The 68,370-nt window shown below is 34.8% G+C and overlaps 9 protein-coding genes across 18 annotated transcripts; 5 read left to right on the top strand and 4 right to left on the bottom strand.

Annotated features, from left to right (window-relative positions):
- Positions 1–5,407: 5,407 nt before the first annotated feature.
- Positions 5,408–6,073, bottom strand: LOC110672736 (14 kDa proline-rich protein DC2.15). Its single transcript, XM_021835600.2, has one exon. The coding sequence runs from the start codon at positions 6,029–6,031 to the stop codon at positions 5,660–5,662; it is 372 nt and encodes a 123-aa protein (XP_021691292.2). The 5' UTR covers positions 6,032–6,073; the 3' UTR covers positions 5,408–5,659.
- A 10,567-nt stretch (positions 6,074–16,640) lies between these two features.
- Positions 16,641–19,088, top strand: LOC110672708 (vesicle-associated membrane protein 711). The gene is made up of 4 exons (XM_021835563.2): positions 16,641–17,083; positions 17,883–18,073; positions 18,439–18,602; positions 18,721–19,088. The coding sequence occupies exons 1-4, from the start codon at positions 16,867–16,869 to the stop codon at positions 18,809–18,811; spliced, it is 663 nt and encodes a 220-aa protein (XP_021691255.1). The 5' UTR covers positions 16,641–16,866; the 3' UTR covers positions 18,812–19,088.
- Positions 19,089–20,403: 1,315 nt separating this feature from the next.
- On the bottom strand, positions 20,404–23,957 carry LOC110672703 (protein FAR1-RELATED SEQUENCE 6). Of its 6 annotated transcripts, XM_021835553.2 has the most exons (4): positions 23,796–23,954; positions 23,616–23,694; positions 23,369–23,475; positions 20,404–22,494 (listed from the first exon to the last, which is right to left on the bottom strand). In XM_021835553.2, the coding sequence occupies exon 4, from the start codon at positions 22,492–22,494 to the stop codon at positions 20,491–20,493; it is 2,004 nt and encodes a 667-aa protein (XP_021691245.2). In that variant the 5' UTR covers positions 23,369–23,475; positions 23,616–23,694; positions 23,796–23,954; the 3' UTR covers positions 20,404–20,490. The 6 variants fall into 6 exon arrangements, with proteins under 6 accessions (XP_021691245.2, XP_021691244.2, XP_057985599.1 ...); XM_021835552.2 differs by lacking the exon at positions 23,616–23,694 and having other exon boundaries at positions 23,796–23,957; XM_058129616.1 differs by having other exon boundaries at positions 22,702–23,694.
- A 1,844-nt stretch (positions 23,958–25,801) lies between these two features.
- LOC110672713 (uncharacterized) lies at positions 25,802–35,411 on the top strand. Of its 2 annotated transcripts, none has more exons than XM_021835568.2 (10): positions 25,802–27,313; positions 28,023–28,496; positions 28,592–28,893; positions 29,853–30,578; positions 30,702–30,980; positions 31,203–31,364; positions 31,453–32,391; positions 32,492–32,707; positions 33,614–33,874; positions 34,750–35,411. In XM_021835568.2, exons 1-10 carry the CDS (start codon positions 25,957–25,959, stop codon positions 35,092–35,094), a joined length of 5,061 nt encoding a protein of 1,686 aa, XP_021691260.2. In that variant the 5' UTR covers positions 25,802–25,956; the 3' UTR covers positions 35,095–35,411. The 2 variants fall into 2 exon arrangements, with proteins under 2 accessions (XP_021691260.2, XP_021691259.2); XM_021835567.2 differs by having other exon boundaries at positions 30,690–30,980.
- Positions 35,412–37,869: 2,458 nt separating this feature from the next.
- On the top strand, positions 37,870–41,001 carry LOC110672687 (ACT domain-containing protein ACR2). The gene is made up of 7 exons (XM_058129614.1): positions 37,870–38,095; positions 38,992–39,063; positions 39,152–39,318; positions 39,409–39,476; positions 39,592–40,272; positions 40,366–40,470; positions 40,568–41,001. Coding segments are annotated over exons 1-7 (1,428 nt in total). The 5' UTR covers positions 37,870–38,093; the 3' UTR covers positions 40,901–41,001.
- A 391-nt stretch (positions 41,002–41,392) lies between these two features.
- LOC110672688 (probable glycosyltransferase At5g25310) lies at positions 41,393–44,904 on the bottom strand. The gene is made up of 4 exons (XM_021835533.2): positions 44,518–44,904; positions 44,145–44,323; positions 42,740–43,091; positions 41,393–42,217 (listed from the first exon to the last, which is right to left on the bottom strand). Exons 1-4 carry the CDS (start codon positions 44,779–44,781, stop codon positions 41,552–41,554), a joined length of 1,461 nt encoding a protein of 486 aa, XP_021691225.2. The 5' UTR covers positions 44,782–44,904; the 3' UTR covers positions 41,393–41,551.
- Positions 44,905–46,863: 1,959 nt separating this feature from the next.
- Positions 46,864–52,739, bottom strand: LOC110672696 (probable sucrose-phosphate synthase 1). The gene is made up of 13 exons (XM_058129613.1): positions 52,370–52,739; positions 52,158–52,247; positions 51,217–51,458; positions 50,960–51,023; positions 50,080–50,778; positions 49,826–49,945; positions 49,510–49,641; positions 49,206–49,382; positions 49,054–49,107; positions 48,902–48,964; positions 47,853–48,782; positions 47,621–47,748; positions 46,864–47,317 (listed from the first exon to the last, which is right to left on the bottom strand). The coding sequence occupies exons 1-13, from the start codon at positions 52,550–52,552 to the stop codon at positions 47,044–47,046; spliced, it is 3,156 nt and encodes a 1,051-aa protein (XP_057985596.1). The 5' UTR covers positions 52,553–52,739; the 3' UTR covers positions 46,864–47,043.
- Positions 52,740–54,947: 2,208 nt separating this feature from the next.
- Positions 54,948–59,083, top strand: LOC110672681 (synaptotagmin-4). Of its 3 annotated transcripts, XM_058129610.1 has the most exons (13): positions 54,950–55,231; positions 55,340–55,446; positions 55,543–55,591; positions 55,685–55,805; positions 55,885–56,012; positions 56,389–56,490; positions 56,638–56,712; positions 57,080–57,159; positions 57,465–57,615; positions 57,702–57,932; positions 58,031–58,324; positions 58,411–58,524; positions 58,623–59,083. In XM_058129610.1, the coding sequence occupies exons 1-13, from the start codon at positions 55,127–55,129 to the stop codon at positions 58,767–58,769; spliced, it is 1,704 nt and encodes a 567-aa protein (XP_057985593.1). In that variant the 5' UTR covers positions 54,950–55,126; the 3' UTR covers positions 58,770–59,083. The 3 variants fall into 3 exon arrangements, with proteins under 3 accessions (XP_057985594.1, XP_057985593.1, XP_057985595.1); XM_058129611.1 differs by lacking the exon at positions 58,623–59,083 and having other exon boundaries at positions 54,948–55,231; positions 58,466–58,498; XM_058129612.1 differs by having other exon boundaries at positions 55,190–55,231; positions 55,340–55,591; positions 55,799–56,012.
- Positions 59,084–63,292: 4,209 nt separating this feature from the next.
- On the top strand, positions 63,293–68,061 carry LOC110672728 (uncharacterized vacuolar membrane protein YML018C). 2 transcript variants are annotated; one of them, XM_058129608.1, is made up of 8 exons: positions 63,293–63,900; positions 64,252–64,641; positions 65,439–65,656; positions 66,479–66,549; positions 66,676–66,777; positions 67,046–67,247; positions 67,337–67,472; positions 67,780–68,061. In XM_058129608.1, the coding sequence occupies exons 1-8, from the start codon at positions 63,820–63,822 to the stop codon at positions 67,840–67,842; spliced, it is 1,263 nt and encodes a 420-aa protein (XP_057985591.1). In that variant the 5' UTR covers positions 63,293–63,819; the 3' UTR covers positions 67,843–68,061. The 2 variants fall into 2 exon arrangements, with proteins under 2 accessions (XP_057985591.1, XP_057985592.1); XM_058129609.1 differs by having other exon boundaries at positions 63,303–63,900; positions 67,130–67,247.
- Positions 68,062–68,370: the final 309 nt, after the last annotated feature.

Genomic DNA, 68,370 nt, shown 5'->3' with positions numbered 1-68,370 from the left:
CACTTATGCTTTTATATGGTGCATAATGGTCCACTAACTCTGTCACGACCCAATCTATGGGCCGGACCGGCACTAGGACTTGGGCCGGCATAAAGCCCCCAAGGCTCGTAGTAAGCCTTACTGTTATCAAACCCATGACCAAGCTCATAATTTAGGCCCAATATGCATATAAAATAATTTAAATTAAATTGTTATAATTTTATTTCGAGCTAACTTAGCCCAGTAATCATCAGAAACTAAAATTAGGAGAGCTCAGCTCGACCCTGTTATATCATTTACAAACTATTTAAAACTCATAAAAATTTTTCATTTGTTAATACAAAAACTTAAATTTATGCAGACCCTGACAGGATTAATGCTACTACTAGTACATGCGGAGTTCTAAATTACAAATTTAGATAATAATAATACAGTTAAGAATTTTTTTTTTTCCATAACCTGCGAGGAAAGGAACAGGTTATTCTGAAAAAGGTCTCCTCCTGTAGCCTGGAAAAATAGGATGAACAGGAGTGAGCGTTCGACTCAGAGAGTAAAATATCAATTTTAACCATAATCTCTATAGCTATCTAAAGTTAATGCACCATGCAAAGTGAAATGCAATATCGTCATCATTTTTATACAAATCACATCAAAAAGGCAATTTGGAGCACTCAACACCCGATTATGTCAAACAATACATATATGGGAGCTGATCCCCTATACAGCCCTCTTAATCCAACCTCTGCCAACGAAGATCTCAAGCCAGACTTTCGCTTAATAAACCAAATACGGGGTCCCAGTGAAGATTTCAAGCCGTGTTTACCTCAAAGGACCGGGTCCTAGCGAAGATCTCAAGCCGTGTCTACCCGTCCTGTCCATATCCAACACCATACCACAAGCACGCCAACGCACGCACACTACTCCAAATTACCACAACAACATCCATGGCACTTTCAACATTCATGAATGCAATGTAAAACGTGCATAGTATTTAACTACATATATATATATATATATATATATATATATATATATATATATATATATATATATATATATATATATACATACATACATATAAGTGATGTATGAGTATGCTTGAATATATAGTAATATCAAAATTACAATTAAAATTAATATTTTACTCACAGTACACCGAGGACTATTGTAGCTGCTGGATGGAGGAAAATAGCTGACATCGATCACCTAATAATTAAATTATAAATTTATTAGTACTAAGTCAAAATAAAACCCTAAAGAGACAACAGATAGCCTAATTCATGCCGGAAATCCGGCAGAGTTTCGCCTATACCTAGGACCTACCTAACATGCAAAAGGGTTCAGAATACACTTCTATATCCACAAATCTCACAATTGCAACTCAATCACATCACAAGGCTCCTCCTGGGCCCACCTAAATAATCAACGACCATAATTTGAAAAATTATAATTTAGCCCCTATAACTAGCCCTTTTGCAAAAACTACCTAAATGAGCTCTAAAAATTTTAAAGTTTTGTCCCACGGTCCTTAATAATATTATAAGGCTATTCCAAAAGGAAATATAATTTTTTGATCATCCACGAATATTTTATGAATTTTATTCTAAATCGGTATTAGCTGAAAATGAGCAATTTGGAGTTCGGATTTACCTATGCCAATTCTGACAACTGGAACGCGTCCAGAACGCTTGACAATGCTAGGATTAACTATAATATTGATCACGTTCTAAGATGGGCTGCCGGATCTGGCTAAAAATGGGGTCCCAACGCCGGTGAGCTATCCTCGATCCGATTGCACCTAAATTAATTCCAAATTTTGTTAATAATTATCATAAAATTATTTTTAAATTTTGGGAATTGAAAAAGTTCAAAAATCTCACCAAGCAATCTAGACCGTCAGATTATTGTTTTTTTTTTCAAACGGTGTCCGATCAGAGCGGGACCAGTCCTATCTCAAAGATCTAGTCATCCTGAGTCCATCTATGGCCTCGGATTTCCGATCCGACGGTCAAATCGCCGAAAAAGTGGCCGGAAAACTACTGCTGTCACTTTCTCTCTCCTCTTTCTCTCTCTTCATTTTTTGCCGGAAACTCTACCATTCTGGGCATGGCTGGTAGGAAAATGGAGCTGGGTTCGTAGGGAGTTGGTGGCACCTTGGATCGCAGGCGTTGGTGGCCGAAATCGGCCGGAAAACGGCCCGATTTCTCTCTCTCTCTCTCTCTCTCTCTCTTCTTTTTCCTTCCTTTTCTTCTCTCTCTTTCTCTTCCTCCTTGCCGCCTGCTACCGCCGCTTGATGTCGTCCTGAGGTGGGGGAGTGCCACCAGTCCCTCGCCAGCGCTGGTGCTGGCCGGAAGCAAGAGGGAGAAGGTGAGGGGGAGAGGGTGACGCGGGAGAGAGGGAGAGGGAGCTGCTGCTTTTTTTTTTTGTGTTTTTTTTTTTTTTAACTTCTAATTACACTATTAGTCCCCCAATTTTTTAGGGGTTTACAATTAGGTCCAAAATTATTTTATTATGTTAAAGTTTAATAAAACTCTAGTAATGATAAAAAAAAATATAGTATAGAAAAATTTAATTATTTTATTCTCAATTAATAAATTAACTTTAATTAAATTATTTATTATTACTTTATTTATTATTATTATATTCCTTTATTTTAAAATCAATTCAAATAAATCCTATAATATTAATAACATAATATTTCCTTTTTTTATTTTATTTAAAATTTAAAAATTTGCAAACTCAATTAAATAATAAGTTAATGTTAAACTTTTAATTATTCACATTATAACTCATAATTTTCCTTCATTATATTTCATTCCAACTTCAAATTTTCATATAATTTCCAAACTTTAACACTACTTTATTTTCATGGACATTTAGGTCAAAAGTCAACTCTAGGTGTCAATTAACCAAAATGCCCCTCTTCGGGTTACATTTCCCATTTTTCGGTAACACCGATTTTTATCAAGTTCTTAATTTTTCATTTTTCTTTATACTAATTCATTAATTTTCTTTGATATTTTCAATGTCAATTCTACCTCAATAGATGTTTATTTAAGTCCCAAAAATATTTTCCAAGGTTCCTCGCGGTCCAAGGCTAGTCAACGGTCTTTGTCGAAACTTCCCGGTGCGGTCACCCATCACTAGAGTTCCGGCTCGTTTAACCTAGTTTCATTTCCTCTCTTTATTTTTCATTAATTTTTCTTATATTTTCTTATTATTTATTTTATCATTTTATGCTTGCTCACTATCACTGAAGTATAGCTCCAGACATCCTGACTGTCCGGACTGACATTAGGTCACCGAAACAGTAGAATGTATGGACTACGTAAAGTGAGGGCGTTACAATTTGTCTATGCCTTTATAATGATAGATGTGTTTGAGGGGTTTATTTGATAGTTGGCTCAAATATTTCATCTTCTTTTGACTGTAAGAGGTGTATAATATTTGGGGCAATTTTTATAATTAGACTCTAAATTTTATCTCTTCTTTTATGTTTATTTTTTTAATTTTAATTTATTATTAAAAAATTTTAAATTTTAATTTAAAAAAAAAATTCTTTTAGCCTATAAAAATAAAATTTTAAATTAAAAAAAAATATTTAAATTATAATGTGGCATCTATAAATGCAATTTTAATATTTTTCAATAACAATCGGATTCGTATATATTCCAAAGACCCTTGCAGGTTTACATTGAAGGCATGGAGCATAAGAAAATTTTTACCTTCGGAGAATTTTGTTTTGAGCTTGTTGCTGTCGATGCTGAGCTGGGGGACAGTAAAAACTAAAAAGACATCGACATCATCACTCATTAGTGCATTTTGTCTTCAATCATCTAGGAAAAACATTCCCCCACCAAAATGGTGGTCCGAGTTTTTGTGGCCATCAAACAACTTCGGGCACCATTAGAAAGGCCAGATATATACTTATTTATTAATAATAATTATTGATATATTTTATTATTTTAAAATTTATTCAATTAATTATTATTATTTGTCGATATCTTTGAAGATTATTTTACAAGTTAGTTAAGAGATTGCTTTCATCTCAAAAAAGTTAGTCCAATCCTATTCTAATAAGTCCTTTTTAATTGTAAAGATAAAGAAGTGAAAATTACTCACCTTGTAGTGAAGCCCCAGTGTAGCCACACGCTACACAAAATGTCAATATCATGGAAACCATATGCATTGTCGCCCATTCTCAATAGTATCCCTCTATTTACTCCATTATAAAATCAGCAGAGAATTTTATAAATATAAAATAATTAGAAATACATAATAATAATATTTTATTAATTAATATGCAGAATTTTATTTAGGGAGTGATTGGTTTATCTTTTTGGGTACAGTTGATAACTGATAAATACCTAAATAGATGAACGAAAGTGTTTGGTAACTTTAAAAAAATTGAGCTAATAACTGACAGGTATCTGATATAATACCTATTAGCTATAATTTGTATCAGCTCTATTGTTAGAGTTGTTTCTCATCAGCTGATAACTGATTTAATTTTATTTTTATTTAGACTATATTTTTTTTTTATGCAACTTGAAAATCAATATTATTAATATTTTTTGCTTTTATCTTTTTATTCTATAATTTTAACACTTTAATTAGCGTATTGCAATTTTATTAAAATGTTTTTTTATTAATAACATAAAATATCTAATATTTATTTATTATAAAAAATAAGCTTTTTTCTAAAAACTTAAAATTATAAGATTTTTTCTTTCTAAACAAAAATTATTACTTTATTATTTTATAACTACAATTTTTAATTATTTAATTATTTTTTTAAAGAATTTAATTGTTTTCTTATTTTAATAATAAAAAAATAATAATATAATAAATCAATAATTATATTTTTTTAATAATAAAATAAATTATATACTATATACTCTTATTAGTCATTTTACATATTAACAGTAATATCTAAACGTAATTTTATCAAACACTTAACATAAATTTACTATTATCAGCTATCAGCTACAGTAACGGCTATCGGCTAACAGCTATCAGTTGCATTCAACGGCTCAACCAAATAGAGCTTTAATGATTTAATATAATACACTTCATGTATATTATTTTCTTTTTATTTATTGATAAAACTCCAAATTTCTATAAGCTTTAAGTTTTCATGTGGATTTTCACACGTCATATTTTTTAAGCCCATTTTTCAAAATTCATCCATAAAATGTTACAAAATATGTATACAAAGTATAATAATAGAGAAGAAATGGAGTGATAACTTACATTAATCACAAAAAAAAAAAAGAAAATAAATACACCATATTAAAGCAACATGAGAGGGAGAATATTCAGTACATCTGATGTACATATATTCTTACTTATATTTATGTGGGGTTTACCCTCCTTAATTCATGGAGAGTCCACACTTTATAAGTGAGGAAGCATTGAACTCGGTGTATACAATAATATGCTAGACAAGATAGACTTGCCTAGTTATTAGAACAAATCACACATCAAATATTAGAGGCAACATAGACTTGCCTAGTTATTGAAAAAAATCACACGTTCAAATATTAGAAAAAAGAAAAAAAAAATTACTGGCCTTTCTTTAAAGCAACCGAAAAAGAAAGCTCTAACAGATTAACGCACCAATTAAACTATATTAGCACACAAAGCAGAAATTAATGGCCAGATCGCTCATTTATTATTTTTATGCACATTGGAAGCCAGGAGGAATGGATTTTGCACATGCACTAATGAGCAAGCTTAGTGTAACCGGCACGTTCAAGTTGATTCCAAGCACATTAGCTTTAATGGCAGTGCATAGACAAAGAGCAGCTTCTAAGTCAGCCAAACCTGCAAGCAAAGCACAACACTTGTTGCCTGAAGGAGGACCGCCAACTACAACATTAACCAGTCCGAGCAGGTCTGCGCAAACCCCTAGCTTCAATGCGTCTCTGGGGCAAGTTTCCTTAGGCTTGGGCTTGCAAGGATCACAGCCATTAGAGAATTCTGAGGAGAGAAGGAGGGAGAGGACCAAAATGCAGGCGAGGAGCTTCTTGGAAGCCATAGTTATAGCCATAAACTACAAATTCAGAAGCTTGGTGGGTTTTTTTTGGGGAGGGTAGTAGCCTTTTTAAAGAGGAATTGTGAGGTGGATATTGTGAGATTGATTGAGTGGAAGAGAGCAGAAAAAGATGATAATGTACTAGTTGTAATTTTGTATCCATGTGAGAAAGAAGTTTGTAAGCTTTTGCTTCTTTGCAAGATATTATATGTCTCAGGATTGTATTTGTATGTGTGGAAACTGTTTCATCACAAGAATGAGTAGAAAAACAACAAGCCAGTGTTCTGGGCCAACTATTCACCAAAATTTCTATATATGTACATATCTTCAGGCCCAACCTATGAAAGTTTAATTAGTAGAATTCAAAAAGGACAAAGAAAGTTTCTACATTCCAAGAAAAAGTACCGGGCTACACCCTACAGGCTACCAAGTACATAACTTGCTCTGTTTTGAGCTTGTCATAATTAATATTTGGCATTAACAAGCACATATTACGGTAAATTGAGAAGAGATTTATAGAGCTGAGCTTTGAGAAGACTCACTTGAGATATACAGGTGGGCAAGTGGCGAAATGGGTTCCAGGTTGTGAATTGTGACAAGCATGAATGAATCTCTGGTCTTGGTCCAGTACTATTGAGCCATAGTTATCAATTATTAAAGACTCAGAGAGAGTGGACCCGTTTTGGTCACATGGCACCGATTTTTATTGTCGGAAGTGGCTAATGCCAATTGTGATTGAAATGGGTCAGATTGTGTTCAGAGGTTAGGAATGGTAATGCTATTTAGATCAGTAGGTCTATCTTGTCTAATGCCTTTGTCTATTACCTCAAACAGACGTGACATGGCCGATTAAAGGAACCTTCCCTAAACCTCATGCACTGTGATGGAATTTTGTTTTTCTCTCATGGGCAGGCAGTGGACCATTTTATTTTTTCATAATATTTTTATATTATAATCTTAAATTACATAAATATTAAAGTTTTATTTAGTTTTAAAAATATAAAATATTATTGCTTTTTTCCCAATGTTAGTGAATGTTGTTTCAAATTAATGGTGATAATAGATGAATAAATATAAGAATATCAAAACTGTTCAAAATCTAAGTTTTATATTGAGAATAAATAAAAATTTAAAAGTAAATGTAAGTGGTAGTTTAACTTAACTAATTATTTTAATAGGTAAAATAACTTAATCACATATATAAATCCGAATTAAAATGAATTAATATGTAATTTGACCGAAACTCTCTCTAAAATTAATATGTTATCAAATTCGGACTGGATTGTTGGTTTTCAACCCCAATTGTATAATTGAGCTCATAATAGATTAATACTAATCAATCGTCAAGTGATAACTACATGGTTACACTTAGGGAGATTGTTGAAAATCTTTGGTGTATGTTGAACTTAAGACATGAATCTGATCCCGTTTCATACAAAAATCAAAATTTGAGAGGTAATTTTTGTCTAAAACATTAGGGTTTAGCTTTGATTTTAGTTTAATTTTAATTTAATTTAATTTGATTAATTTTTTTTTTATTTTTTTTAAAAGTGAATATTTAATTTTAATTTAATTAAGACATTTCTAATAAAATCTAAATTTAATCAATTTTAATTCAAATTTGATTTCGGTTCAAATCATACCAGCCATGACTAACTCGAAGTGGATATTGGACTAGTGTTGCCAAGTGTGAACTTGGGCTTGTGTTGGGTCATTTATAATGTCGTTACACCCAATAGTTTCTTTTTTTTCTTTTAAGTAATAATTTCTGTTTTTATTTTTTAATATTAATGGTTTCAAGCTGCAATATCATTTATTATAATATTTAGTTAATTTATTTTTTTAAAGGAGAAGAGGGCAAGTCCAGATTCAAACAGCAGAACCAGTAAAATTACATATATATATATATATATATATATATATATATATATATATATATATATATATATATATATATATTAAAATGAAGGATTAATTGTCTTTTTATTCATAACGTGGTTTCGCCACTGAATTTTATAGATTTTATAGTTTATAATTTTATATTTTTAAAATAATTTAGATTAACTATAAGTTGAATTTATAGATTTTTTTTAATTAAATTAATTAGATTTTAAAATTATACAATTCAATTTTGAATTTGTGATTTCTAAAACCAACAATTTTAAAACTTCTAAGATTTTCTCTTCAACCTTTTAGGGAGAGAAATTTCTCTGTTTTGTTTTCTTTTATTGTTTGGGAGTTTCGTTTTCTTATTGCTTCTGTTCAGATGATTTGCATGAAAAATTGAAACATAATTCATCGATTGGAAAACCACACAAGATACACTATTCAGCTCACAATACATATATATATATATATATATATATATATATATACACACACACACAAAGAGTTAACATATGAAACTCCTTTACTAAAAAACTGTGCACATGGATGACAACTCTAACAAATTGAAACTTCCATCAACTGACTTTAGCACCTTCTATTCTTTGATCTAATACCCCTCATAAGCTGGAGAGCAGATATTAACTAATAACAGCTTGGTAATAAGATCACAAAGAGGAATATCTGCCAATTGATCAGAATAAGACAATGGAAGCAACTTAATGAGCCCAAAATGTAACTTCTCCCGAATGATGTGACAATCGATTTCAATATGTTTAGTACGTTCATGGAAAGTTGGATTAGCTGCAATTTGAAGAGCAGATTTGTTGTCACAAAATAACAAGGCTAGTTGTGGATGATAAACATGTAGATCTTGTAAGAGATACATCAACCATTGTAACTCACAGATAGTACTAGCCAAGGCTCTGTATTCTGCTTTAGAGGAAGAATGAGACACAATAGATTGCTTTTTAGCTCGCTAGCAAATTAAAAAAGAACTGAAGAAAACATAATAGCCTGCAACAGATTTGCAAGAATCCATGCAACCTGCCCAATCAGAATCACTAAAAGCCTTGAGTTGAGGAGTAGATTTAGCTGAAAAGAAAATACTTGCTCCAGGTGACCCTTTAACATATCTCAATACTCCATGGGCTACTTGAAGATGTTGAGATGTTGGTGTGTCCATGAATTGACTTAATTATTGGGTAGCAAAGGAAATATTAGGCCTTGTAGAAGTCAAATGCACGAGTTTACCAATGAGTTTCCTATACTGCTGAACATCTTGCAAGGGTTCACCTTCTAATTTACTTAGTGTAAGCTTACATTCCATTGGAGTGAAAGCAGGCTTAAACTCTAAAAAACCTATATCAAAAAGTGTATCAAGTGCATACTTTCTTTGATTAAGAGTAATTCTAGCTGTAGTTCTAGCAGCCTCAAGGCCCAAGAAGAATTTAATTTCTCCCAAATCCTTGATTTTAAATTTGTAGTCAAGAAATGATTTTATATGATCAATTTCTGAACTACTTGTGCTAACTAAGATGAGGTCATCAACATATACTAACAAAACAGTAATATCTTGAGCTTATTTCTTGACAAATAAAGAATGATCTAAGTTGGATTGTTGATAAGCTAAAGAGAGAAGAGCTTGGGATAGCTTAGAGAACCACTGTCTGCTCGCTTGCTTAAGCCCATAAAGAGATATTTGAAGATGACACACTTGATTTGGTTTAGGACTTGTGAAACCAAGAGGGAGAACCATGCAATCTTCTTCATTTAATTCCCCATGAAGAAATGCATTGTTGACATCAAGTTACTGCAAAATCCAATTTTTAGCTGCAACAAGTGCTAACAATAATCTAACTACTGTCATTTTAGCTATAGGGGAAAATGTGTCAATGTAATCCACTCCTTCTATTTGAGTATACCCTTTTACAACTAAATGGGCTTTATATCTTTCAGTTGTTCCATCTGCTATATATTTAATCATAAAAATCCATTTACATCCAATGGGAACCTTGCCAAATGGTAGATCAGTAACCTTCTAAGTGTTGTTCTATTCAAGGGCCTTTACCTCAACCTGCATAGCTTGTTTCCAACAGTCATGCTTTATAGCTTGATTGTAAGTTTGAGGTTTAGATGTAATGGAAATGGATACTGTGAAATGTTTATGTGCAGGTGGTAAATGAGAATAGGAAATGACAGAACTCAAAGGATAAAGAGTACTTGATGAGGATGCAGTAGCAGTTGAAGCAAAAATGATGTTGCAATGATATTCCTATAGATAAGTAGGTGGTAGTGTAACACCCCTCACTGTAGCAATTCCGTACATTCTACTGTTTAGATGACCGGTATCGGTCCAGACAGCTAGAACGTCTGAAAAAATATTTATACTAAAGTGAGAGTCATAATTAACTCAAATAATAATAATAAAAATTTAGAAAAAATTTTAGAAATAAAATACAACCAAGTTAAATGAGCCGGTGCCCTAGCGATGGGTAACCAAGTGGGAAGTTGAGGTCTTTACAACTAGGAGCCCTAAACCAGGGAGAAAATTCATAAAATAATTTATGAGACTCCAGAGAAGAGTCATTGAGGTTTCTATGATATTAGAATGCCAATAAAAAGCTTAAAATTTTTTTTCGATCGGTATAGACAATTTTGGCTCAATAAGCCAAACGGAGGGCATTTTGGTCATTTCGTCTTCAGATATGATTTTTGGCCGACTTGTCTAGTTAAGTAAATAATTATTGTAATATAAAATATGAATAAACATTGAAGAAAAATTAGAAAATGAATAGAAAAGAAAAGAAAAGAAAATAAAATAAAAGTCATATTTATGACATAAGCATGATGCAATTAAAATATTTTCACCCAACCAAATTTTGATACATCATTATAAACTACTTAAAAATGAATAAAAAGAGATAAAAATTAAAGAACTAAACAGCTATCTTCAAATTTTGGGCAGCCAAAACGTAAAGAGAGAGAGAGAGGAAAGAAAACTCCATGGAAGCTTGATCAAGCTTGAGCTAACCCACCCAAATCACTCTAAAACCCTAGCTTTCCTTCACAAATATTTACCCTTATACCTAGAGCAAGTCTTGGGCAGCAAAAAGAAAGAGAAAAAGAAGAGTTCTCAAGCTTTGGGAATTAGCTAAATCAAGGTTAGTGCCAATTAGTTTTAATTACTTTGTGTATACATCATGGAGAACATGAAATGAGTATGAAACTAAGCTAATTTAAATAAATTTTGCATGGTTGAATTTCATCAAATTTTGGCAGCCTTAGGGTACATTAGGTTTCCTTTAATTTGAATGAATTATAGTTGTACATCGCTGCCATTGAATAGAAACTTGATGCCTTAACTCATAAATTGCATGTATATGAAGTATTGAAGTTGTTGGAGTTAGGGTTTAGGGAAAAACTTGAGATTCTGCTTATGTGTTGGTGATGAAAGTTCTAATGGTCAATTAGTGACCATTTGGCTGAGTATAATGAGGAATTGAAGTGAATGGCAGCTTAGGATTTGAGGTTGGGTGTGTTGCCTTGAGTGCCCTGCAGGTCTGGATGTGAGTCCAGTATGTTTGGATAGCTCTAACTTGGGTTGTGTAGGTTTAATTGGTGCAAGGTTAATTAGATATGAAATTAGACACATAATGGCACAATTTTGGTGAAGGAACTCTGTCCAGAAACTAAACATAGGATGCCCTAAAAATTGACCAAATTCAGGTGACTTACATTCTGCCTGGGAAAAAATGACCAAATGAATAGTATTCATTTATTTAGTCATAACTCAGTGTAGAAAGGTCCAATTGACCTAAGTTTTTACCAATAGAAAGCTGAGACATAGCCCTACAACTTTCATGAAGAAAACAAACTCAAATTTTGACTATAACATATCCAAAAACTGACCTGTAGTCAGTATACAAAAACTGCAGAATTGATTCTGCCCAGAAATTCTGGAAAAATTACAATCCGGCCAGTTATGGTGTTTAGGCCATAACTTGAGCTACAAAACTCCAAATGGAGTGATTCAAAAAGTGAAATGTAACTAGACACAATAAGGAACAACTTTGGTAAAGAATATTTGATCAAATTCTCACTGTAGAATGGCCTAATGGAATAGTGAATTCTAACACCCAAAACTGAAATTTCTGATTTATTCACCATTAGTTAGGAGTATGGATTGGCAACTAATGCCAACACTTTTGGGAACCAAAATATATTAAATTTATGTGATTAGGACTTATGTAGCTATTATGCATTGAAAAGTCAATAATTTGACCTAAATAGTAAAATGAATAGTAACCTTACATGTAAAGCATGAAAATTCAATCAATAACTTGGTAATGTGCCCTAGTACACCTAGTAAGATTGGTTTGGATAGGTTGGCATGCCAATAGGGTTCAATTCGCAGTATTGCACATGACATTATGCCATTCTGTGATTTTATGGCTTTTAGCCATTCTGATATTATGATGATATATACAAGTATATACATTTTAGCCATTTTAGACATCAATATAACCATTTTAGACATCAATATATACAAGTATCATCATAATATTCTAGGATGGGTGACCTCCTGGGAAGTTCTCCATTCCACCTATGGGACAAAACTGTGTGACTTATGGCCCAAGCGGACAATTCCTCTAGTGGTTGGAGCCTGATCGTTACAATTGGTATTAGAGCCGCTCGGGTGTCCTCTTGGGCGATGGTGGGGCAAACCTCAGCGAGGACGTTGAGTCCCAAAAGGGGGGAGAGAAAGGTCCCTTAGGCAAATCCCACATCGGCAAAGCACGGAGATGGTCTTGGGTTCAAAAAGTAATGATATATAAAATGAGAGAACTAATCACCAGAGGCACCTTTTGGTAGAATGACCTGGAGAGTTGGAAGAACTCCAGGGTTAAACGCGCTCGCTTGAGAGAAATCCTAGGATGGGTGACCTCCTGGGAAGTTCTCCATTATACCTATGGGAAAAAACCGTGAGGCTTATGGCCAAAGTGAACAATTCCTCTAGTGGTTGGAGCCCGATCGTTACAGGTAGTCTAATCCTTTGAGATTTTCTAAGTGGTGGAAAAGGAAAAGGGGTAGGGGATATCAGTAGGAATGGAAGAAGTGTTTGGTAAATCTGTAAAGCCAGGTAAGGAAGAATCTTGCAGAAGAGAAGGTTGGGAATTATTGGATGAGGGTGGATTATGAAATGGAAAAATGTTTTCATGGAATGACACATTTCTGGAAACAAAAATATTTCTTGTATTAGTATCTAAGAGAACATATCCTTTGGTTCCTTGTTTAAAACCTAGAAAAATGCAATTTCTTACTCTAGGATCAACCTTAGATTTATGTGCGACCAAGCAAAAAGAGCCAAAAACCTTGAGAGTAGAAAAATCAGGTAATTGATGATACAACATCTTATGTGGTGTTTTGTTCTGTATAAGAGGTGAAGGGAGCTTATTTATTAAGTAAACTACATGAATGACAATGTAAGACCAATAACATTTTGGTAAGTTGGATTGAAAAAGAAGTGACCTTGCAACATTAAGTATTTGATGGTGTTTACGCTCCATAATGCCATTTTGCTATGGAGTTTCAACACAGGAGGTTTGATGTAAATACCTAGGGTGATATGTCAAATTTTGGTCCATTGTCACTACGAATGGTTTTAATAGTAGTAGAAAATTTATTTTCTACCATACAACAGAAAGCTTGAAGAGAGAATCTGGTTTGAGATTTGGACTACAACAAGTATAACCAAGTATGTCTACAACAAGTATAACCAAGTTTGTCTAGTATAGTTATCCACAATAGTTAAAAATATCTATGATTATGGATAGAAGGTATAGAAAATGGCCCTCATGGATCAACATGGACCAAGTCAAAAGGTTTATTTGTTTTAGTTTGACTTACAGGAAAGGATAATTGCTTTTATTTAGCAAAATGATAGATCTCACAACTATTATTACTAATAGTAGAAAAACCAAGCAAATGATGTTGACGAAGGTTAAGTCTAGAGTCACAAGGATGACCAAATCTGTTGTGCCATGGATCTAATTGAGGTGTAAAAATGGTAAGAACTTTATGACTAGCAGGATTATGCATTACATGCGAGCCATTCTGAACCTCAGCTGCACCAATTATTCTCCAGGTGTGCAAATTCTGTATAAAACATATGTGATTATAAAAGAGTAAACAACAATTAGAATGAGAAGTGAGTTTGGTAACAGAAATATGATTAAATTGGAATTCAGGAATATACAAAACATCATTAAGAACCAAACAAGAAGAAATTTTAGTAAAAATCTTGGTGCCATTTAGAAGAGTAACAAAAACTAGGCATATTGCTCATTCAATCCTTATAGGAATCGGATAACATAATCATGATCCTGATTTTTTTTACTTTTAACAAAACAGCACCACAAAACACATTGATTGCTATAAGAACAAAGAGGGATTGGCCTAAAATTCAATAATTCATCCCAAAGAATCTTTAATTTAGTGAAGTAATCAGTCACAAACCTTTCTCCCTGCTTAAGTGAGTATATTTCTTCTCGCAAGTAAGAGATTCATAAAATATCAACTTGAGAAAATCTTTCTCTTTGGTCTTTCCAAACATCGACTACCTTATCTATCCATATTACACTTTGATTAATTGAAGAAGATAGAGAATGAATCAACTAAGAAAGTACCATAGTATTGCACCTCTGCCATGCCAAATACAAAGGATCTATAGTCTTTGGAGCATTAAGAGATCCATCTACAAACTATAACTTGTTCTTGGATAGAAGAGCCATTTGCATTGCTCTTGATCAGGAATGATAATGGGGCCCTGTGAGAACAGGAGATGCCAAAACCAATACAAGATTTTCATTTGGATGAATGTAATACGGGCTAGAAGGATTTTGAGTAGGATCATTGGCTGCCATGAGGGAATCTTAGGGTTTCAGTAGAAGAGGAAGAAAATAAACAAAAGAAAAAAAAAAGCTTAGAGAAGAGAAAATGATAACCACTCTAACACCATATGAAAAATTGAAATAGAATTCATCGATTGGAAAACTACACAAGATACACTGTTCAGCTCACAATACCTATATATATACAAAGAGCTAACGGATGAAACTACTTTACTAATAAATTGTACACATGGATGACAACTCTAACAAACTGAAACTTTCATCAACTGACTTTGGCGCCTTCTATTCTTTGATCTAATAATCTGCGCTACCTTATATGGCAGGGAAGGCTCCTTCCTTCTCTGCTCAATTATGGGTTAACTCTCCCCACTACAGCGTGGGATGTACATAGGGTTTTAGTTAGATTTCTAACAACTTTGAACTTTTGGTGAGAGTTTACTATCTTTTTCCATTTTTTATGTACTTTATGGTTGAATGGTGGGCTTGCTATCTTCTGCCATTTTTGTATGTACTTTTATGGTTAAATGGTGGGCTTTTTGGCTTGATGAATTGTGGAGAGAACTTGGGGTGTATGAACCGATGTTTTGTGAAGTCGGTGACCCTTTTGGCCAGGAAATAGGTCAAAAGCTTTACCTCCTATCTTTCATCTCTAGTTTTTTTTGGGGAGTTGTGCTTTTATAGTTGTTTTTAAGAAATAGGGATCCTAAGGATACAAGTGCTAGTTAAACGTTTGTAGACTATGGCTGTCTTCTCTGACTATAAGAAAGTGATACACCATCAGCTCTCTTCCTTTACTATCCTTCCCCAAGGAGTCTTGGTGGTTCTTGGCTTCCATGATCTTACACTCAATATTCTGATTGGTGCTTAACTGTTGCTGCCCTTTAAGGATCTGTTTGGATGAGGTGAGGGAAGGGTAAGTAATGGAATGATAAGATAGGGTAAGGAAGGGAAAGGGTAAAGAAAGTTACAATAAAAAAAATCTCATGTTTGGGAAGAAGTGAATGAATAGAAAGATAAGGAGAGGTAATGCATATTCTTTATGTTTGGAAAGAGGCGAATGAGGAGTAAATTTAAGGAGTATAAAAATAGAAATATTCATAACTATCATCTCTTTCTCCTTACACCCCAATTTGGAGTAAAAAAAAATTGAGAATTGAGGGGTAAGAGAGGGTAAGGCTTACTTTTACTTACCTTTATTCTTCATTAACTCACCTCTTCTTAAACAGGATAAAATAATTATTTATCCCTCCTTATCTTTATTTACCTCTCCTTCACCCTCGTCCAAACAGTGTATAAAGTGTTGTTGTGCTAAAAGCCTTTTGGTTTTGGCATTCAGCCCTGCATGGCCCTGGCAATGTGCTGCAGTTTCATTTGGTCTCTTTCCGGGTGAAAGGTTTTGACGAAGAGTATTCTTGTTTCCTTGTCATTCCAAGTTGTTGAGTTTAAGTGCATAATCCACCTCAGCTACGGTTCCTCTTAACGGATATGAGCTTTATTGTAGGATGTAGTTAGCTGTAGCTAAGCACTCTTTTTATTAAATCATAAGCTTTTGGCCTTCATGGCTTGTTTTAATATTTCTTATGTAATTCTGGTCATGGACTACTCTTTATAGGTTGTTTCAATTCATTTTACCCTTCGAAGGTGTGAGTTGTGCCATCACAGGAAACCAACATATATTATGACTCTTATTTTTAGCAAGAAATTATATTATTTTTGCCTATAAAAATCAAATACTAAAAAATTAGCTGTAAATATAATTAAAAAAAAAAAATCCAGACTTATCTGTATGCTATTTAAGGGCAAACCGAATATTTTGAGGTTGAGCAGTCCTATCCTTTTTAATCTACTCAAGTTAAATCGCGCGATTTAATTCGCTTTTTCGCCAATTGTACAGATAGAGAGAGAGAGAGAGAGAGAGAGAGTTTTTACATTTTGTTTACCTTTTAATTAGGTTTTATCAAGAAGAGGGAGCCTTCTATAATTGAAGTTGATCGATCAAAGCACCGTTCAATTGATTGATCGATCCCTAATTTTGAGAGCGAGAAAGAGGATATGGCGATCCTTTACGCGCTGGTAGCGAGGGGATCGGTGGTTCTGGCGGAGTTTACTGCGACGGCGACCAACGCTAGCGCCATTGCAAGGCAGATATTGGAGAAGATACCAGGCAATAATGACAGCCATGTCTCTTATTCTCAAGATCGTTATATATTTCATGTCAAACGCACCGATGGCCTCACTGTTCTCTGTATGGCCGATGATACCGCTGGAAGTAAGGCCTTTTTGTTCTTCAATTCACTTTGTTACTGATTCTACAACGCTTTATTTTTCATGCTAATTTTGTGTATGAGATTGAGAATGAGAACTGGTAGCTTAGGAGTATGACTCAATTTTCCACACTGTATTTGATTCAACATAGTGGCTTGTCCTGAGCTTCAATCATTGTTTTTTTTTTTTTATATCGGTAATATCTCTTCTTGCCTTTTGTGTGCTCGCGTAAGTTGCGTTTATAGCTGTCCATTGAGCATCTGCCCCGTGGTGCTTTTATATAGCTTGCCAAATAACCTGTTACACACTCTTGCGGGGGAGATCTGGACGTTATGAATCACGAATACATCAGCATTTCAAGTAACGTGACTATGTCTTGATTCCTTATTGCAGCACCATCTGGGATTGCCAATACTCTGCAGCTCATCAGTTGAGCTACATTGAATCTACTTGCTATTTTTCCCTGTTTTTAAGGTTACATTATTATAAATTTCACCTGGCCAGGGCAGAATTTGAATGTGCCATGTCTCCCATGGAATTTTGTTTATAAGAATTTTGTATCCTGATCGAATAAACTAGTTATGCTCATGTGCAGTTTTTAGGTAGTTTTAAGCTTCCAAATATCAGTTATTTATTTTACTTTTATTTGGGGGACGACCATGTGTTGTGACCATCACATTTTTCTTCAAATTTCTAAGTTGTTGGATGCTTGGCAATAAGGATAACAAATGAATATTGTGAGGAAAACTTGCATAATCTCTTGCTGATCCATCCAATTTACAACGAGTTAATGCTTTATGCAGGAAGAATTCCTTTTGCGTTTCTTGAAGACATTCATCAAAGATTTGTTAGGACTTATGGCCGTGCTGTTCATTCAGCCCAGGCTTATGCCATGAATGATGAATTTTCAAGGGTTTTGAGCCAGCAAATGGAGTATTACTCAAATGATCCAAATGCTGACAGGATAAATAGACTAAAAGGTGAAATGAGTCAGGTAAGTTTAGATTCTTTGCACAAACTATGAATTCAAATATTGTATGTCATGTGTTTCCATCCATGAGTTGCATTAAGCAAATTGACATGTGGTCCCAGTCTATTTTGCCCTTTCATTGCTTTGTCAAAGGATTTTGATTAGTTAAAATTGAAGATTCATGGAGTAAAATCTCACTCTGACACTGAATGATAAGTTTGGTTATGCACCCCTTTGTATAATGGATGTGCTCATGATTTATTAATCTCCACTTTGCCTTCAGACTTTAGAGTTCAATCTTATGGCCTTCCTCTATATTTGATGTTCACAAGTTTACAGTTGACTGCATATTGTCTGGGTTCTCCCCCCTCCCCCCAAATTCCTTGTAGGTGCGAAATGTCATGATTGAGAATATTGACAAAGTTTTAGAGAGAGGAGATCGTTTGGAATTGCTGGTTGATAAAACTGCTAATATGCAAGGGAACACCTTCCGTTTCAGAAAGCAAGCTCGTCGTTTCAGAAACACAGTATGGTGGAGAAACGTCAAGCTTACGTATGTTGTCTGAAACAGTTTTCTTAAATACAAAATAGTGTACCATTATGCAACAGAAAGAAGAGATGTTAAGATCTATTCTTCTGTTGCTGATTGACTGATTGTTTGCTTATTTCAGGATTGCTTTGATTGTCCTCCTCCTAGTGATTGTCTATGTTGTACTGGCTTTTGTGTGCCATGGACTTACACTACCTACCTGCCTGAAGTGACAGCTAGCATTGAGTGAGATTCTGGCGTGCTTCGTGCCCTTTTTTAGTGTGGGATATGACATTTCTATTTAAAGTTCCTTTCCTGCAAGTTCTGTTAGTTTTTTTGTCGTGCAATATGAAATGCTTGAATTGTCTGTGGGCATAGTTACAGCTTCTGACTGTGACATTGATTCTCTTTGAGACAAATGGGTTGAGGTTGAATGTCTAGTGAAGCCTTGGCTTGAGTTGTATTTATCGTGGGGTAATTTTTTGGTGTAAAATCCGTAAGGCTTTGTCATTTGTTTTTTTTCATTTGTTTTTTTTTTTAAAATTGTTATTTTAACTCAGTTTTTACTTGTGTCAATAAATTGCAAATAAATGGCTTGGCTAGAAGGGAGAGAAGGGAGATTGGGGTGAAAGGGCTTGGTACTTCTGGGAAAAAACAACTTGTGATTGCAGGCAGTCATCATTGCCACATGCTTTCACTTTTCAATGTCTTAAAACTTGTTTTTGCCAAAGCATAGCTCATGCTTGAAGAAATGAGATTTGCAATAAATTATTTGGACATCTCAAATTTGCTATGATTGTCATGGTATTGATGGCCTGATGAGAAAGACATGTTTAAATTTATGTAGGCAATTATGCTAAGCTAAAGCTAGAAAAGAAATGAACGAACTGTCGGAAAACATTTTGTAGAGCCTATCCCAGATATTTGAGCTTCATCCATTAGGATTTAAGGACCAACGGGAACGTTGGTGTCCTTCGAAGGAGAAGAATAATTCGAGAATAAAGCCACAAAGGCTTGCACCTGCGCTACAAAGCTAGCAACTTGCATTATGTAAAATGTGTGTAGATTTTCATTTCTCATTACAGAACCATTGGGGGAGCAAAGAAGCATCTTGTGTCTTATGAACACAGGTCCAAAGCTAATTGAAAAATCTTAACAAGGAAACAACTGTACAAACGAAATGAACGGAAACTATTGAGAAAGGTGTCGCATCAACCCAATTCCTAGAAATTTCCTTATTGTACATTTTTTTAAGGAAATTTCCAACATCAAATTTGTACGTTGAAAGGACATTAATATTCTCTTGTGCGAAAAATTTTAGAATAACACTTTTACATAATTTCTCGTCTTGAACATAGAACAGCAAAGAACAACAAAGAACAACATTTGCGTCAGATACACAAATATATAACAGCTGTTGACATACTGGCTAGATTTTGATCAATTTCTATTCAATTCTTAATTAAACAGATTCAGTTCTAATCTAGCTGTTAACGAAGAATATTAGCAGAATTTTCTGAATTAAACCGATTCAGTTCTAATCTGGCTGTTAGCGAAGAAAATTAGCAGAATTCTAAGAACATCTTCTCATCTACCTCCACAAAAAAAAAAAAAAAAAAAAGTGATTGAGAACGGCGCAAATATCAAAACATAAAAAGTAACGCTCCATGAACCATGAACAAGCCAAGTGATGACAACTAACAAGGGCTCAATAGGTCAGACAATGAGACTCCAGTTAACATTTTCCAACTATTTTACACTCTTGAGACTGAGAAGAGAAAGAGGGTAGTTGTGCTATCCTTAGATAACAAGGAAGGGGGAAAAAGAAAAGAAAAAAAGGGAATCCATTAATGTGAAAAGGCATTTTGAATTTCTTGCTAGTTTCTACACACAACTATGCATCTAATTTACACTAGTTGTCTACAAGACTTAATTTATTCAACAAGTCCTCCAATTCTTGCAAAGCAATCTTATAATGATCTGGTGATTGTGCTCCTCCTTCCACAATTGGAATGGCCACCTTATAAGGATGAATCTGCCGGTAAATTGGGTTATACACATCAATATTACTGGAAACATGATCTGGAAAACACTTGAACTTGAAATCTTTACTCCAACGCGGCAGAATGTAGCGGGCAGGGATTTCTTCCACCCCATTATAATTAAGAACATTTAATGCATGCCTGCATAGATAACCTTTGTAATTGAACAAGCTGCATATGCATCGAATATCCACTTGGCTTGTCTCATATAAAACCTCAAAATGTTTAACCTCCTTCTCACCTCCTTCCACTTCTACCCGTTCTTTAACTATGTATGTAACTATTGGCCCGTTAACACTAACCTGTCTTGTGTTGAAGCACAAGTACACCCCCTCAACCTCAGACTGAAACTTCTTAAAAATTTCTTTTGTATACACTTTAGAGAGCTGCACTTCAAAATTGCATTTTGTTCTCAACTCAAAGCTCGAGTTTCTCGACTCTAGATCTGCCATGGCTTCTCTAAGGTGTTTCCTGTGTAGTGCTAGATCATACTTATCAACAAATTCCTTAAAAGATGTATGTTTATGTACATAACCATCAAAAAAAGCATTTGAACCTTCATTTTCTTGTATGCGAATCATTCCCGCAAAAAATATGTCCTTCAAATAAACTGGAACCCACCGTTGCCTCTCTTCATATAATGTTTGTAGCCATTTATTATCACCCAGTCCATGCTGCCTGATCATTTCAACCCAAGAAGTCTCAAACTCAGCTATCTTCAAAGAATTATACACTGACTTGTTCAATTGTCTTTTGATGGCTTCAAATCCCTTCAACCCTCCCAACCTCTCTGGAACTCTTTGCATAATATATGACAGGCAATAACAATGATGGGCTTCAGGGAAGACCTCAGACACTGCACTTTGCAAGGGTTTACACTGGTCAGTAATGATAACCTGTGGAGGACGCCCTTGCATGCATTTAAGCCATGCCCTGAAAATCCAAACAAAATATTCTACTGAATCATGTCCAAGAAAGCCGCAGCCCAATAATATTGATTGTCCATGGTGGTTAACACCAACAAATGAAATCAGAGGGATCTCATATTTGTTTGTCAAGCATGTTGTGTCAATTGCAACTGTATCATGAAAATATCCATATGCAGCCCTGGATCTAGCATCAGTCCAAAACACATTCCTCAAGCGCCCATCATCATCAAGATCCATCAAGTAAAAGAAGTTTGGACTTGTCAACTTCATGCGACAAAAGTAGTTATACACTGCATGTGCATCTCCTTCTTTAAGTTCCAAATGTTTAGAGTGATCAACAAGATTAGCACCCTCTCTTTTATCAAAATTTGAGTATCCATTACTCCCAGCATCCATGAGAGCTGTTCGATACAATTTGATGGTGTGTACTTCTGTGACAGGCTCTGGAGGTTGTTGAGCTTTCTGAGCTGCAATAATCATTTTTTTATGCGACTTATAAAACCGTTTAATTTGGGGGTTCACAGGATGGTTGTGTTCAAGCTCAACTTCAACTATTCTCCACCTTTTTGAGTCCACAAGCCTAATGACTATCATTGCAGGACAACCAGTTCTTGTTTCTGGTCGTGGATTATTTGCTTCACTCTTTTTCTTAAAACCTGCACTACTGCAGCTAAGTTTTGCTCTATACCGTTCCTTTCTCTTCGATCTAAACCATGAATTGCTCACTCTAATGCCAAATCCTTGTTCCTTAGCATATACATTATAAAAATCATAAACTTCATCAAAAGAATCAAACTCCAAACCCACAGTAGGTGGGAGGGGTTCTTTCTTTAAATATCTTTCACTAGTTTCATTGTCATGTTCTACTGCACTACAGTCTTCCTCAAACTCATAGTCATTGCCTTCATCAAATACTGGCTCACTATTGAGACAAACTTCTTCCATCTGAGAAAAAATTGAAAGGAACACTAAATAAATAATGTTTTAAACTAAGTATTATGGGCAAAAAATAAATAATGTTGCAAATGCCATCACAACTTCCTATATCAAGTTCCATAGACAATCAGATAGTGTAATTAAACTTGTCCCTTCTAATGGCCTTGACTGTTGTCAAAAAAAAGTACGCTAAGATGATAGGATAGGTGAACCTACTTGAAAGTGTCAAAGAACCATGCAGGACAACATGACAGACAGAAAAGCGAGAATAAAATCTGCTTAACAATGAAATTAAGATAATTATATATGCAAATTAAAATCAGTAGAAACAAAATAAAACTGATTAATTACAGGATAAAAGCTACTAAAAAATTCTGGCTCTGGCATAGACATTCATCTATAACTACCATAACGTGCAAACCTTTTGAAACTGAATTTTCATAGATGGTGAGCATACCTTTTTGGATGAGAAATTTAATCCAAGATTAGTACAATAAGCACCAATAAATTGTCATTAATCATTAGCATCCTTCATTTGCTTCTTTACCAATCATAATTTGGAATGATCATGTAAAAATATGTCACAATTTGGCAAACATTAAAAGGTTGTCAGTGGTAGTGGATAAGTAATTAATGAAAGACAATAAGATAATTTGATAATTGCTGCTGCTCTCAAATATTGTCAGGTAATATAGCAGGGCATTATTTAGGCTATTTCAACCAGAAAATTTACAATGTCACCAAAAAAGGTACCTTAAGATAATCAAATCAAATTATATAATGGTTGATCAGTTCACCTTATTGGCTTCCTCATCAAATTATAATCCAACCAAAATACTTCTAAAGTTCCATAAGAAGCAAGTATATCAGATTAGAGACAAACCCCAGAGGTTGTGACAGTTTAAGCACATTAGCAAGCTTACAGCGTCCTCTCTGAGCATGAATAAAATAATCTCCAACCAGTGTTCATAAGCAAAGACATATAGTGACCTATCCATGAAACGATTCATCATTTATGTAATTCATGATCGTATAGAAATAGTATGCTTCTAAAAATATTCAAAATTTAATATAAAATAAGAAAAAATTGATAATTAATATCATTTCTCTTCTTCAAAAGCTATGTTCACCTAATGGATCTAAGAACTAGCCTTAGGATCAGTGAATTCCACCATTTTATGCTCTTAGAATTTCAAAGCATCACATTCTCTGCAATTAAACAGATATCAATCAAAACCCTAGCTGCAATTAAAAATTAGGTTAAACCTCGAAATTCGCGATGTCAGAGAGAGAAATTTAGATGATCTTACAGTGATCAACTCAGCTAGACTCGACAGGAATCGGCTGTGAGATTAAAAGTAGCTGAGTCAGTTCATCCGAGTTGGCGCTGAAGGAAAGTGCGAGTCACACTGGGGCTTACGGAGGTTTCACAGATCTTCCGACTCTGCGAGCTGACGCGTGGGGGTTAAGTATCTTAGGACTGTCTTTTAACTGGTCATAATACGTTTTTTTGCATTTTGATCCTTCAACTCGTGCTCATTTGCTATTGATTCTCGGGCAGGGTGTTTCGTGAAAAAATAACGCTCGCTTTGAAACGACACTAATGACTAAACGGCATAACTGCAAACGGCTGTTCATTTTGACTAAACGGCATAATATAATTTCACTTGATCAAAACCTTATAAATCGAGAAATTATACTACGAATTCGATGTGACACATCAAATAACTAGTCCACGTTATATATGAATAATTTATAATTTAATTTTTAATTACATTATAAATAAAATATTACTATTAAATTAATTTTTAATTAAATTCTTTCTTATTTAATTTAATAAATTTCTATCTATTATAATAATAAAATTTTAATTTATTTATGATACAATTAATTAAAATATTTATTTACTTCTTTATATATATATATATTAATAATAGTTTATATAATTATTTTGTTTAAAATGTAATAAAATTATTTTTTAAAAAATAATTTAAATATTAAATTTAATTATAAAATGTCTTAATTTTTAAAAATTAAATTTAAAAAATAATAATTTAAATTATAAATATTAATATAACATTGAAAATAATAATTAAAAGAAAAATAAAAAAATTAAATATTAATTAATATTAAAAAAATTATTTATGAAATGTAATATATAATATAAAAAAGGTGTTAAGTGATATTTTTTTTAAATATTTTTTTTATTTCATATATATATATATATATATATATATATATATATATATATATATATATATATATATATATATATATATAGATTCGCACAAATTTTAAATTGTTTAATTATTATATTAAATATTTTTTAGTTAATATATTTAAAATATTATATTTTTTAATAATAGAGCACTAACTGCAATATTAAGTACAGCCTAAGTGTTGTTATTGGGTTATCCCTGCTGCTGACGTGGCCCAGGTGGGAAAACAACATAGAACATCTGGATCCTGCTTAAAATGGGGCATCTCATGTTCCATTTTAGCCCAACAAAAGTGCTTTCGATTGGAAAAGAAAAAATTAAATCCTTTCATTTAAAGTCTATACACTTATTTAAAATCAAAATTGGATTAAATTTAAATTAGATTAAAATCGATTAGTTTAATTTTAAATTAAAATCAAACATTTCTCTATATAGAAGATTTTTTTAATTATTAAATTTAATTAAAATAAATTAAATTAAAATTAAAATCGAAACCAAAATTATAAAACCAATTCAGTTAGCAGCCTAAAAACCGAGCTCTGACTGAATCTGCTACTTCCACGTGTTCTATAAAATTATTAAAAAGCAAATATTTCTTTTAAAAACAAACCATTCGTAATCATACTTAAAAATTAAGCTAGATTTAAGTGTTAAATTATGTACATAAACAGCGAGTCTAATCAATCACATATGCGCACCACCGCCCAGAATCATTATCACTGAAATCTACCGAGCAGGAGCTGCCTGCAGGCCAACGAAAAATCTAGAGTCCTCCAATCAAACACGCCCATCACAAAATTAAGGAAACCTCTTTTATTGGGTCCCAAAATTATTTCATTTTTATGCTGACGTGTACCCATCCTCTGAGACGTGGATTCATCGCAGGCCCTTTTGTGGGCCCAGTGCACGTGCACTTCGAAGGAATAAACTGCAGGAGATAATCTGCCGTTGGCAGTCTACCAAACCAACGGCTTACAAGCACATGTCCCACCTAATAAACTTATACCCAACCGCACTGCATCAGCAGCATTACCCTTCAACTCAATACAGTGGATGAGGAGGCCAAGGGAAGGAGGCATTTTTTTTTTTAACAAAAAAAAAGAAAGAAGCGCAGGTTAACTAAAATGGGCCGCTAATTGTCCAAAGCCTTTCCTCTAGTCCTCTACCCTCCCTAGCCACATATCAGCCTCTCTGTTTCTTCTTCCGTCTTTGATTGAACCAGAGGCAGAGGGACACAAACCCCAACAAAGCAATGAAGCACACTTCATCTGAAGCGGTCCCGTCCTCACCATCGCCAGCTTCCTCCTCCTCTGTCGCTGCGTCCGCTCTTACCGACCAGTATCCGCCCGCCACTTCATCGTCGTCTTCGTCAATCCCGACGGAGGACTTGGCCGTAGGGTCCACTAGGGATGGGAGCGGTGGGGCGCAGGAAACCGTGACCGTCGATCGTCGAGGAGAGTACTCGGCTATCTGCCGATGGACTGTCCACAACTTCCCTCGTATTAAAGCTAGGGCAATTTGGAGCAAGTACTTTGAGGTTGGCGGCTATGATTGTCGCCTGTTAATTTACCCTAAAGGAGACTCACAAGCTTTGCCAGGATACATCTCTATCTATCTCCAAATCATGGACCCTCGGGGCACCGCTTCTTCCAAATGGGACTGCTTCGCCAGCTACCGTTTAGCTATCGTCAACCTAGCCGACGATTCCAAAACCATTCATCGGGATTCGTGGCACAGATTCTCTAGCAAGAAAAAATCTCACGGTTGGTGTGATTTCACCCCTTCGTCTACTGTATTCGATTCTAAATTAGGTTATTTGTTCAATAATGATTCCGTTCTTATCACTGCCGACATTTTAATCCTTCATGAATCCGTTGGTTTTATGCGGGATAATAATGACTTGCAATCAGCGTCTTCTTCAATAATATCATCATCGGTGGTTGCGGGTCCAGTATCCGATGTGTTAAGCGGTAAATTTACTTGGAAAGTGCATAATTTTAGTTTGTTTAAGGAAATGATTAAGACACAGAAGATAATGAGCCCGGTGTTTCCAGCCGGCGAGTGTAATCTGAGAATCAGTGTGTACCAGAGCTCAGTAAATGGGCAAGATTATTTGTCTATGTGTTTGGAGAGCAAGGACACGGAGAAGACAATTGTGTCTGATAGGAGTTGTTGGTGTTTATTTAGAATGTCTGCGTTGAACCAAAAGCCTGGGTCCAATCACATGCATAGAGACTCATATGGGCGGTTTGCTGCGGATAATAAGACTGGTGATAATACAAGTTTGGGCTGGAATGATTATATGAAAATGTCTGATTTTGTTGGGCCAGACTCAGGATTTTTGGTGGACGATACTGCAGTTTTCAGTACTTCATTTCATGTGATTAAGGAGTTCAGTAGCTTCTCAAAGAATGGGGGTTTAATGGGAGGGAGGAGTGGGAATGGGGCAAGGAAGTCAGATGGGCACATGGGCAAATTTACTTGGAGGATTGAAAATTTTACAAGGTTGAAGGATCTGTTGAAGAAGAGGAAGATTACAGGTCTTTGCATCAAGAGCAGGAGGTTTCAGATTGGGAACCGAGATTGTCGTCTCATTGTTTATCCCCGAGGTAAAGAAATAACTTTTATGGCTTTGGTTGATTCCAAATATACATATCAATACAGTTTCCTGAGTAACTTCTTGCAATGATTAATAAATTTTGGAATAATGCAGGATGTCACATGGATAAATGAGAACTATTAGTCTACTAGTTTCCAATTTCTTTGGATAGAAAAGGCATATGTTTTATCTTCAATGCCGATCCTTTGTCCCGAACTTAATTTAATTTTAAGTAGAATTATGGTTCCTTGTTATGTTTTTTTTTTTCTTTTTTTTTTTTTTAATTTGCATAATTGGATCATAGTGGTGGCACCATGTCTTTGCTGCTTACAATTTAAGCTTTAATTCCCATGCCTAAAAGTATCTGAGCTTAAATGACATTTGGTAGTCTATTGTACTATAACACTATATAATCTTCTTCTTATTCTTTCCTTTTAAAGATGGATCCCTTACACTATGCTACTAGGACCATCATCGCGGTGAATTCTTTAAGCTCTATTTTTGATCCTTGCCATTTGAGTTCTTTAAAAATGTTGCTCATGCTGCATTAGGTAAGTGCAGGCTGTTTTGCCTGCGTGCATTCAATATTCAGATGGTGGATATGCGAACTAAACTGACAGTTGCTTAGATTGTGTAGGACAGTAAACTGATGAGTATTTGCTGTATATTTGGTTATATCAGAGTAAATTAACAAGAATTTGTATCTTTGGTGGTACCAGGGCAGTCTCAGCCACCATGCCACCTTTCTGTGTTTCTTGAAGTTACAGATTCACGAAATACTTCCAGTGATTGGAGTTGTTTTGTGAGCCATCGTTTGTCGGTTTTGAACCAGAAGATGGAGGAGAAATCTGTAACAAAGGAATCTCAGAATCGCTATTCCAAAGCTGCAAAAGATTGGGGTTGGCGTGAATTTGTGACGCTTACTAGCCTATTTGATCAAGATTCTGGGTTTCTTGTTCAGGATACTGTTGTGTTCTCTGCAGAGGTTCTCATTTTGAAAGAGACATCAATAATGCAGGATTTTACCGATCAGGATATTGAGGCAAATGGTACTGGTTCCCAGGTTGAAAGGGTTGGCAGAAAAAGTTCATTCACATGGAAGGTGGAAAACTTTTTGTCTTTCAAGGAAATAATGGAAACCCGAAAAATCTTCAGCAAGTTCTTTCAAGCTGGTGGATGTGAGCTTCGTATTGGTGGGTTCTCATATGTGGTCCTCTCTCTGCTGACACTCTAGTTTGTTTGTCTCCTTTTGTTATTCAACTGATGTTCCATGTTTTTCCTGATGCAGGTGTCTATGAATCCTTTGACACCATATGTATATATTTAGAGAGTGACCAGTCAGTTGGTAGTGATCCAGATAAAAATTTCTGGGTCAGATATAGGATGGCTGTGGTGAATCAAAAGAATCCAGCGAAGACTGTGTGGAAGGAGTCTTCTATTTGTACAAAGACATGGAATAATTCTGTTCTGCAATTTATGAAGGTGTCCGATATGTTGGAAGCAGACGCTGGGTTCCTTCTGCGTGACACTGTTGTTTTTGTTTGTGAAATATTGGATTGCTGTCCTTGGTTTGAGTTTTCAGATCTAGAGGTTAGTGCTTATGGTCATCCATCTATCTATCATTTTCATGCTATTTATGTACACGAGATTTACTCAAATGGGATATAATCAACATCTTAAATATGTTATTCAAAGGATGCTTTGATGGTTTTGAAATTACTTGATTGTTGAGGGCCAACACAATCTAGACTTAAAGGCTACTCTGGAGTTAAGACTATTGATTTTCATGTATCTTCTGTGTAACTTTTGACATTTTGCTACATGACTGAGTTGCATTGGGATATGCTAAGCGGAAATTCCAATACAATGATGTTTTGTGTACACTTATATACTCAGTGCCTAAGTGTGCATTACATCTTAATCTTTGAATGGTTGCAAGGTGTAATATATTTTTAATCTCTAGTTCGTGATCTGTTTTTCTTCTGTTCATGATTAGGCAACGTTGGATAACCCAATATCCAAATGAAGATGCAGGTTGGATATAGGTCTTATATTAGAAGTTACTTTACGTGTGTCAAAATGCGTCAGTTCTTAGTTTGAGGTGTATATTTGATGACTGATGACTCACATTACCATTACAACCGTATATCTGTTAACGAATCATTAAGTGTACCAATATGAAAAAAATTCATGATATCCTTGAGATTATTTTTTAGTTTCCTTGCTAACTGTTATACTTCCATTCATTTTTCTCCTTTTTTTGGATATTATGCAATCATGTTTTTTCCCCTATCAATTATCACATTCTTTTATCCAAACAAGAGTGATTACCATTAATATGATTTCCACTGTGAATGATATACTTGTGAGGAAGAAATTTGTTCTCTTATTCTTCTTCAAATAGTTGCCCTTGCGTGCTGTGGCCATTTTAGTCCATGCCTGTTAGTAGTCCTGGAAATGGGATTATATTCTTGTAAATTATCTTCATAACATCAATCATAACTATCTCCTTAGGAGCTAGGCTGCTAACTGTTGTTCTACTTTGTTAGGTCTTGGCCTCTGAGGATGATCATGATGCTTTAACAACTGATCCTGATGAACTCATTGATTCTGAAGACAGTGAAGGAGTGAGTGGAGATGAAGAAGATATCTTTAGAAACCTTCTTTCTAGAGCCGGCTTTCACCTGACATATGGAGATAATCCTTCACAGCCACAGGTTACCTTAAGGGAGAAGCTTCTAATGGATGCTGGTGCAATTGCTGGTTTTTTGACTGGATTACGTGTCTATTTGGACGATCCTGCTAAGGTAAAGCGATTGCTTCTTCCAACTAAGCTTTCTAGTACCAGTGATGGAAAGAAGGCAGCAAAAGCTGATGAATCTTCTCCGAGCTTGATGAATCTGCTGATGGGAGTTAAAGTTTTGCAGCAAGCAATTATAGATTTACTCCTGGACATAATGGTTGAATGTTGTCAACCTTCAGAAGGAAGTTCCAATGATGATTTATCTGATGTGAACTCAAAGCCTTCTGTTGATGGCAGTGGTGCTGACAGTCCATTGGAATCTGATAGGGAAAGTGGAGCAACAGAAACTGCTCAATTTCCTGTATATGAGAGATTGGATTCTGGTGTAGATGATATTACCAGTGCATCTGCTGTACAAAGCTCTGATGCAAATGGGATTGATATGCCTGGAAAAGCTCTTCCTGGACAGCCTATTTGTCCACCAGTAACAACAGCTGGAGCTTCTTTGGAAAATGCTTCCCTTCGATCTAAGGTATGTTTCTTCTCTCTCTCTCTCTCTCTCTCTCTCTCTCTCTCTCTCTCCTGCTGCATAAGTGTTAAACTTCATAACTCAATTCTTTGATTTTATTAACTAGTTGGAAAGTTGAATTTTCAGGCCAAGTGGCCAGAACAATCTGAGGAGCTCTTAGGATTGATTGTAAACTCACTGAGAGCGCTTGATGGAGCTGTTCCACAAGGCTGTCCTGAGCCAAGACGAAGGCCTCAATCTGCACAAAAGATTGCTCTTGTACTGGATAAAGCTCCAAAACATCTGCAAGTAGACCTTGTAGCTTTAGTCCCCAAGTTAGTTGAGCATTCAGAGCATCCATTGGCAGCATGTGCACTTCTTGAAAGACTTCAAAAGCCTGATGCAGAACCTGCTTTGCGGATACCTGTAAGATATTCCTTGGAAATGCGTTTTGTCTTCTATTTCTATGGTCTATTTGCTTCACTGGGGTCTGTTGTTAGGGCCACGTGAAAAAAGTCACTGAATATTGAATAGGGCATATTTTGCAGCATCTATTTCAATTTTGATGATGGTATGCACTTATATATTTCTCTTGTTGTCTGTCACAACACATTTTATTGCAAGATTATAATGGTTTTTGTGTCACAGGTTTTTGGTGCTCTTAGTCAAATGGAATGTGGCAGTGATGTGTGGGAACGCATTTTATTTCAATCTTTTGAGCTTTTGGCTGACTCAAATGATGAACCTCTTGCTGCAACAATAGATTTTATATTTAAAGCTGCATCACAGTGCCAACATCTTCCTGAAGCAGTATCTTCTCCTTTCTAAAATTTCTAATTATATTGTCCAAACACAATTTTCTTTATTCATTTGTAATATTCTTTATTTTCTTTTGTAGGTTAGGTCTGTTCGTGTTAGGCTAAAAAATTTGGGTGCTGAGGTGTCTCCTTGTGTCCTGGATTTTTTGAGTAAAACTGTAAATAGTTGGGGAGATGTTGCCGAAGCCATGCTTAGAGATATTGAAAGTGATGATGATTTTGGGTATGACAGCTCAGCATTGCCATGTGGTCTTTTCTTGTTTGGTGAAAATGGACAGGCTCCTGAAAGGTTGCATTTGATGGACAAGCAGGCCTTCCATGCTAGTTGCCATTTTTCTGATATTTATATCTTGATTGAGATGTTATCTATACCTTGTCTTGCTGTTGAAGCTTCTCAAACATTTGAGAGAGCTATAGCTCGAGGGGCAATTGTAGCTCAATCTGTGGCAATGGTTTTGGAAAGGCGGCTCGCACAGAGATTGAATTTCAGTGCCAGATTTGTGGCTGAAAATTTTCAGCATGCAGATGGTGTAATAGAGGGCGAAGCCACTGAACAGCTGAGAATCCAAAGGGATGATTTTAATGTTGTTCTTGGCCTTGCTGAGACGATGGCCCTTTCAAGGGACCCCTGTGTGAAGGGGTTTGTGAAGATGCTTTACACATTATTGTTTAAATGGTATGCTGATGAGTCTTACAGAGGGAGGATGCTAAAGAGACTTGTTGATCATGCCACCAGTACTACAGATAATAGTCGTGATGTGGATTTAGACTTGGATATATTGGTTATTTTAGTTTGTGAGGAGCAAGAAATTGCCAAACCTGTTCTAAGCATGATGCGGGAGGTTGCTGAACTTGCAAATGTTGATCGGGCTGCTCTTTGGCATCAGTTATGTGCTAGTGAGGATGAAATTGTTCGCATGCGTGAAGAGATGAAGACAGAAATTTCTAATATGGTTCGGGAAAAAGCTCTTCTATCACAAAAATTGAGTGAATCAGAGGCCACTAACAATCGACTCAAGGTACCTGACATATTTAAATTCATGATATGGTCTAGCGAAATGCTATTGCATCTTATGAGCTTTTGGTGTTTGTTAGAATTAACACCTCTACTGATGGCAGTCTGAAATGAGGGCTGAGATGGATCGCTTTACTTGGGAAAAGAAGGAACTTTCTGAACAAATACAGGAAGTTGAAGGTCAGCTTGAGTGGCTACGTTCAGAGCGAGAGGAAGAAACTACCAAGCTTATGGCTGAGAAGAAAGTTCTTCAGGATCGTCTTCATGATGCTGAAACACAGCTCTCTCAGTTGAAGTCCCGGAAACGGGATGAATTGAAGGTAGCCCACAAGCATAGACACATTCCTCCACACACACACAGACAGCCAACTCACTCCTTGTGCTTCATTCTACTGCATGCACTCAGTGAAATCAATCTATTTCACACGCGCTCTTTCTGTTTGTATCTCTCCCCTGTTTTGGCTGTTGATCTCCATGACCTTATTGTGGTTATTTTACTTTGCTGATGAAGAGCATCAATTTACTAATCACATTTTAAAGTCTTCTCTTACCAACTCGTAAAAGCTTTTGATGTAAAATTGGTTTCTGACTCTCAATAATGGAATTCTTCTTGCTACTACATCTTGACTATTGCTTCTTATTGTGATTTGGAAATGAAGAATCCTGTTCTTTTAATTGACACTGTGGGCATATATGGTCTGTATATCCTTGTAAATTTGGTAGTGAGTGTTGGGCACTGAAAGAGTCGTATGCATCTAAGAGAAGAGTTGCAGAGATGAGAATGTTAAGGTGGATGAGTGGCCATACTAGACTAGATATATTAGAGAAAAGGTAGGAGTGGTGCCAATTGAAGATAAGTTGAGAGAAGGGAGATTGAGGTGGTTTGGTCATGTAAACTCCAGTTAGACAAGTAGAGCATTAGCCTAAATTGACTTGGAGGAGAGTAGTACAATATGACCTAGAAGCATTACACATTTCTGAGGATTTAACCCAAAATCGTTCAGAGTGGAGAAAGCGAATCCATATAGCCGACCCCAAATTTTTTGGATAAAAGCTTAGTTGAGTTGAGTAGTTGAGGTGAGTTGAGAAGTTTGTTTTCCCCCTTTGGTGGGGGAAGGGGCTAGGGGTTCATGGAATGGAAATGGTTTAGCTGTTGTGTTATTCTGCCTTTAGTATTGGCTGCTTTTTGCTTCCGTTTGTGACAATGATCTCCATGGATGTGACAGAGAGTGGTAAAGGAGAAAAATGCTCTTGCCGAAAGGTTAAAGAGTGCTGAATCTGCAAGGAAAAGATTTGATGAAGAGTTGAAGCGGTATGCCACAGAGAATGTGACTCGGGAGGAAATCCGTCAGTCATTGGAGGATGAAGTTCGGAGATTGACTCAAACAGTTGGGCAAACGGAAGGAGAAAAGAGGGAGAAAGAAGAACAGATTGCTCGGTGTGAAGCATATATTGATGGGATGGAATCAAAATTGCAGGCCTGCCAGGTTATTACTTTGACATAATTTATTTCTCTGTCTGTGTGTCTGATTCAAAGTTTTAATCTTTTTCTTCATTGTCTAATCATTAAAAGCTGCTTTAGATATGAGTGCATTCTCTGACTCCGATTATGGTTCAAAGGTTTAATCTTTTTCTTCATTGCCTAATCATTAAAAGCTGCTTTAGATATGAGTGCATCCTTGATTAAACTTGCAGTCCATTATTCTAGAGTGAAAGTAATAATATCCTGGAGCCTTGACAACTAGGAGAAGAGGGGTGGAGGGGGATAAAAAAAAAAAAAAAGGCTTCCTATCAATGGGCTTCTCTTAACCTGTTAATTTTAACTCCAAAAATAATCTCAACATATTTAGGTAATGGATCCAAATTTTTCTAGGCTCATTGGGGAAAACTTGATTAATATGGTATATAGTTTGGTGGATTAACTTTGCAAGTAGGTAGTTACGTAAGAGTATAATCAAGGAGGTCTGTCCCAAGGGACTACTAGAATGGGAACAGGAGCAATTTATGAGACACGGGAGGTTGGCCTTATTGGGCACCTTGGCCTTTGGATAAATAAATAAAAATGAGAATAAGAATAAGAAGAAATGATGAGCTGCAATGGAACCTCATGATCCCATGTCAAAAGAAGATAATTATCTTATAATTAGGGGTTTTTTTTTACTTTTGGAATGTTGGGAACGACTGTAATTCAGCTTCTGGTGAGTGCCATTAATGATTATTAATTTGTCAGCAATTTTTTTGACGATCAGTAACTGTCCCTTTCCCTTCCTTCTCTCTCTCTCTCTCTCTATCTGCATCCATTATTTTCCTGTGAATGTGAAAGGTCAGAAATGGTTTTATATCAATTCCCTTGCTTTTTCAGCAATACATTCACACCCTTGAGGCTTCACTTCAAGAAGAAATGTCACGGCATGCTCCTCTTTATGGTGCTGGATTGGAAGCTCTATCAATGAAGGAGTTAGAGACTATATCACGTATTCATGAGGAAGGACTAAGGCAGATCCATGCCCTCCAACAACGCAAGGGAAGTCCTGCTGCCAGTCCTCTTGTGAGCCCCCACACTCTACCACACAATCATGGGTTGTACCCTGCTGCGCCACCTCCAATGGCTGTTGGATTACCTCCTTCACTCATCCCAAATGGCGTTGGAATCCATAGCAATGGACATGTGAATGGTGCTGTAGGACCGTGGTTCAGTCATACCTAAATTTCATTATTGCAGGTTGCATAATGCCAATATAGGTATTTGTTTGCCTAATTTGGGGGGTTTTTTTTTTCTCGGCTGGGAGGACATCTCACTGATTGGGATGTTCTCTTAATGAGTTATTTCTTGGCATTTTGACTGGTAGGACTATTGGAATACTGGAAAAAAAGAATAATACAAATATCAAGTGAAAGAAGGGAAGGGAGAGGGAAGTGGTTCAGGAAATGAATGTCCAATAGAACTAGCAGTTGCTAATGTCATACTTATTTGCTTTTTTTCATAAAGTAAATTATAGGCCTCTTGAAAAGTTTTGTTGATTATGTTATGTGTTTCATTTAATTCTCATTTGGAGCATTTTGTCATCCCTTTGAAAATTACTTTACCCCAATAGTGCAGTCATTTTCAGAAACCAGTGGTGCTACTGCTACTTATGTTTGTTTTTTAGTCTTGAATTTTTGATGCGCCGGTGGCCTTGCTTTTGATAATTAGATTTAGGGGTCCTTTACTTCCTTAGCCTCTCCTTCAGGTCCCATGGCTTGCTTGATAACTGTTGTAAAAATAGGAATTTCTGCCCATGTCCTTGTACAACAAATTTGGCGGGAATCTTTTCTGTTTAAATTAGGGCCTTGAGTAAGCTGTAAAAGCTTGCATTGGAGGTAGGCCCATTGAACAAGACCTTGGGTTCGAGATATCCCTCTCCAGCTCTAAGAAGTAAAATCTTGTGTTGGAGGTAGGCCCATTGAACAACACCTTGGGTTCAAGATCTCCCTCTCCAGCTCTAAAATGACCCACGAGTTTGCTCATAATCCTTTCTGTACCTACGTTGGTGCAAGAGACGATAATTAATTTATACATAATTGTGAAAATAAATACTATTTTTTATAGGCTAAATAAATAGTATATCAATAAGTAAAATAAAAAAAATCCCAAATTTTCAATTCATAGTATTTATTTTGCGAATATTTTATTTTTAAATAAATGTTATTCTTATATCATTGCACTAGATATAGTATTTTTTTTAAAAATAATATTTATAAATATTTAATTTATTCTCTATATTTATTAAAAAAATTCAATTTAATCTATTTTTAACTTTTTATTCAAATTAGTTTTGGATTTTCAATTTAAGTTTATCTCAAAAATTAAAATTTTTAGATTTGATTTCTTGATTTAAATAAAAAAAATAAAGAAATTCAGTTTCTTAATTTTGAAATTAAAATTTTTTAATTTCTTGATTTAATTTAAAAATTTAAAAATTTAATTTTTTGATTTTCTTGAATTAAATTGAATTTAAATTTAAAATTTTAATTTAAATTAAATAAAAAATTTTAAAATAATTAAATTAAACTTTCTCAATAATTATAAGGGTGTAGTCAAATTTTTTTTTGAACCGATCAATCAAATACCAAAATGTGGGAAAATTATATAATACTATTTTAATTTCATTGTGTCCTGTTCGATTCACCAAACGATTGCACCTAAGAGCGAACAACACAAATGATTGCCGACTTGACCTTTATGGTGGCTCGATGGATTGTTTTGGAAGGAGGAGAAAAATGAAGGGAGGAAAAATGAGATGAAAATGGGTCAAGAGAATTCAGAATTTTGTATATCAATATGTAGGTTTCACTTTCCTCCCTCTCCCAATCCCAAGCAGAAGGAAATGTTGTTTGTAAATTGTAATACCAAAATCATATGTTCAACCAAAGGAGAAGAAAATACAAAGTTGCTATCATTCTCTTCAAGTAATTAATGTCAGCCAGATAACGATAATCGATATCATCCCTAAACGTATCGTGATGGTATCCTTCTTCATTTGGATTGATTACAATTTGTATTGTATTTACCTTAAATTGCGGTTTGGTAATCGGCTATTTTGACATTTTTGTCTATTTTTCAACTCATGTTATCCCATACTTGTCATTAAAAGAAAGTTGCAGCTTCAATTGCTCACGCAACCATACCCTTCAAATAGCATTACAAGTTGATTACTTGGTATTTTCCATTATGCATGCATTTGCCAAGAATTTAGTGCTTGGTGAATGGCCACCTTGAATAAAATTTGCTTATTATCTTACCCTTTTCATGGATGAGCAAATCTAAAGTCAATGATTTAAAAGATTTATTCCAAATTACTGTTTACCTAAAGATTAAATTTAATATATTTTAACATCTTTTAAATAATTTTTAAAATTTTTTATCTGTATTGATTAAAACTAAAATATAAAATATATGGTAACACCCTTTTATTAAATACAAAGTTCACATATGATAAATTAATCAGATCTAATAAAAAATTTATCTAAATTGTAAATCAAACTTATTCTAGCAATTAACCGTAAATCTCTTAACAGCTAAATCCAAGCTTCAAACCAAGAAAGTTTAAAATGGTTGACTGTGAAAAATTATTAAAAAAGAGTGGATGGAAGTATATTAGAGTAAATTTAGTACTAAAATAGCGGCTGATCTCCTAATTGAATGACTAGAAAGTTTGCTTGGGTAGAGAAATATACTTTGTTCAGTAATCTCTTGTTTATTTAGAATTAATTTCCATCCACTAAGGAAGCCAAAAAGATAGGAAATCATGTGGGTACGAGGCTTAAATACTTGAGAAAAATAGAGGAAATAATCAATATAAACGTGGCCGATAAATATTATTTGACTTTTTACATATTCTTCTTAGACACCCTTCTCTGCTGTTTCTTCAAATCAATTTCTTCCACTAGTTTTTTAACAATCTATTTAGGTTTATCATATATATATATATATATAGCTATATTCATTCACGAACCCAAAACAGCAATACCCATCTCTCTCTTTCTCTCCCTCTCTCTACAAATATTTCAGGAAAACCTCTGATTGCTTCTGGGTAATATTCTTCTTTCTTCTTCAAGAGATAGACTGTTATCTTCTTGATTATTATTCTCCCTTTCTGGACATTTGTTGAAGACTTTGTTTTTTTGTTTTTTGATATCAGCCGGCTTTGTCCCACTACAATCTCCATGTAAGCTACCTTCAGTTCTTCTTTTCAGTTCCACTTCATGCATGCTCCTCCTCCTTCTCCTCCTCAATACATTGTAAAGCAACGTATATAGAAGTGGCTTTGCATATATATATATATATATATATATATATATATATATATGATGGCCTTCTTGATCTTGATTTACATTTATGTTTGCACATTGCCCTGCAATTACGTATTTACAAACATAATATCTGATTCCATTATCATTTTTCCCTTGGTCACAAAGTTTTAGTTTAACAAGATTCATTACAACCCTTATTAATTATTAAATAAAATGTTAAAATCTATACAAAATAAGCAGTTTATCAAAAATTTTCGTTAATTTTTTTGGATATAAATCATGGCCTTGGTTGCCTTCATTTTACTTTGAAGTAATTCGTTGGTTACTAGCTATTTTAAGCAGTGAGGTACATGAATTAAAACCCTTTTCTTTTTTAAGAATTCTTCTTTATGGGTTGACAAAAAAATATATAAGAAATTCCCACCATGAATGTGGAAGCTTTTTATAGAAAGATTTTTTTTTTTACCCAAATTATTATAAAATCAAGACAGTATTTAAAAATTATAAGTTCACATATTTTTATATTAGAAATTTTTTGTTGACTTTGTCTATGAATGGATTCATCATGGCCATAATCTAAGGGACGTTTTGGTAAAATCCTTTTTTTTTCTTTTTTCAAAGAATCATTTTAAGCCATGAATTGTTCAATCAAATGGACTCGTCTACTATTTCTTATTTCATGTAAGCCTTTCATATTATTTGCTGTATTGAGCTGTCTTAATTATTCATTAGTTTCTCGTAGACGAGAAAATAGATAGCTTAAAAGCCTTTTTTTTTTTAATATTGGTTTTTCACTCTAATTAATTTGCAGGATGAAGAAAGTTTGTTGGCCTTACTTTGATCCTGATTTTGATAATTTCCCAGAGAGGATATACGGCCCCACGTAAGTATATGTATATAATAATTAATCTTCGGGAAAAAAGAAAAAGAATTTAAAGTAAAAAAACCCTAAAATCAAATTAAAATTGCAGATGTAGAGTCTGTATTGACAATGAAAGCATGGAAGATTACACAGTAGTGAAGGTGGATAGCGTAAACAAGCAAGGCCTCCTCCTGGAAGTGGTGCAAGTCTTAACAGATATGAACCTTATCATCTCAAAGGGTTATATTTCCTGTGATGCTGGATGGTTCATGGATGGTATGTATTATTTTCTTTGCTCAACTTCTGATCTCAACAGAGAATTTTCCAATTGCTTTTACTGAATGATTTTTGCATTTTTTTTCACAGTTTTTCATGTTAAAGATGAACATGGCAAGAAACTCACAGACCAGAGTGTTATTGATTATCTCCACCAGGTAATCAAAGCTTTCAGATTGAAGCATTCTAAATTGAGAATTTACAGTCTGAAAACGATTACATAAAATATATATATATATATATACACGAAAACTTAGTGGGAAATGCATGCAGGCAATAAATACAACGAGAGAGACCCCAAGCCCTGCCAAAGCAAAAGCATACGTGAACGATTTTTTTGAAGGTGACCATACAAGTGAGCATACCGCCATTGAAATGAGCGGAACCGATCGGCCTGGACTCTTCTCGGAGATATCAGCCGCTCTAGTGGATCTTCACTGCAACATTGTGGAAGCTCATGCATGGAGCCACAATGCTCGACTTGCTTGCGTCGCCTATATTTCCGATCAATCTACTGACACCCCAATAGAGGACCCTCTCCGCCTGGCCAACATAGAGGACCACCTCACTACGGTGCTCCGTGCCACTGGCCCCCGGCAGCCCAACAACCAAGAAGTGAAAACTGGAGGTGGAATTGTTGCAGGGGAAGGCACGACCGTGACTAATGTGGAAAGAAGGCTGCACCAACTCTTGCTTTCAGTTAGGGACTTTGATGAGCCCACCGGCTCACCGACAACAAGTTATGGATCAGGTTCAGTATCAGATAGTGAAGAAGGAGGCAGGAAGACGGTGGTTTCGATCGAGAACTGCGACGAGAAGGGCTATTCTATTGTGAGCATAGAGTGTAAGGATAGACCAAGGCTCATGTTTGATACGGTGTGTACTTTTACTGATATGCAGTACGTGATTTTCCATGCTTCCATTCGCTCTAGTGACGATGGTTATGCATTTCAGGTAATTACAAAGATAAATCAGAGTATTTTTAAGTCAATTTTCGTACATCAACATTAAAATTTTTTTTCCCTAAAATTCTGGTGCATTTTGCAGGAGTATTTTATTCGACATATTGACGGATATGCGTTGAATACAGAAAGCGAGAAAGAACGGGTAATAAAATGCTTAGAGGCAGCTATAGAACGTAGGGTTTGTGAGGTAAAACACCCACCAAATTCACTTATAAAATATGTGAACCTGAATAAGATTTCAATTTGCCATCTTTTTTTATTTTCTATTCTGTAATGATTTACAGGGAGTGAAGTTACAGTTATGTGCAGAGAATCGAGTGGGACTACTGTCTGATATAACTCGGATTCTACGAGAGAATGGTCTTGCTGTTGTTAGAGCAGACATAGCAACACAAGGAGAGAAAGCAGTGAATGCTTTTTATGTGAAAGACATCTCAGGAAATGAAGTAGACATGGATTTTGTGGAATCTATGAAGAAGGAAATGGGACCAATAGACCTTGAGGTCAAGAATGATTGTATGAGACCAAGCTCTAGAGAAAGGGCCCATTTCTCTATTGGAGACAGGCTTAAATCTCAAATTGAACGCATTTCTCAAAATTTTATTCCAATCAAGTGATTCATGTTATATGTCTCCCTAGATAGTTTCATTGTAAGGAGGTCTTTTATTTCCTTGTAATAGGATTTGTACAAAAATAAAAATCAGGGTACGTTTATCTAGGTGCATTGGTGTTTAGGACGTAAGTAAGGCTTTGCGATTGTGAAGGGAGCTGTCAATTTCTTGGAAGAGGACATAGATTATTAGATATACTTAGTATATAAGAATTTAATACTTTTACACTCATTTATATGAATAAATGAGTATTGCTCTGAGTATATCTAATAATTTCTTAATAATCACCTCTTGTATTTGAATTCTTTAATTCAGTTTAGATTGTAAATAAGAAGAAAATAAGACATTTTTAGACAGCCCAATTATGTAAATATGCAGGGATATAATTAAATCATTTTCATCTAGTTATATATTCTATACGATCACGCACATTGATGCAACTGTTATCGATTATTTCATTTTCATCTTTGAACACTTGCATCTATTAATTATGAGTTCCTGGGATGGGATTAAATTTGATATTTAAGGCCTAAACCTGACAGAAGCATGAAAAAAATTAGTAAAATTTGAATTACTCTATATATGATCATATAAGGCACTGTTCTTCCTCTACTATGATGAGATATCAGTGATTTAGTCTCAGTTTCATGTATTAGTCTATCCAAGTCTCAAATTTATTCTCCTGAGCCATATGGAATGCAGTATCATATGAAACACATCAAATCTCTCAGCTGGCTGGTTCAGCACAAAATGCCTCCTAACAGCTTTTAAACCCTCCTTAAGCTTCAAATATTTTTCTTCAGGAACTGATCTCAACACCTCTTTTAGCCTTGGAATCTCAGATACATTCACCTTTACTGAAAAGGCCTCCCATCTTAAAACATCGCTAAATGGCAGCACGTAATGTTTCGACAAAATCACAGGTATGCATTCGGCATAAATGGCCTCAACAATTCTAGGGCTTGCCACTTCATGCCCGCTTGGACATAGACAAAACTTGGATTGGAGCATGAATGAATAATAATCCAAGTTTTTAGGAAGGTACTCGAAGACACGAAGATCAGAATCACGATCTTTCCACTGGTTGAGGAGGAGGGGACGGATTGGGCCATGTAGCCCACCGGCAAAGAATGCAAGGTAGGGACGTGAGGTATTGGCTGGTGGTGGGGATAGGAGTTGGGGTGGAAATTTTCCGCTGTAGAGGTGGATTTCAGGGAGGCTTACATCCTTTTGGGGATTGAAACCTTCAGAAGTGTTGGCATTGCACAGGACTCGGATTGATGTGTTATAAAGAAGCGGGTGGGCCCGGGATGTGTGGGGACCCTGCAAAAGAAAGACAATATATATGAAGGATATTTTATATTCCAGTCATTTGCACATGTAGCGAAGTTGTGAATGCTAAACCTAGGGCTTCCTTAGTTTGGACATTTGAGAGTTCCAAACTGAAGCTCGATCTTTATATATATCTGGTTGAATTGAATATGTCAAAATAACGGAGAGAATTTATTGCTCAGGATTACTTCAGAGTTTCATTAAGGGTAAAACATCGGTAAATGGAATTCATTTTTTATACAACGAATCCAAAAGGTTAATATACTTCAGATTAATGGGACAAATGGACAAGCTCATTAGGAGAACCTAACCATATACTAGTAGGGATGTGTAAGATAGAACAGTACGTCATGTAACCCAGTTTCCGTATAGCACTGAAGAATGCAGAAAGACTAATCAAGTCCTATTTACGACTGTGAGAATCATGTTAGAACTATAATACAAAGTAAATAAACCAAAAAAAAAGTCCAGAAAAAATACAAAGAATGAAAGTTTGGGATAAAAAGAACTCACCCAATCATGACAAGCGAGCGTGAAGTGGTCCGCCCCGCAGGTTCTATTCCAAAAAGGGTATTTGGTAGATACCACTTTCACATAATCAGCCACAAACTGCCTCAGCGGTGTAAGATCGTATGTGAGAGGCTTATAGAGGTACTTGACCATCCAGGCCACGCTGAAGGGCATGAAATAAACGTGAGCACGTTGAGGATCCCTCGTTCTATACCTCCTGGCACCGTGTTCCATCTCGTGTATAAACCTCCCCTCAACCGTATATATGTCCTTGCATGGCCCATCATGGACGATTGGTAGGTCCCCTTCCGAGTATACGTAGACCTTGAATCTTCTCTCCATCTCCAGATAACTCCTGCAACGGTTTTGAATTATTCATGGGTATTCATGTCATTCCATATTCAGAAGTGTAGGTGCGGCGTGCCATGTGTTTTTGTTTGCAAATGAAAAGCAATTTTGACACTTGTAGACAGCGGAATCTGAAGTCTGTAGACAGCGGAAATTGAAGTCTGAAGCATTTAATAGCCGATTATTTTATATCAGTATTATCGAAGAAACTTCAAAATAATAATGATGGTATAATGGTGTAATGTTACTGATATCATAGAATAAGCTAAGCATGATGAGGCTGCTTTGCGGGCTATTGTAAAATCACATAGCTAACGATGCATAACAATATAATTTACTTAATTTGAATTTCCCTTTCTGGCTGCAACTTGACGTGACCTCAATGGTTCCCTGAGCTTCAGTGAATAAAAACGGTCATTCTTAATCTTAAGCATGACAGGTAAGACACGCATATGTTGCTGCCAACGCCAAGTGCCAAAAACGTATAAATAACGACTGAGAAGCCTTAAAAAGTTTAGGAAAAATGAAGCTAATCGAGCTAAGTTTATGATGACAAAAACATCATATATCTTTCTCCATTGCACCCTTTCTATATTTGGTGGTATTGCACTACCAACGCAGGTATTGTTTCTATAATCTTTTTGTATCCTTTTGAGCTAAGAACCAAAAAGGACTGACCACTAAAGGGTGCCCCGTTCAGAAAAAGGAAGAGTGCCAAGGCTGTCATTACAATAGACAGCAAAAGGGTGTCTTTTATTTTCAGTAGCAATGATGATATACGACTGTGAATCGGTTAGTGACAAAAGAAATGAGTGAGTTTCGAGCGCCCACTTCACATACAAAATCCATGCGTCAGCTAGAAGAATTCTTCCCTGCTTTACATTAAAAAGAAAGAGACTTAAAAAAAATAATAATAAAAAGCTGTTGCAATATTGATAGTTCCTGTCGGTACGGGTACCTTCTAAGCAAAGTATTACATGTAGAATTCAAAAGATTTAAACTTAAATCTTAATTATCTTTGGTCTTTTCGCTTTCAATAAGTGATTAGAAAATGACTTACTGGTAAAATGAGGCGCCGTTACGATAAACAAATTCTCTGTCGACATCGCTTTGGTTGAGGCCGGCAATTGGCGAGACGATTAGAGATGATGTGCCTGCCTTGCGTATTGAAGCTCGAGCTCGAGCTAGTCCTTGTTCCAGCAGCTTTTCTTCTCTGCTGATTGGTTTTGAGATTTTCCTCTGCAATAAATAAAACGTTACTCTAAATGAAAGGACTGTGTGATTTCGGTTTCTGAGCAGTCGCATAACTAAAAGCCAAAGAAAATTGAAATTCCAAACGGTTCTAGAAAGAGAAACCGGTCATCCTCTGCCATAATTTGCAGTTCAAAGACAAAAAAACAAACAAACAGCGAAGAGAAGAGAAGATTACTTACAATGGCAGTACTACTGTTTCTGAATCGGTTGACTGGAGAAGCATAGCTGGACGGAGCAGAATGAACATAGTGGAATTGATCGGAGGGGCCAACAATAGTCTGAAACTGGACGGCAGGCACTGAGATTGAGGATTGAAAATTGGAATGAGAGAAGAATGAAAATGAAGTAAAATTAAAAAGCCCAGAAAGGATCAAAATGAAGAAGATAAAAAGAACAACTAGAAAACAATGAGTGAAGGAAAATGAATGCAGTTTGGTATCCATTTGACACTTGTGTAATCCTTCTATGTAAAATTAACGTAACGGGAAGGTGTTTGGCTGTTGCGATTTTGTTTTCTCCCGGAAATGGAGTGAGAGAGAGATGTGAGGGAAAAAAACAGAAGTTTAAAAAAGCGAGCGCACACACAAATGAGAAACTTTTGTCCTCTATTTCTATAACGCGAAGAAAAGCGTGACTCCAGTGAGCTTCACTGCATGAGGCATGAGCTTTTTTTTTTAAAAAAAAACTCTCTGTAAAAATTAGTTTTCCCTCCAAATTTAAACTTACCGAAATATAGTATATCTCTTGCAATCCGGGAGCGTCTCCGGCGAAGAAAGAGAGAATCCGTCCATTCTCAGGAGCATGGAGAAAGGGTGTCGGATTCAGCTTTCCAAACGAGAGGTAGATTTCTGACATCTCTCACAGGTAAGAATATGTGAAAAATATTATTTTCATTTCTTTCTTCAAGGGTGTACAGTGTGCTTACATCATTATCGCTCGCTTTGTTTGGGTTCGCTTTAAATGGGAGTTACGCATGGGATAGGAGAAGTGGTGAGTTCTGGCTTCTCTTAAGAAGTATTCGAAGACGAAAGAGAAAGGTGAATCTGGATGAGAATTCATGGTGTTGATGGTTGCAGAGGAAAAGAGCGTGGTGAAACAGCTGAAAGTCTTGAAACCATCCATTACGATTGAGTGGGTAAATTGCGCCGTCGCCTCTTTACACTTAATTTTAATTTATTAAAATAATTTTTTTTATTTTTAATTTTTAAGTTTATTTTTTTGTTTAATTAATAATTAATTAAAATAAATTTATAAATTATTATTTATTTTTTATTTTTATATAAAAACTAAAATATTGACAAATTATCATATGTTGATAAAATATTATTATAATTTTATTAATAATAATTATTAATTAATTTAATTATAAAGATAATAAAGAGAAAAGAAAAATAAATAAAAGAATAATTTTATTCTTTTTAATATGAAAATCTATTATTATTATTATAGGTCAAGGAAATTTTTTTTGAAATAAAATTAAATTTAAAAAATTTTATTTTAATAAATTAAAATTAGTGATTAAAATAAAATAATCATATAAATTGAGAGATAATTAATATAATTTATTCCAATACGTGCATTAGATTCTTAAGTCTTGAATTAAATGATATATGAAATAGAGTTTTAAAAAATTAAGAAGATTAAATGTGTCATATTCTTTCTTTTTGTAAAACCCAAATTTTCCACAATGGCTTACAATAGATTATAATATGTTCTTTAAGAACAAACAAAATAACATTTGTCTTACCACTGCATCTAACATTGTTAATATTATTTTTTATTATTTACAATTAAAATTATTTTTAAATTAATTTTTATAAATATGATTAAAATTTTTTTTAGGAGATCTTAAAGAGGCTTTCTTTCATATCAATTCAATGCATTTAACATAAATAATTTTGAAATACTCCCATAAAATGGCACATATGGATTAATAAAAAAAATGAACTCACTTTACTAATTAAATTAATTCTAACAGTCGGATATCTATTTTAAATATTATTTTAATTCTAACCATAAATTGTAAAAATTGATTACATGTTATGGTTATAGCCAACAAAACGCCTAAACTAATTTTCTCTTCTCTAGCGCTGATTCATTCCTTGGCGGTGCCTGAAATCTGAAACGGTGGGCGTGCAGTCGGTGACCAAACATGCTGCTGACTAGTGTAACTCACGGAGGCATCGACTGTAAAAGCCTTCGAGAGAGCACCACCACAGCCATTTCAACGTAGACCATTACCATTTTCTTTTCCTGTCTAGACCGAGACCCATCAGCAAAAGTGGGCCTCCTTTCCTTCTTCCCTACTAGAAACCCACTTAGCTAAACCTTATTTCTTACATGACAGTACAGTAAAAGCCATTTCCGGTCAAAACAGACCATTTGTATCAAGACTCATGAGATTCCCAAAGAAAAAAAATGCAAGTGATATGAACTCAGGAGCATACCTACTCGTTAACCGAGTTAACCCTTAAGAACGTAAATCTAGCAGATTGATAACCTGTTATAGCAGGTAAATTATCCTATTGTATCGGTCCAATCGATTTGTAGCATAAATTTTCTATGTAACAGACGCAACTATTATAATAAACCAAGAAGTTAATTCATTTTTGCATTAATGAAACAAGTTTCAGGATGCATCTCTGCCGCAAAATTTGGCAGAGTGAAAAGAGTTCTCTCATAAGAGGCGAAGATGCTGTAATTTTCTAGATCTTGAGAACCCCTAGTTTCTCCAGTGATTGCTTTATGTCATTAACGTTGCATCCCTCGCTTTGGACAACATTGGCACTATCGAATGGTGTAACATCTTCCAAAGGATAGCTTCTGTCAGCATGAAGCTTACGAGCAGTGCTGCCAACTCCCTTCAATATAACTGACTTGTGAAGTCCACCAAGTAGGCCTTCGTAATCTGATTCACCACATTCCCCCACAAAAACCACAAAATTTGACAAGTCTGCACCCCATCGAACGTATAGATATCTGAAGAAGTTACCAGTCAGTATAATGCTGAAACAATTTCTTAACTGACATAATAATACATGAAACAAAAACTATGATGATAAACAAATAGCTATTGATTACAAAGATTTTTAGCATCAACCTTGAAAATTCGATAGAAGCCTAAACTATAGCATGTTAGATCAGAGAGCATTTGGACTCCTAATATGGAGTCATTAACGGCTTGTATAACATTTATTGTGTAAAACGAAATATCTAGCTATGTTAGAAGTCCTAAATGTCTAGGAATGAAAAAGAAAATATGAATAACCTAGACATGTATACCTGAGGGCTTGGGATCGAGAAGCCAACACAGGGATCACATTTATCTTGGCACCATTCTGACAATAAATAACATGGCAGCGGAGGCCCTGAATTCTCATCAATTTCCGAAGTTCTCTAAATGGAGGGATCTATAAAGACAAATAATGAAACATATAAGAATAAAGAAAATTAAAAGCAGATGTTTTAAAAGCACAGTCAATGATGGTTCAGAAGGGGGCAGGAGAAACTTTACCAACGATGGTTCTTTCACTTTAAATGCAAAGCAATGTGCTGTTGATCCTGATTCATCTTCTACAACAATTTGTTCCTGTCCCTTCTTATCATTTATAGAAGCAGCCCAACGGACCAGAGTCCTCCTCAAACCTTCTCCACCCCAACGGTATTCAATGTGTGAATGATAATCCAAGTCTAATACAAAAGGAAGCCCAGCAACATCCCCAGTGCTTGAAGATGGATAATAGACTTCACTACCACTGTTACATATAAATGCATCAAAATCCAATGGGCTCAAGCCTCCTGAGGCCAGAAGTGAGTGTATCTCATATATGGTCATGGATGTCGATAAAATGAACCCTATTGAGTTTTCCTTCATTGATACCTCAACAACAATCTTAACAGTTTCAAGAAAATCTGACGTTGTATCACCATCTACTGCAATAACAAAAATGTGTTTCCTCTTCCTCAGCGATGAAAATTTGCTACTGCTAACATTTTTGTCCACTTTCTCTGTTGATTCATTCTGTGCACCTCTTATAGCACCTTTTGACAATGTCAAAACATTTCTGCCTAACATGTCCTTCCCATCTGCAGCATTTTCCTCAATATCTGGAGAATTATCAAGAGTTCCACTTTCATTTTTGTCTCCATCCAATGAAAGCTTCAAAGATAAATCTTGAATGTCTCTTAAAGAATCACCAGGTGAATCAGACTCTTCACTTCTCAACCCATCTTCACTTCTCTTCCACTGAGGCTGCCTAGGCCTGCAACTGGTTATTCGAGCTAAGTATGTCTTACAATGTTCTGGCCATGAGAAAAGGTGAATATTTTTCAGTCCATTCTGCCTACATCTAACCCAAAGTTGTTTATCTGAAACAAGCTTCAGAAGAGCATCAGCAATAGACTGCTGGTCGTGGGGATCAATTAGTAGTCCATTGTCAAGTACCTGCAATCAGTCAACCATCAGTATAGATTAAATAGCATAAAACCACAACTAGTAGCAGCTAGTGAGAACAGACAAGAAAATCATTATAAGTAATAAGAAGGCTCCAACGCTTGACACACCCGATGAATGTCAACAGGACCCCCATTTTTTGTAGCAACAATAGGTAAACCATGAGCTGCAGCCTGTTCAGCAATAAGATTATATTAGAATTCTGAGAAAATAAAATCTGAATCAGTGAAGTGCTGCAGACAATAGAAGAGAGGACAAGCACCTCAATCAATGTAAGACCAAAGGGCTCAATGAAAGCAGGATTGATGAAAACACCCTGAAAAAGAAGAAGATGAAGAAGAGAAAATTAATTTATTAAAATAAGAAATCCAACATCATTTCTGTTTATAAAAATGCAGTATCAAATAATTGTACCTTTGTTTTTGCTGCAAGACGATAAATGTCAGGAACATCAGACTGCTTGTGGTGTTTAGGATATGCTACTTGGCCATACAGATCATATTTATCAATGAGCTTAATGATGGAAAGAAGATAACTTGCATTTGTGCTTGACATTTCATCAATATCATCACGGTTTCCCATTATTAATGTCTGCAAGAATAGTAAAACATCTAAATTGGACACATAATGGATTCCAATATGTCAGTAAGAGAGGATGTGGAGCCATTTATTCATGGAAATATATGCACTGGGCAGGTGAAGTTCCAAGACAACTTACGAGGTTAGCAAGCTCCCTTAGCGGGCGGCATTCTCCAAATGCTTTAACTAAAGTGGTTATATTCTTTTTGGGGTCAGGCCTGGCAAGGGCAAGTATCATGGGTTTCCGTGGATTTGAAAAGAAACGCATTATCTACCCAAATCAGAAAGCTAGAGTCAATATCATGATTGCAATGTCTATTAAAATTGATAACAGAAAAATCCAATTGCTAAACATATCATTTGAAGTTCATCTCCCAAAATAAAGTCATTTGCAGTAGGCAAATATATATATAGCTGTTGCAAAGCAAGTCATGGAGAAGAAAGACTAACAACACCTCTGACCAAATTGGAGGATCAGGAGCAGCAGGATTGTCTTCACCTTTTTCATCTTCTTCCCCATCCATATCCCCATCATTCGGAATGATATGATGAAATTCCATTCCAGGAGGAATCACCTAGATGTGATTGTCATAAGTTAGGATTCAGATAAAATAGGGTGGTGAAATACCATCCAAGTAAGACATAGAAATAACCAACTAAATTCAGATGATGATGGAAGCTTGAGCAAGAACAACATCCTAATACTTACAATCATGCGTGGCATAAACCTGCCATGACAGCTTACTCCCCTCTTGATCCTTGCTCTGAGTTTGCGCTCTAGTACAGGATCAAAACCATCATACAGGCGCCATTGTTCTTCTATCTCCTGTCTAGTGCTAGTTATAATAATCTCAGAAGCATCAAGAGTTAACTCTTCTGCCTCTATTCTTCGCATTATTTTATAAGTTGTGTTTATATCTTCTCTTGACTGCCTTCCTTGTTTCAAAAGTTGTTCAAGCTTATCCCGCCCAAGTGAATGTCCAGTAAAAACCATAGGAACATTTAGAGCTCCAGAGAGAAGAGCAGCAGAGTCCCCTGCATCAGCATAATGCCCATGAATTGCAACAGGCCAGACTGGATTTCCACTGCCAATTTGCTCCCCTAAAACTCTAGACATCTGGATAATATGGCTAAGTGCACCATCTACGAATTCTGGAATGTAAGGCCAAAGGAGTTCTTTTTGTATATACTTATGCTTTGGGCCAAATGGTATACGAATTATATAGGCACCACTGCTTTCCCCAAGCTCCTGCATAAAATTCTCTGAATTTCTTGGATTCAACATCTCTGTAGGTTCAGCATAACTCCAATCCACATCTGGAGCTGCGACTTGTCTTGTCAGCAAATCAACCCGATAAACCCCTGGCATTGTGCCTAAGGCCCTTGCAAGTTCTACTACATACTTAACCTGTTTAAAACAAAACATTCAATACTTCCCCACAGAAAACAGGGTGATTCAAGACTGCTGGGAGGATGTAAAAAAAAATAAAAATAAAAATAAAAATAAAAAAAATAATAATAATAATAATTGCCACATCATAATGAAAATTTCAAAGAACAAAAGACTGAATAAAGAGGCCACTTGTTACCTGGCCACCTGTATCAGAATCACGTCCAAGCTCCATGTTTTCACCACGTATCAAGCCATGAAGGCTGCACAAAACTGCTTGTTAGAGAAGAAAGAAAAAACTAAGAATGATCATGAATTTCTGTGAAGTTTCAAAAGTTTTATATTCAACCACTGGAATTAACTCCTTGGTTAAATGTATAAATGATGTCCATTTTTAAAATAAGCATTTGAATAACCTCATTATAATGTCAGATCTTAATAAATTGAAGTTCATGCCTTATCAGCACAATATATAGTTTCTTCTCCTTGTGTTGTTTAGCCCAGTTCTCCATGACGTCAACAGAAGTTATTCTAGGCATTCTTCCTCTAACACCATCACCATGAGACAAAATTTCACCGTGCGCCTCTCCTTTCTCTCCTTCTGATAAGTCTTCAGACATATCAGCAGTTGCCTCTTTGCGACCTCTTTCACGTTCAATGTGACGTTTAGCTTTACGCTGAACTTCCTCTCCCTCAAGCTGATTGAGAAACCAAATCCACATGAGACAAGAAATGGTGTCTCTCTTGTTTTAAAACAAATGGCTCTACATAATATTACTATAAATTCAAACTCAAGCCACTATCATGGTTATGTTCTTTTTCCACTCGAGTATTACTTTATATATATATATATATATATATATATATATATATATTCTTTTTTTTAAAAAAAACCTGCAAATATTTAGAACAACAAAGAACCAACACAGGATTCTTACCATTAAAACAGAAAATCACAGTTTGTAAGCAATGAATTCTATCCACAAACAGATACGTAATCTATACAAGGAGGCATTACCCAAATGGGAAAATGACAACACAAATGAAAATGCATTCTACATTATAATTGAAGGCATTACAATCATCAAGAAAATAAGAAAGGCAAAGAAGCTATCGAAAACTATTATCTATATTGCTTTCTAACAAATTTCGCCATCTCTTTGTTCTGTCTCTCCAGTTTTATAAATTAAACTGTCCCCTGATAGGGAACAAAACATGATCTCCAAAATCAAAATTGACGAAACAGGGCCATCAATTGATTACCGCTTAAATATTATGACTAAGAAGTAATAACCAAGTAAAAGTCTGCCATGTTCATACACTATTCATATATATTAATAACAGGAAAAGAAAACTTAACAAGATAACTAATGGGGGAAGAGAATAGAAAGAGCAACCCGTTTCTTCTTGCGAGCCAAATTCCAAATCCTCCAGCACATGTTTTCCAATCTAGTATTCCTCTCCTGCGTACTCCTCATGGCTGCAGCCTACATTAAAATTGTCAAAATACAGCCATTCAACTCCTTTTCAAAATCCAAAAATCGATTAAAACACAAAATTGAATTAATGAAATGTGGGAACAAAAGAGCAGGCTAGGTTGATGTCATACTCGAATCCAAGAACGGTAGAGATCAGTCTCATCGAAGCCGGTGATGACCTCCTCGACGAAGTAACGAGTGGGACTGAAGCGGCCTCTCTCCCTTAGCAATAGCGACGATTTTTTATCGTCTAGCCCTGGATCAACGTCGAGAATCGCTTCAAGGTAACTGTTTATCCAGTCGTTTCCCGCCATTTTGTAATAAATCTACAAGCAACGTCGAGCAGGACTAGCGACGGGATTGAGTAGAACAAGGGAGAGAGAGGCTTGCATATATAAAGAGAGAGAGAAGCAGAGAGAGAGACTGAAAGAGAGAGAGAGGTGGCATTACGTTTGGAAACAAGGTGGCATCACAGTTTCCAACGGTGCGATTTCTCTGGAAAAGGTCTCCTCCATGTGGCACTTCTAGATTTCATAGCTCTTTGGAACTGGTTCCATGCCAGCCAACCAATGCATTACACGTTGAAATCATTAAATGGCTTTGTCACGCACCGGTTATACTGAACTCAAAGTAATTCTCGTCCAGACCCGTATACTTAGCCAATTATTAATTATTATCTATTTATAATTTATAACATATAATTTATTTATATTTATATAATATATAAAAATGTAAAGAGATAATCTTAAATTTATTTAAATTGTTATTTATTATTTATAATATTTATAATTATATTTTTAATTATTTAATTTTAAAATTTATATATATCTAAAATTTTTAATTCCATTTATATTTATTATATATTGCTTATTTAATAAAAGTCACCATGAATCTCATATAATTGATTGGGTGTTTGTATAATTTATTTATTTTTATTTATTTTATAATAAAAAAATAATTATTTTTATTTAATAAAAACAATAACCAGTGAATTATATTACAAGAGGTAACCCTTTTATTTTCTTATTATAAAAGTAAATAATATCAAAAAAATTAGATAAAAATATTTAAGTTCAAATTTTTTTTACAAAGAGAAAAATCAATAAAATTATTCACATCTCTCATAATTAAAAAATAAATATTATAAAATATATTTAAAAAATTATTCTACTTTTAAAATATTAATATATGTTATTTATTTACATATTTTATGATAATATAACTAATTTTATATGATTATAAATAAATATTTTTAAATAATTATTCAATTATAATTATGAAATAATATAACAAAATTTTTAAAAGTTATTATATTTTATATAAAAAATAATTGAAGGAAGTAATTTGTATTATAGAGGAAAACATATTTTATTGAACATTTGGGATACTATATTTTTTTTTTCAAAAATTGATACGTAATAAGGCTAAATTTTAATTTAAAAAAAAATAAAATTGGGAAAAAAACCACAATTTCATATAAGTGAATAAAAAATTAAAAGTATAATAATATTGAAGAGTATAAATGTATTTTTAATTTATTTAATTATTTTAAAAATTTTACAATTAAAATATATTAAAATTAATTTTTAATAAACTAATATATTTTGTAATAATAAAATCAAATAAAGCCTTCATTAATATTTACTGTTATCATAGATTCAATAACAAAAACAATGAGAACTTTATTATGAGCAAATTTAATTATTTTAATAATGATTAAATTTAATTTTTGTTAAAATTCAGTTAATTTTAATTTAATAACTAAATTAATTGAATTAATTAAATTTTTATTAATTAATATATTAATTATTGTTTTCTTAATAATATATTATTTGTAATTATTATTTTTATATTTAACTTTATAATTTTTTTATTAATAATAAATTCAATTAAGCGATGGTCACCCTAGTTCTATTAACCTCCAATCTATGACGAGGTCTAGAAGGCGTAAGAAAATGCTAAGGCGGCAATATATTGACGAGAAAGCCACCTCCCACACCACACACAGTCCAGTTGTCATAAAGGCGTGCGTGCCAGAAAAATTATTAATATTATTAAATATATTATTAATATTATTAAATATATTAAATTGTCCAAAGCTAATTATTAAAAAAAATATCTTAATTTTAAAAATTTAATTTTAAATAAAAAATATTATTTTTATGTCTATTTAAAATATTTTATAATCTTCCACTTCATAATAATTTGGTTTTATCAATTAATTGTTTATAAATCTATGCAAAATTTTCAAATATAACTAATTTCAGTTTAATTTTAATTTTAAATTAAAGCAATACGGTGCCGTATAATTGACTGGCTGACAGGTATTACAGTTGGCTCAAAAAGATTGATTACAACTAGCAGCCAAGAATCAGATCCAACCTGACTTTGATTCTTCCATCGGTGCTTCCAGAGCTTTTGGTTCTCACATTGTTGCGCTTATTTTTTTTTTGAAAATCTTAATTCATTACACACATTTGTAGTTTCTTTTCATCTATATCCCTTTAATTCTCTTCAAAGCGAGACAACTGATTCAACAGAAGGAGCCATGATAAGTGCAAATGCAAAAGTAGGGGGCAATTTTGCAAAAATCAAAAGAGCGAAAGATAAAGAAGGGGAGACAAATGACTTTTCTTCTTTATCTTTTTCAGATGTTTAATTAAGACCCGCAAACCTCCAAATTCCTTCATATACTCACACATACGTAGTTTTCCTTCTAAACTAGCTTCTTCATTCAATCCCCCTCTCTCTCTCTCTTAACACATTCAAACATTGTTAGCTATCTTCTCATGGAACCTTGAAATTTCCTGTTCTTGCTACAAAGAGGAAAGGAAACTAAAAGAAGAGGGAGACGCACAAGATTTTTGTATTCTTTATAGTATTAGAATATGTCTTTCTTTACTGGTTTGATCATCGGAATGTCCATCGGGATTGGGTTGATGGTAGCATATGCTCGTTACCAGAATATCCGATCTTTACGTCGCTCTCAATTGGTAATTCTATCCATTTTTGTTGGGATTTGTTCAGATGCTCTGTTTCGGTATTGGGTTTGTTCATTTTCAAGATTCATCTTCTTATTTTGAGATTTTGGATTTTATTAGGCCAAGACAGTGGCTGCATTCGCGAGGATGACAGTGCAAGATTCACGAAAACTTCTGCCAGACGAGTTCTATCCACCTTGGGTTGTCTTTTCACGGAGGCAAAAGTTGAGTTAAAAGCGCAGGACACAAGAGCAATGCTTCTCTCTTTCTCAAAGATCCAGTCCAGGATCTAACATTTGCTTCGTTTGTGAAATATTGCAGTTAACTTGGCTGAATCTCCAGCTTGACAAGATTTGGCCTTACGTTGACGAGGTATAATTTAATTTTAATTCTTTCTTTCCTCTGTTCTATATGTTGACTGATCATGATAAGCATTAATTTTTTGAGTTTCATGAAATGGCCCAGGCGGCATCAGAGTTGATAAAAAGTAATGTGGAGCCAATTCTTGAACAATATAGACCGGTTATACTATCATCTCTCAAGTTTTCCAAATTAACCCTTGGCACTGTGGCTCCACAGTTTACAGGTTAGTCTTATTGATGATCCACAAAGGCATGGAAATTGCAGATAATATGATGACAGAAGCAAGTGTTGATGTTCTCCAGGAATTTCCATTCTCGAGCAAGGTGGAGACCCTGGGAGTGTCACCATGGAGTTGGAGATGCAGTGGGATGGCAATCCAAACATTGTACTTGATATCAACACCAGAGTTGGTTTAGCACTTCCCATACAGGTAAATATCATCTTTAACATTATGTTCTTTCTTAACTGGCTCTGCTTCAGAGATGCTTATTCAATACGCGGCATTGATTGCTTCTATCTCAAGATAGAATAATATCCAAATCACACCTTTAAGTGGGTGCATTGGTTGAATCTTTATGTTGCTTTTTTTTTTAATTTAATTTCCTTTTTTTTTTGGAGAAATAAAATTGTCACAGTTTGATTACCTTTATGTGCGGATTTTCTTGTTCAAAGACATTGCTAGCATGAAGAATTTATGTGCATTTTAAACTTATGTACGCCCATGGCAATGACAAGAGCTTTCAAAGTTATTGCGTATGTATAAGATCTTACTTATCATTTTCTCCTCTTGTTTCAACTTCATCTAGGTAAAAAATATTGGATTCACAGGGCTTTTCAGGTTAATCTTCAAACCACTGGTTGACGAGTTTCCTGGTTTTGGAGCTGTTTCTTATTCCTTGAGAGAAAAGGTGAGTTGCTATCTTGTTGCTTTTATCTTCTTAAAGCTTGTGTTCTGGGTGAAAAAGAAAATATCTTGAAGGTAATACCAGTTACATACTTGGGCTTTCTTTTCATTTGCATACTTGTTATGAATTTTCTTATGCTTCTTTCTGCAGAAAAAGCTGGATTTTACACTTAAAGTTATTGGTGGTGAGATATCAGCAATCCCTGGGATATCTGATGCTATTGAGGTGTGAGCACAAATCCTTATTTCCTGGTGTGCATCTTTTATGAAGATTCATTTTTCTTCTATTTCAGATTCTTGAATTTCTACAAGAGTTATTGTCAGAAAACTTCTACAAACATCTTGTCTTCTTTCTCTAGTTAGGTGCTAAATGTCATTTGAAAGTAATTATTTCCTTGTTTAGATAATTTGACATTATTTGAGAGAGAGATATCATGAAGCTTAAGTAATCCTCCACACTAATCTCCAGTTGATGTATCTTAGTTAGAGTTACCTAGAATCATGAACAAGAGTTTCTTGTCATATAAACAACACATTATCCTAAATCAGAAATAACTCTTAAGCTAATGTTACTCTCTTGTTATTTTGTTCAGGAAACAATAAGGGATGCCGTTGAAGATTCTATAACATGGCCAGTTAGGAAAATTGTATCGATATTACCTGGCGATTATAGGTATGCTAATTTTACCAGGATCTCATTTCAAACTTAGTAAAGACTAAAGATCAAAATTTTTTTCTTCCGTCTTTCAATATATCAAAATATGCAGTAATATCTGCCAAATGCTTAGTTGTGATCAAGGTGCAATATAGCAAACTCCTAAAGCACAAGACCGCAAATTGGGATATTTTGCCTGAACTTTGAAAACATGATAGACCAATTCATTTTCTTTAAAGTCCTTGGTGATTTGTACTGAAAAGCAAAAGTTTTTGTTTTCTGATGTAATCTGAGATCATCAATCATTATATTCGTTTTATTAGTGACCTGGAGGTGAAGCCTGTTGGTATATTAGAGGTGAAGCTAGTGCAGGGCAAGGAGTTGACCAATAAAGATATTATTGGGAAATCTGATCCTTTTGCAGTCTTGTTTGTACGTCCACTGCGTGACAGAACAAAAACCAGCAAAACAATTGTAAGAAAACTTTCCCTTGTTCTCTGCAAGGTTTTTACTTTCCTATTGGATAAGTAATAACTAATAACTCGTTACGATATCTTCAGAATAACCAGTTGAATCCTATCTGGAATGAACACTTTGAGTTCATAGTTGAAGATCCCTTAACTCAACACTTGACAGTAAGAGTTTTTGATGATGAAGGAGTTCAGGCCTCTGAACTCATTGGTTGTGCTCAAGTGGCACTAAGGGACCTTGAACCTGGAAAAGTGAAGGATGTATGGTTGAAACTAGTCAAGGATTTGGAGGTCCAGAGAGATACTAAATATAGGGGTCAGGTGAGACTCTTATATCCCCATAAAAATTTGATCTTCTTCAGTGCTTTTTAGCATTTATCAAGTGCAAATGAGTAAAATATACTTCTTCTTGGCTTTAGGTTCACTTGGAGCTCTTGTACTGTCCATACGGCACAGAAAGCAGCCTTAAAAATCCTTTTAATCCTGATTTCCAGCTAACCACCTTAGAGAAGGCTATTAAGGCTGGAACTCGCGAAACAGATGATGCTGCTCTTAAAATATCAACATCTCAGAAGAAAAATGTCATCGTGCGAGGAGTACTATCGGTTAATGTGGTAGCTGCAGAAAACTTGCCAGCGGTAGACTTGTTGGGAAAGGCTGATCCTTATGTTGTCCTTCAGATGAAAAAATCTGATACAAAAGTGAAGACTAGGGTAAGATTTAAAATTTTCCATTTAATATAACCCTTTTCCCTCATCCTTTTCTTCTTCTTCTTCATTGATGCATTCTCCTTTATCAGGTTGTAAATGAGAGCCTGAATCCTGTTTGGAATCAAACATTTGACTTTGTTGTAGAGGATGCATTACATGATATGCTAATTTTGGAGGTTTGGGACCATGACACTTTTGGAAAAGTAATGTTTTCATACTATTGTTGCCTTTATAATTTCAAATTGCTGTTGTAAACTTCAATTGAACTGATATCAATGCACTTTGTTAATGTATGTTTCAGGATAAAATTGGAAGATGCATCATGACACTCACCAGGGTTCTTTTAGAAGGGGAAATTCAGGACAGTTTTCCACTAGATGGTGCTAAATCAGGGAAGCTTTTTTTGCATCTCAAGTGGACGCCACAGCTAAAATTCAGGGATCCTTGATAAATCAGACTAGATAAACGACACTTTCATTTTTTTTGAAATACAAGATCCCTGCTTGTTCTTCTCTCTGCATACAAGAAGGCCAAACAATAAGATCTCAACATATGTGATTGTGAAGCTGTTAAAAAAATTTATAAAGAAGAAGAAGAAGAAGATACAAATTATCCTTGCCTCCTGTATAAAGCATAGTTTGACTTTATTTCATGCTACTTAGAGTTTCTGCCATTAAAGCTAAATGAAAATTTCAAATTCTTTATTGTGATACAATATATGAACATTCTACTGTAGTAGATTGAATGGAAAGTATTGATGAAGAGAGTAGCAAAAAGTGGAAGTTCCTGCAATGTATACCAAACTTGAATGCCATCTTGACAAAACAATGGTCGCTTGAGGGTCCTTCATAGCTATATGTTTTCCTTTTTTATATATATATTATTTTCCAGTAAAATTCATTGGATTTTTTTGAGCCCCTTGTTTTTTTTTTCTTTATTTTCTTTTTGACTGGCAAGTTGGAGATATTCCTTGGGGAATTTCTCTGATATTTCAGTTGGTACTAATGTGGGCATAGAATAAGGTGAACTTAGAATACGACAGGAACAGAGTATCTTATTCTCAGCCACCATGAAAGCCTTAGAAAGTATAAAGAACCAAGCTTGAAGAAAACTAAAGGTGCCAACTACCATGTCTGACATTTGCTCTATCTCATGATTCCCAGCAGACCAATCCATGGTTGATACTTGATAACAATGTAATTCTCTGTTTCACATTGTATATATATATATATATATTAAATTGGAGTAAATATGCTTAGAAAAGGATTTAAAATATTAAAAGTTGATATTTTGAAATGATTAGAGAAAAATTTCCGATTAGATAAATGACATTGTCTTGCAATTATCACTTCAGCTAGTCTCACATATAATAAAAACTTTAAATAATTTTACCTTAAAAAATTAAAAGTTTAATATAATACATCAAAAATAAATTATGATACCACTTAATCAAGAAATCAAATTTGAAAAAAAAATTACTTAAAGAAATTGATGTTATTATTACAGGGTATATAGAAGTTTAATGTAAAAAGGATAACATAATAAAAATTGGAAAATTAAAATTTATTATAAAAAATTACTTATAAGTAAATAATAAATTTTAATTCAATAATATTATAATTAATTTTCAGAATAAAAAAATTGAAACTAAATCTGTATTAAAAAAAAAAGAAGTTATTGAATTTCTGTTGGGTCTGGGCGTGGGCCGTTGGTAGTTATATGACCGGTAGGTCTGTTTCTTTGTTGAGTTTGCTCTCTAGCCTGTACCTCCAACGCTCTTCTTTCATATAAAGCCCAATCTACTAAGCTTCGAATCTCAGCTGCCATGGAACAAGCAGAAGTTAAAAACGAGCAATCTCTATTAGCACTGTTAGAAGCTCTGAGAAATGCTTCTAAAGATCTTCAAACCAACTCCATCTTTATCACCCACAGTCCCCAACCTGCCATGGAAGCTCTCTTGGACCTTCATGGTGAAGCAGGCACCGTATTCTCTACTTTCCCAGATCTTTCCAAACTTTCTCAATTGTTATGCAGCCTCAAAACCCTACTCCAAAAGCATAAAACGTACCAAGATAATAGCCTTAAATCTCTCCTTCGCCGCCAAATCACTAACTACAGAATCTACCAAGTGGCAATCGCAATCGAGGCTGAAGTTCAGGCTTGTATTGATCGAGATTGTGTTCAAAATCTTGTCAGGATAAGTCGAGAAATAAGTTCTGAAGAAGAGAAATTGAGGGTTTTAAAGGAGTTTGAGAAGCGTTTATCGCAGGGTTTTGATAGTGATTTTCAAGAATTGATTCTGAAAGCCAAAGGATTCTCAATTCTCGAATCATTACTCTGCGACTCAACTTGCTCGAAGCGACTTCGAGAACAAGCAGGTCTTTGTATAGTTGCTTTAGTTAGATTCAACAGGAATGTATTTGTGGGGTTGGTTCTAATGGGTCCAATAGTTCAATCCTTAATATCAATGGCTTCCGCTTGTTCAATACAAGTCTTCTGTTCACTTATCAGACTGATCAAGACTCCACTAGTTGATGAAATCGAAACGGACGGAGAAATCCCAAGAATTTTAAACCTACTTAGCTTCGAAGATTTGTCAATTCAAGCTGCAGCTCTGGATTGCATTTGCGAAATCGCTTTCTCTGGGAGGAAAGAAGTGATCGAAGCTATGATAGAACATAGGCTGATTGAGAAGTTAGTGGAATTGCAGAGATCCATACATGGCGACAACTTGATCAATGCAGATAAAGAAAATGGAAATGGAAATGGAATAATTTGCGAAGAAGGTGTTGAATTGGGTGCGAAAATGGGATGTGAAGAGGGGAAAATTTCACAGAATCGGCCATTTGCAAGTTGTGTAGTGAGGTTTGCAGTGCAAATTGAAGTGGGAGAAGGGTTGAGTCATAAAGAAAGACAAGAGTTTAAAAGGGAAATATTGAGAAGGGTCAGAGAGGCCTCTGTTTCTGAAGCAGAGGCTGTCTCCATTGTTGCAGAGGTACTATGGGGATCTTCTCCTTGAAAATTATATTTACCTAACTATAGTTTTTTTGACCCTTTATTTTAGAGAACAAAAAGAGTTTGGTGTAATTGTATTTGTATGAATACTTGACCAGAAACATTTATTGGGATCTTGATTTTCAGTTCTGAATTTTTTTTTTTCATTTTTTTTTATTTATTTAAATTTGAGATTTTTACACTTTTAAAAATATTTTAATTATTATTAACTTAGAACTTATTAACAATATTTTTTTAGGATAAAGTTAGCATATTAGGATGATTATTAATTGTTTAATTGAAGGAATTATGTTGTTAGTATCAATCAATTCTTCTATAAAGGCTGTTTCAGTTCTTCTATTAGAAGCCATAATATAAACTATACACAGCTTTATGCCATTGGGCATTCACATTGAAACAAAATACTGAAATGATTTCAGAGTTTAAATTTGTGGAATTCTAGAGAAAAAGTCGATTGAAGCTCATAGCAATACATTTGCTACTATACTTTTTTGTCCCAATCACAAGTTTCCTTGTAGAATTAAGGCTTGCTTATTATCTTAGTAAGCCCCGTGGTTACTTTTCTCTGGTTTTTCAGGTTTTCTCCCTGGAGGCAGTGTCCTCTTTTCTTCGTCGCTCAGCCTTCCCCTCTTATTAGATGTGGGTTTTCCTCTCCCACCTCTAGGTGAGCGGTATATAGTTGTGTTTTGGGCTGTTTTGTAAGCTAGAGCTTTATCGTGAAGGTGTCATTCGAATCTACTACGTGTATTTTGGTGGATGCTTTCGAACCTCTATGAAAGAGGGGTGTCTCGGGCACATTCACGATGGTACTCTTTTGGCTCTCGGTCTCTTAAAGCCTACAAGAGAGTGAGATGGCTAGGGCTCTACTCTCCTGCTTTATTTGATTTTGTCCATATTTTTAGTTTTGCTTGGGATGTTGCCTCCTGGGTCCCTTGTAGCAGTCCTCTCTTTTCCTTAGTGAAGGATCTGCTCTTCCCCCTTTACCTTTCGGTGCTTTGTTTTGACCTCCACAACCCGATGTGTCAAGGTTGCTGTGATCCTCTACTCCAATACTGTTCCTTTGGATGTTGTTGTTGGTGTGTGGTTTATCAAGCGTGGGGCCGAATTTGATCCCATCAAAATCTCAGTACGATTGGCTTTCCTTGTGATTATGATTGTTTGCTGCATTTTCTCATGAGATCGACCAAATGGCTTTGCTTATCCTGCATTTGGTTCGGATTTGACTTAGTTAAGGTCTGCATTAATAGACTGAGCCTCTTTAATTTGGGGTTGAATTAGCTTATTAGCTTATATTTTAGCCATGAGCCTTTGATGTATTGGGCTTATCAACCCCTTTTTTATTAATCAAAATCCTAATTTTGCGTCAAAAAAGAAATTGAGTTAAGTTTGTATGTTAAGCCCATATATTAGAAATCAAAGCAGAAAGGAAAAAAAAAAATTTGAAGCTCAAAATAAGTTTTCTGGATATGTCAAATGAGCCTCCCTGCCTTGACCAGGTAGAGCATCTTCAAACAGCATAGAAAATCTTCTCCAATTTAATTTAATCCAATTTAGTTCTAAATTAAAAACAAAATTTTCATTAAAAAAAGTTTCAACATATCAACCAATTGGATTTGATCAAAATTATATTAAATTAAAATTAGAATTAAAATCGAGATTGAAGTGAACACTTCAATCTAGTTTCATTTAGTCCAAACTTTTACATCAGAATTAATAATTTCAATTTGAACCACTTGTTATATATATTTAAAAATCATAATTTTTTTATTAATTATATAAAAAAAATTAAATTAAGAATTTTCTCTCATAAAGTAGGAGATTACCTATAAAAACTCTTTGCTCAATGAGTGGACTTGCACTTGCTGGCCTTGGGAATATTCTGCTTTTTGTTGTGGATGGTATGATTTTGAGATTGGATTAAACAATCGTTTGAAAAATAACAAAAAGATATTGTTTGAGTGGCATTTTAAATCAATTCAACCACCTAATTGGACGTTATACATCAACTGCCATTATCAAATATTTTTATGAACATATTCCTCACTTCATCAATTTGAGCTCTCTTCATATAATTTTTTTTTTATTAATTATTTATACGGGATGTTTGACTATTGGGCGAAATGTTGGAGACACTGGGGGAGAGAGGGAGTGTGTGATTAAATCTTCGAATTAACAAGAAACGCCCTTCCACCTTCCCTGCCATTAATGCTCATCCTCTGCCATTTTTCTTTTGGCTTTTCTCTTTCGCAAGAATTCCTCTCTTTTTAATTCTCGCTACTCACACCATTTGTGCTTCTATTTATTTCCTATTTTTTGTTTGCGCATTGAAGCGTACGTCACCTGTTTCCGTGAGATCTTAAAATAGCTTCCTGCTCGCCGGTGCGCCCCTAACAAATCAAAACCTGGGCTCAAAGATCTGAGAAAATTTCGTAGATCTCTTCAATTTCAGCCCATTTCTTTACTTGTGTGTTTTTTTATTTGATATGAGCTGGAGATATAAGGCTGGTTTGTTCTTGATAGCTGCTGTTGTTATTATATGGGTCACCTCTGCGGAAGTCACCCAGGTAGGTTTCAAACTTGTTCTTTGTGCTTTGTCAATTTGAATTGTATATCTGTTTATGTTTGCAGTGGATTGGATTTTTATATGTGCATATGTGTTCATGTTATAATTGGATAGACCATGGATTATTGATTTTAGTTATTGCCTATTTGCTGCAATTGGTATGTTGATATAAGCAGTTTATGATGTTGCCTTGTAGTTGATATCCTCTGTTGCTTCGTGTTTTTTTTTTTTTTTGAGGAAATAAATGGTGTTTTTTCTTTAACTATGCAATTGTCATTTTGGCTTGTTGAGTTACGTAATGAGGTATTTTTACATCTTTACAGTCTGACTCATCTATCTAAATTTTTTACAGGGTATCTTTACAGATTACAAGCAGCCATTTGCAGTGACATATCTTGGAGCTTCCTTGATGGTAGTTTACCTTCCGGTAGCATTTCTTAAAGACTGGATATGTAAGATACTAAAGCATCGCTCTTCTAAAAGTGGTAAAGATGCAGGAAGCATAAATGAGTCTTCTGATGGATTTAACTCTCCTCTAAGCGAGAAAATTTTTGAAATTGAACTTCAGGGAACTTTAACTAGAAAATACAGCGAAGCAGACCTTTCACCACATGCAGAGGGTAGGCCTATGATTCTTAGGCGCAAAGATGATTTTAATGTGTTGAAACATGACAAAGAGCTTACAAGTAGAGAAATTGCCACCTATGGTTTTTATATTGCCCCAATCTGGTTTGTAACAGAGGTATCTTTATTCAGGACTACTTTTCCCATTTTCATTTCTGTTACATGTAAAGATCTATTTTGTGCATCAATCCATTCATTAGTTTAGGAAATTCTCCTTTATAGAGATGTATGTAAAAGGTGAATAATTTCCCCTCCACATTCTGCATACATATTGTAGTGTTGCTTTTAGAAATATTGATTTCCTTCAAACAGTCAGCCTTTCGAACATATTAGTTATTTACACATTGCAAGTACTCTGGTGAGATAGCCTGGCACAATGTCATAGATCCATGATACAATTGATGTTTGTGGTGTCTCTGTGCATAAATTGGCATGCTTTAGCATCACATAGGTTTCTGGGTTAACTAGACCTAGGATTTTGAAAGTTGTTCATCACCTAAGGCTGTCTCATGAGATTCCCTGGTGACTCTTTTGGGGTTTAGTTAGTGCATTGTTGGCTGACTCACTGGATACCTTGGGTAATTACTAATGCCTACACTGTGCAGCCATCATTACTTCATTTGGTGTTCATAGAGACCAAATCGGCCCATTGTAGTATTAAATGAAAAAAAAAAAAATCATAAGAGTGTTTCCCTTGCTTGTGCACTTGTAATTTGTCCTCGACTTAATATAATTTTAAATGCTTACAATGGTTAAGGCATAACATTGTTGCATTGTTGCATGACTTTTCCGTTACTAAAAAATGGGGAATTGTTTCTAGACATCCGATATACTTGTTTTACAAGGATATTTTAAGTTAAATCAGAACTAAGAAACCGAAGATGGTTCTTGATAATGCTTTTCTATTGTGGGCAGTATTTATCAAATGCTGCACTTGCACGTACAAGTGTTGCAAGTACAACAGTTTTGTCATCAACATCAGGACTTTTTACTCTTTTCATTGGTGTATTTTTGGGCCAAGATACTTTAAATGCAGCAAAAGTAGTAGCTGTCCTTGTAAGCATGGCTGGTGTTGCCATGACTACTTTGGGAAAAACTTGGGCTACGGATGAGTCTCAACTAAGTGCTTCAATGTAAGTCTACTCATTTTTGTTGGTTACATCATATTAATGTTTGGCTTCTGACTTTATTGACTTAGTGTTTAATCTAAATAAATAACATTGTCTTTGCTGTATGATATGCCCTAACAAGGGACCTCTCACCTAATGCTCCATCTCCTGGGAAAGGGTTTTCATTTTGATAAAATATTTTATTAATATGTAATTTTGCGGAAGTGATAGTTAAGGTATGTCCTGTATTGTTGACCTTGTTTATGCTGAAAACTGTGTAGAGCATTATGGCTCTGCCGCTCTACCCTAACCCTTTGTTTGGATCCTTCACTTGCCAGGGGAAATGGAGAGAAATTAAAGAGGGAAAATGAAGAGAAAAGAAAAGAAAGGAAATTTAATTTACTCTATGTTGTTTGGATAGATTATCAGAATAGGAGAGAAATGTAATTTCTTTCTTAAAAGAATAGAGGGGAAATACCTATTCTACCCTCATTTTCTTTCTTATATTTATATTATAAAAGAATATTTAAGTATTTTAATAATCATTTCTCACCATTTCCCATCAATTTGGAGAGAAATATTTTGGTCTAAAATTTCTATTCCTTTCTCTTCAATTCTCTCTTCTATTTGATGTCCAAACAAGGAAATTTAAAGAAATCAAATTTCTTTTCGTTTCACTTCTCTCCATTTCCCTCAATCCAAGCAGAGGGTAAAGCTGTTAATATTCTATTTAATAAACTGAGATAGAAAACGCCCCTGACCACGTACATATATTGTTTGAGCTGCTATAATTTGGTCAGCTTGCTTTCTGTACTGCAGCATTGACAGTTGATACTTTGTGTTCAGCAATGGGAAGCGCTCTCTTGTTGGGGATCTTTTTGGCCTTCTTTCAGCTGTGTCATATGGGCTATTTACAGGTTGATCATAATGTCTCTTTTTAAGTTCTTTTTATCTATTGGTTATTACTTGCTTTTTATAGGTAGTCGTTGTCATAATATTATTCTTGGAGAGTGTTGTGTTTCATTTTACAATTATTGCTGCAGTGCTCCTTAAAAAGTTTGCTGGTGAAGAAGGAGAAAGGTTAGATGTGCAGAAGTTGTTTGGATACATAGGACTGTTCACACTTGTAGCTCTATGGTGGCTTGGTAAGAGAGATTATTTGTTCAATGTTCTGTTGATTGGGTAACGTCTCAATGGATGGAATCATGGTCATTAGCTATAGAGCATGAAGTTAAATATTTTTGGAACTTTGATACTCTTTTCTGTTAGTTATTGATTTGGGTCACTCTGATTTGGCAAAATATACGGTATTTAAATTAATTTGGCATTATAATTAACCATATTTTTTTTCCCTTCCCATTCAATTTTCTCTACCTGGCCATATTGTTGGCTGGGAACAATTTGTCAAGGAAGTTCTGAGAAGTTTTAAAAGTGAAAATTTACGTATGAGGCTGCCTTGGCTGAGAACTGTATCATCATTTTCTGATTCTCTCTCAGTTTGGCCATTGAGTGCCTTGGGAATAGAACCCAAGTTTACAATTCCTCACTCTGCTAAAATGGATGAAGTTGTTCTCGCAAATGGCTTTATTGGAAGTGTCCTCTCAGACTACTTTTGGTATGTTAAGGCATTCCCTTCTGTTATTATTGCTTCATTTCCTTGCATTATCTTGTTCAGCTAATTTATAATTTCTCTGTTCTCCTTAGGGCACTATGCGTTGTATGGACAACTCCATTGGTGGCCACCTTGGGTATGTCACTCACAATCCCTCTTGCGATGGTGGCTGATATGGTGATTCATGGTCGTCATTATTCAGCAATTTACATTCTTGGCTCTACTCAGGTGATGTATTATTTTAAACGAGCATCTGATTTAGTACTTATCTGTCATGAAAAGGCATTAGTATCCTTTTCTTCCTCCAAGATCTTATATGATGAGAACAATGAGAAGTGCTAATGGTTCAGTAGCAATTCTCTAATTGCTATTCCCATGAACATATAAAAATCATGTTTCTTAGAGTCACGAAGTAATATCCAATGGAATGGACTGAATGCAATGCATTGTATATTACCAAGAACTAAAGCTTGTCAGTGTTGTCTTGAGCTCAATCCATCCTACCAATCTGATGGCTTTTGGTGGTGTGCTGCAGGTGTTTGCAGGATTTGTAATAGCTAATCTTTCAGATTGTTTCTCAAGAAAATTGGGATTATAGCATTTAGTGAAATTCCTGGGCTTAAATTCAATTCTTTATGGGGGCCTTTTTCATGATCTTGATTTGATGTTACTTCATCAAAATGGGTTGTTGTCTCCGGGAGAAATGATGATGAACTGTAATTGAATGTGTAATTCTGGTATGATTAGGTCAGTTTGTGTGTGTGGATCCATAATTGTAATAAATAGTTTTGGTTAAAGGAAAAAAATATATTCTCTATTTTTGGACATTGTAAATATATTTTGAATTTGATGATTTAATGTGGATGTCAGATTTGTGACCCATAGACCTAGCCTGACGCACTTTTCTACATTGGGGTAGTGTATCTATCATAAATAATTTTAGAGACTTTATTTAGTTGTTTTAATTAATATTAAAACTGCAAAATTTATTTGTTAAATGAAATTTAGGGTAAAAAATAATGTAATCTTAGGTTTAATTAAATTTACAATTTAGTCTTAATAATCTTAAAATCAAGTAATTTAGTTATTGATATTTTAATAATTTTATAAGTTAATTTTTATCAAT

This window comes from Hevea brasiliensis, chromosome 11, assembly GCF_030052815.1.
Source record: "Hevea brasiliensis isolate MT/VB/25A 57/8 chromosome 11, ASM3005281v1, whole genome shotgun sequence".
In the NCBI taxonomy this organism is placed as follows: Eukaryota; Viridiplantae; Streptophyta; class Magnoliopsida; order Malpighiales; family Euphorbiaceae; genus Hevea; species Hevea brasiliensis.
Note: the sequence above shows the minus strand (reverse complement) of the source record. Positions and strands in the feature narration are given on the sequence as shown.

What these genes read in the sequence shown, in the direction of transcription:
- LOC110672703 (XM_021835552.2), bottom strand. Translation starts at nt 22,494, where the DNA reads ATGGAAGAAGTTTGTCTCAATAGTGAGCCAGTATTTGATGAAGGCAAT.
- LOC110672736 (XM_021835600.2), bottom strand. Translation starts at nt 6,031, where the DNA reads ATGGCTATAACTATGGCTTCCAAGAAGCTCCTCGCCTGCATTTTGGTC.
- LOC110672687 (XM_058129614.1), top strand. An exon ending in TGCTGGATGGTTCATGGATG is followed by an intron (nt 39,319 to 39,408) that starts GTATGTATTATT and finishes TTTTTTTCACAG; the next exon opens with TTTTTCATGTTAAAGATGAA. An exon ending in TTATTGATTATCTCCACCAG is followed by an intron (nt 39,477 to 39,591) that starts GTAATCAAAGCT and finishes AAATGCATGCAG; the next exon opens with GCAATAAATACAACGAGAGA.
- LOC110672713 (XM_021835567.2), top strand. Translation starts at nt 25,957, where the DNA reads ATGAAGCACACTTCATCTGAAGCGGTCCCGTCCTCACCATCGCCAGCT. An exon ending in TCTCATTGTTTATCCCCGAG is followed by an intron (nt 27,314 to 28,022) that starts GTAAAGAAATAA and finishes TGGTGGTACCAG; the next exon opens with GGCAGTCTCAGCCACCATGC. An exon ending in CAAAATTGCAGGCCTGCCAG is followed by an intron (nt 33,875 to 34,749) that starts GTTATTACTTTG and finishes TTGCTTTTTCAG; the next exon opens with CAATACATTCACACCCTTGA.
- LOC110672681 (XM_058129610.1), top strand. Translation starts at nt 55,127, where the DNA reads ATGTCTTTCTTTACTGGTTTGATCATCGGAATGTCCATCGGGATTGGG. An exon ending in TTTTCACGGAGGCAAAAGTT is followed by an intron (nt 55,447 to 55,542) that starts GAGTTAAAAGCG and finishes AATATTGCAGTT; the next exon opens with AACTTGGCTGAATCTCCAGC. An exon ending in TGTGGCTCCACAGTTTACAG is followed by an intron (nt 55,806 to 55,884) that starts GTTAGTCTTATT and finishes GATGTTCTCCAG; the next exon opens with GAATTTCCATTCTCGAGCAA.
- LOC110672708 (XM_021835563.2), top strand. Translation starts at nt 16,867, where the DNA reads ATGGCGATCCTTTACGCGCTGGTAGCGAGGGGATCGGTGGTTCTGGCG. An exon ending in GGCCGATGATACCGCTGGAA is followed by an intron (nt 17,084 to 17,882) that starts GTAAGGCCTTTT and finishes TGCTTTATGCAG; the next exon opens with GAAGAATTCCTTTTGCGTTT. An exon ending in TAAAAGGTGAAATGAGTCAG is followed by an intron (nt 18,074 to 18,438) that starts GTAAGTTTAGAT and finishes AATTCCTTGTAG; the next exon opens with GTGCGAAATGTCATGATTGA.
- LOC110672728 (XM_058129608.1), top strand. Translation starts at nt 63,820, where the DNA reads ATGAGCTGGAGATATAAGGCTGGTTTGTTCTTGATAGCTGCTGTTGTT. An exon ending in TCTCAACTAAGTGCTTCAAT is followed by an intron (nt 65,657 to 66,478) that starts GTAAGTCTACTC and finishes CTTTGTGTTCAG; the next exon opens with CAATGGGAAGCGCTCTCTTG. An exon ending in TGTAGCTCTATGGTGGCTTG is followed by an intron (nt 66,778 to 67,045) that starts GTAAGAGAGATT and finishes TTGTCAAGGAAG; the next exon opens with TTCTGAGAAGTTTTAAAAGT.
- LOC110672696 (XM_058129613.1), bottom strand. Translation starts at nt 52,552, where the DNA reads ATGGCGGGAAACGACTGGATAAACAGTTACCTTGAAGCGATTCTCGAC. An exon ending in GTCCTGTTGACATTCATCGG is followed by an intron (nt 48,783 to 48,901) that starts GTGTGTCAAGCG and finishes GACTGATTGCAG; the next exon opens with GTACTTGACAATGGACTACT. An exon ending in TCTCGATCCCAAGCCCTCAG is followed by an intron (nt 47,318 to 47,620) that starts GTATACATGTCT and finishes TAACTTCTTCAG; the next exon opens with ATATCTATACGTTCGATGGG.
- LOC110672688 (XM_021835533.2), bottom strand. Translation starts at nt 44,781, where the DNA reads ATGGATACCAAACTGCATTCATTTTCCTTCACTCATTGTTTTCTAGTT. An exon ending in GAAACAGTAGTACTGCCATT is followed by an intron (nt 44,324 to 44,517) that starts GTAAGTAATCTT and finishes TATTTATTGCAG; the next exon opens with AGGAAAATCTCAAAACCAAT. An exon ending in AACGGCGCCTCATTTTACCA is followed by an intron (nt 43,092 to 44,144) that starts GTAAGTCATTTT and finishes AAACCGTTGCAG; the next exon opens with GAGTTATCTGGAGATGGAGA.